Source organism: Mercenaria mercenaria, unplaced genomic scaffold, assembly GCF_021730395.1.
Source record: "Mercenaria mercenaria strain notata unplaced genomic scaffold, MADL_Memer_1 contig_5079, whole genome shotgun sequence".
Lineage (NCBI taxonomy): Eukaryota > Metazoa > Mollusca > Bivalvia > Venerida > Veneridae > Mercenaria > Mercenaria mercenaria.
Window position 1 is genome coordinate 8,489 of NW_026463362.1, and position 66,216 is coordinate 74,704.

General features: G+C 32.9%; 1 protein-coding gene across 1 annotated transcript; it reads right to left on the reverse strand.

Moving 5' to 3' along the window:
* Positions 1-33,129: 33,129 nt before the first annotated feature.
* LOC128554495 (guanylate-binding protein 6-like) lies at positions 33,130-60,269 on the reverse strand. The gene is made up of 5 exons (XM_053535769.1): positions 59,933-60,269; positions 57,264-57,538; positions 46,276-46,491; positions 40,915-41,011; positions 33,130-33,410 (listed from the first exon to the last, which is right to left on the reverse strand). The coding sequence occupies exons 1-5, from the start codon at positions 60,267-60,269 to the stop codon at positions 33,130-33,132; spliced, it is 1,206 nt and encodes a 401-aa protein (XP_053391744.1).
* Between the last annotated feature and the right edge of the window lie 5,947 nt (positions 60,270-66,216).

A 66,216-nucleotide genomic window follows, 5' to 3' on the forward strand; every position in this document is an offset into this window, starting at 1 on the left:
TTATATAAAAGTTCGTGTTGTTCTGGTAACAATTCATACACTTTAAATAATTCATCAATTATGCCAATACCTTCATTTATTAGTTCTTCGTTATTATTCCCAGCATCAACAGAACCACAAATTAACTCCAAGTTATTAATTAATTCTTCTGGATCACACGTACAAAGACCTGAATTAAAACCTTCACCTCTAATTACTTTTTTTAAATTTCATAGATCTTTTATTGATAGGTAATCCTGATTTTTTCTGTTAATTCTTTAAATATTTTTCTAGAATGAATTGAATGTTTTTTATTATTGTTATATCTTTTATTAATTAGATCAATCAAATCATCATCTACTTTAGTGTTAATTACTTCTTTTCCAGTTCTTCGATCCTTAGCAATCAATTTGTTTTGACCATAAAGTTTATTTAAGTTAATAATTAAATTACCATATTGTCCATTTGGTGAAACTTTATATGTATTATATTGTCTTATTCTTTTTCCAAATACTTCTGAGTCTTTAATCATTTTTGATAAGCGTTCATTGTATTTTCTAAGATTTTCTCTGTCTGATTCTAACTCCGAAACATACTCGCCTGCAGCCATAGGTTCTGCATCTGAAAATTCATTTTTTTTTCATCTGGTTCTTCTTTACTATATTTATTTATATTACGAGTACACTTCTTTAAATCCTCGCTAACCCTTTTTCTTGTTTTTATCCAAGAGTTTTTATCTTTTATTTTTTTGCTAATTCTGATAATGTGGGTAAGTTCCATTCTGATAATATATCTTTATTGATATTTATATCTAAATTTGCCTCCAATTCTTCTTCTGATTCATCAGTTGTTTCGTATGACGGGTATATCAATTGTCGGAACCGGTTTTTCGGTTATTCCCATCTTTTCTCTTCCATAATCTTATATTTTTTAAATTTATCTCCAGGTATCCATCTAACAGGTTCATTCCCCCGATCTACTGGTATATATTCTTGTTGTCTTTTAGATTTTTCAACTTCTCCAGGAGACCCTGTAATTGGTTGCGGTTCTTGGAATAGCTGCGGTAAGCCTTGATATGTTTGTATATCTTTTGTTTCATCACCAAGTGATTCTAATTGTTCTTTAATTCCAGGCAATGCTTTTAATTGTCTTGATAATTTTTCTTTTTGACTTTCTATTCCTTCAGTAATTGGCTTATAAATTTTATTATACATTTCTTGACTAGTAGCTTTTCTTATTTTTTCTCTTCTTATTTCTTCTCTTTTAGCTCTTACTTTTTGTTCAACTAGGTTGTTTATTACTCTCATTTCTTTAAGTTTAGTTAGCATTTATATAATAATGTAAGATAATGTAAGATAATGTAATATTATTATATAATGAAAATTCCTAATTATGATACGAAAAGTGATGAATCTAATACCTTTAAGCAAATTTATCCTTTTATGCCAGATTCATGTTTTAGAATGTTAATATGTGGATCTTCCGGATCAGGAAAAACAAATACATTAATGCATATACTTCGAAAACCTCATATTTTATGATAAATTATACCTCTATGCTAAAAACCTAGAACAATCTAAATATCAGGATTTAATAAATCACTTATAATGAAATTACAGATGAAATTGAATAAGATGCAAATGAAATACTTGAATATTCGGCTGATCCCAACCAAATTGAACCTTGCGATAGCCTTGAACCAGAAAAACAAAAGTAGTAATATTTGATGATTTTGCATGTGAAGAAAAAAAGGTTTCCAATAAAATAACAAAATATTTTATCCAAGGACGTCACAAAAACTGTTGTGTTATTTATTTAAGTCAGTCTTACTATAAAACACCAAAAGATATTCGAATTAATTGTTCACATTATATTTTGTTCATGGTAAAAGAGAAAATGATATAATTTGTAATGAACAAAATATAGACCGCGATTCTTTTGCTAATGCAACAAAACAAAAATATGATTTATTATATGTTGACAAACAAAGGAAGTTTCTAAGAAAAAACTTTACTGGTAATATATAATGGGAGTTTTTAATAATGTAAAACAAATAAGTAAACCTGACAGTATAAGTAAAGTTAAGTTTGATATAGATTTAAGTGATTATGAAAATAAAAAACAATTTAAAAAGCTTAAAAAGGACATGGAATCGTATCTTCATAAAAATAAGGAACTTGAAAACCCAATGAACAGAGCATTAGATACGGGAGGTAATGAAATAATTAACCTAGGAAATCCAGATAAACCCGGTGATGCAGTTTCAAAACGGTTTGTGTTTAAAAAAGTTCAAAGTGTAATAGAATACTATAAACTTGAAGATATCAAAAGTATAAAACAGACACTAGAAGCACAATTAAAAAATATTGAAGATTTAACAAAAGACTTAAAAAACAATTCATTATTAATTAATCAATTACAAGGTAAACTTGAAGAAGAAATGAAAGCTATGGTTAATTCTATTAAATAACTTGAAGAGAAATCTGATTTGACAGATGACAACATAAAAAAAGTATTTAGAACTAATTTTGAAAAGTTATACAATCAAGTTCAAGAATTAAAAGATAGTATGATTAAACATGAAGAACTAAAAGACAAGATTATTGAAGCTGAGAAAAAGTTACAAAATATGTATCAGTTAGAAGTCAGAACAGAAATAAACTAGAGCTATGACTAAAGGTGATGAATGTACCCTCCGCATGCACTGACACAGTACATTGCAATTTGACGCACACAAGATTGCATAATTATGTGGACTGTATGTATATAGACTGTATGTATACAGTATGGTAACAAAAAACAAAGTCCCATAACTATGCAGAATATTTATCTAAAAGAATGTAACATGCACCATGCACAACTAGGGTTGGTACTGATCACCTGTGTGAAGTTTCATTAAATTGTGTATAAGGGTTTGGTTAATTAGGCATGCACAAGATTGCATATGCAGACTGTATGTACATAGTATGTTAACAAGAAACAAAGTCCCATAACTCTGCAATTTTACTCGCTGAAAGAACCTATTATGCCCCATGCACAACTACTGTTGTTACTGATCATCTGTGTGAAGTTTCATTTAATTGTGTCAAGGGGATGAGGAGAGTTGGTGCGCACAAGATTGTGTCTATGTATATAGTATAGTAACAAAAAAAACAAAGTCCCATAACTCTGCAATTTTTTTTTCTAAAAGAACCGTACATGCCCCATGCACAACTACTCTTGTTACTGATCACTTGTGTGAAGTTTCATTAAATTCTGTCAAGGGGATGAGGAGAGATGGTGCGCACAAGATTGTGTCTATGTATATAGTATAGTAACAAAAAAACAAAGTCCCATAACTCTGCAATTTTTTTTCTAAAAGAACCTAACATGCCCCATGCACAACTACTGTTGGTACTGATCACTTGTGTGAAGTTTCATTAAATTCTGTCAAGGGGATAAGGAGAGATGGTGCGCACAAAATTGCGTCTACGGACAGACGGACAGACAGACTGACAGACAGACAGACAGACAGACAGACAACCTGAAACCAGTATACCCCCCCCCCCCCCTTACAACTTGTTGTCGGGGGGAACAATAAACTTAACACTGACTTTACAAAAAAACCATAAAGATTTACTCAACAGATTTTCAAATAAATTTGCAGAATATAAATCTGAACTGGAAAAGGCAGCTTCACAAAGAGGTGATGACCATGACACAGCATTAGATAACCTTAGAAAAGAGCTTAACTCTAAAATCGAAAATTTTAAGAAACAACTTCGGATCTTGATTAGTAATGTTGACATACGTCACAATTTAAAGTACGCAGACTTAAATACACTTACAGGTCTGTTACAAAAAAAGATATTAATGAATTTAATGATAAAATTAAAAAAATAGAAAATGATCTGGACTTTGTAGTTGAAATATAAGCTAAACAAGGAGAATCAATTACTGCTAATACTGAAACAATTTCTACTAATACCCAAGCAATTTCTACTTATGCCGAAGAAATTACAAAAGTAAAAAATGCATTTTTAAAACAAGAAACACGATTAGCTAGAACAAAGAATGTTGTTGACAATTTGTCTGGTTCTGAAGTTGCTACAACAAAACGAGTTGGTGATTTAGCTGAAGTAATTCTTAAACTTAATGAAAATTATAAAACAATAAAAGAAGAAATAGAAAAAAGTAAGACGTGAAGTGTTTCTTATTGAATATTATAATAGCAAACAACTACATGTAAGTAATTGTTCTGGAGGAAAATTTGATATTGAAGATAAACAATTAGGTCAAAAAGTATTAAATACCACATATTGTTTTGCATTATTTGGACTACGAGCTAATAAAATTACAGATTATAAAAGTTTTATTGAAACAAATCAAATATTTCCTGCTTACCTAGGATTGGTAGATGTATTTCAAGTTCAACAAGATGGGGATTACATAATTGAAATGAATATTATCATTGGTAGTAAAATTTTTAGTTTTCTTTTTTATGGTGGGATGATCACACAAACGGACAAGATAATATTTTACCTGAGGTTAGAAATACGACACTGGCTTTTAAGAAAAAGATTGAAATTAGTTCAATAAAGGAGCGGAGTTTTCCATTCATTCAGATTTTAGAGACAATGATAGTTTTACTACAGAACCAGGAAGTTATGTCAGAGTCTAGTTGGTTAATTAAAACTAAAAGTTTTAAAACTTTAATTAAAACTTTAATTAAAACTTTGATCAATTACTGTGTTTTTTATATTATATACTATAAATGGGAATATTTAATAATATAAATGAAAAAGTAAGCAAAACAGAAAAACAAATAATAAGAAAACCTCCTTTGTTTTTAACATCTGCAACAGAAGATACCGATAGTGGATTATTTCAATGGAAAGTTGTAAATGCTAGTCCTGGTTTGGTTCAAAATGGTAATAATGTAACAATTAAACAAAATTGCATCTTAATTATTCTTACTGATGCAATTAAAAAAGATAAAAGAGAAGCTAAATTACAACTAAAAAATAAAGAAAATAAAATTCTTCAAAGTTACAATGTAAAAAATAACAGAAAAAAATGAATCTATTTCTATTAATTATACTAATGAATTTAAAATGAATGATGTTATTTATATTAATTCTTTAAACGTTATGAATATTCAATTAACAATTTATGGTTCTAGCTAACAATTTATAGTTCTGTAATTTAATTAATATAACCGTAAGTTAATGTATCAATACCATTATCAAGAATATATCTTTTATCGTCATAACATGATATAGACGTTTTGTTTACAACATAACTGGAAAGATTATGCTTATCAGAACGAATAACTTTAAAGGTGTGATTACTTTGGGTTGAATTAAACAAAGTATCTTTGTAATTTTTATGAACTATTGTTTTCTTTACAACATGTTTTTTATTCCTTTTAATTTTTTAACATTAACTTCATTTTCTAATAAATATGAATACATTTTAATTCTTTATCCAACAAATTCAACAATGGGAATGCCGGCAGCTTCATCTTTAAATTTTCCAATTACTTTTTTGTTGTAATAAAAATAAAAATCTGATTTTGGGTTGTAATCACTATTATCAAATAAATCTTTGTCCTTATAAAAATCCTCATATGCATCTTCAGTATTTATTTCATAACATAATGAATCAGTGTCAGTGAATAAAAGCTTTGCTGAGCTTCTATACTTTTCTTTAATATAATTATAATGAAAATCATACATTAAATATTATGATAAATCTAGAATACACATTCCAACATAACAAGGTCTGTTTAATAATAAACTTTCGTTTATTCTATGAATACCAAACAAATTCTTATTAAACATTAATGAACTAACAAATGAAGGTTTTGCTATATACTTCAATAAAATATTTTCATTATGTGTTAATTTAATATTAACCCTCTTGCGTAAATTCTCCATTGTCTTACCGAATACCGAGTTGTTCATGAGTTTAAAAAAAGTCTTTTTCAAATGAATGTTTTGCTTTAGATATTTTTTGAGTATTAAAATCAATATACATTTTTAACCAAGGAGATGAATCAAAAGTTAATATTCTATGTATTTTTGTTACTTTTAATCCTAATTGTGCATATAGTTCAAGGTTTTTATAATGAACTACATAATTTTGTTTTTTTCATTAAAGTTGGAACTCATTTTATTACATTACTTTTTCCTATTTCAAATTCTGTTTTAATATTTTTACTATAATTTAAAAGCCATTGATCTGGTATTTTAATTTTTTCAGGAACTAAAGGGTAATCATTGTGAAGATCATGTAATTCTTTTGGATATTCAAGATCACATTCAATTATTAAGTTAGTTTTACCATTGGCAGTTAATTTCTTATATTGTTTTTCGGATATGAATTTAAAATTTCCAGAGGGCAAAGGTTGGCACATGGCCCAACCATAAAGGTTATTGGCGTCGAGGTACATAAGGTACATTTATATATTTATTGTTTGCTTTGATGTAACAGTTTGAAATATAACTTATTCCTCCTCTCAGTCCCTTTTCAATAAAAAGATACATATCAATATCAGTTATTAAATCCAGATTTATTCCAGTCATTTTTAACATTGCATCCCAAGCTAACCCAGGACTACTAAAATAATGACAAGGGTCAAGTTTATATTATTCCAAACATAGTTTTCTAACATTTTCGAATGTATCAGCTAAAAGTAATACGTCAGTTTTTAAATATAGATCATGATATTCTCCCATTGTTTTTATTTTAAATTTATACCAAACATTTTAGCCTGTTCATATTCTCCATCACTAATTTCAGTTTCGTTTACAATTGAATAAAACTCTTTTTTAGGAGGTAATTTTGTTTCTTTGAATTTTTCAAATGAATCCATGTAATCATATGGATAAATACCTTTTGTTTTTAATAATTCAATTTTGCTGTCAAATTCTTGAGATAAATATTTAAATTCTGGAATATTTTTTACTAAGTTATCCAATGATTGGGACATAAATTGAAATGAATCAATAAAAACCAAGTCGGAAATCATAAATGCCATATATCTTTCCATATTGTTAGGAATTACATTAATTTCTTTTTTGAATTTTCCTATTTGTTGCATAATAAAGTGGGAATCATATCCTCTTAAATTATGAAAAATAGACTTTTGCGTGTTAGTCTAAAATTAATATTACAGTCTTGATGAGCACTTCCTCTAAATTTTCCTGTTAAATGACAGTGGTCTCGGACAGGAATGTCAGTTTTCTTATATTCTTTTTCACAAATATGACAAAACTTTTGCTTTTTAATTTCACTTTCATCTTTTTTAGACATTCTTAATTCTTTGTTAAAATGTTCTTTAAATACTTCCTTACAATATTCCTCTTCCTCAAGCATTTTTTCAATAAACTTATAAACTGCATTAGGACCTCTGTAAATCTGGGTTGGTTTAGTATAACTGTTATCATAACAACAAACAACTTTATAGCCGTAACCACAATCTATATGATTTTGATATGATTCAGTAAATGAAGATTCAGGTGATGGTAAAGCAGTTGATATTTTTTCAGTTATTGATTCAAAATCAGCATAAATTACAAAAGGTACTGCTAAACCTTTATGATAATTTTTAAAATAAATCTTACTTCCCTCTTTTTGCATTTTTACAGCTTGTACACCATTAATAGGTAAACAATTTGGTATATGTTCATTTAATATTCTTTCTTGAGAAAAATTTTGTAAACATGATTTGCAAAAATGTTTTTTATTTGCATGTTTTGTTTTTTTAAACATTAATCTATTAAAGTATTTTATCCAAACATAATGTGTTATTTCGTTAATATTAATTAGCAACATATCACAGTGTTCTTCATATTGATATTTTGATATGTACAATGGATAAATACCTGCAGGTTCTTCATAACCAAATATATTAAATGAAATATCATTCAAAACTTCTATTTTAGGTAATTGATTTATTGTAACAGGAAATTTTATTCCTTTATAATTAAGTTTTTCTATATGTCTTTTTTTTATATTTTGAATCTCTATGAGGGTTTTCTTTAACAGGAAATTTGTAAGCTAAATGGCACCATCTAAAACATTCGTTATCATCATTCTTTATATTTATTAATCCTTTCATTGAATTTTTTAATGGTTTTGGTAGTTCTAAATAACTAGAAGCAGCTAACGGATTATATTTATATCTATTTATATAATGGACATCAACCGACTCTACTCTCCAACCACTTCCTTCTGAAATCCAATTACCGATCCTATTTATTATTTCATCAAAAGCTTGACGTAAAGTGTTTTCATTTCGTTTGAGTTATATATTTATCAGTTTTATCCATTTTCCCAAAAGTTATTTTTAAAACAACATTTATTTTTATACCTTTAAAGTTTTAAGTTCAGATTTAAGAATATGAAATGAGTCGTTTATAGTTAAATATAATTGTTTCTCTGGATCTTGTCTATATGTAATTTTAATTTCAAATTTCTTATAATATTGCTTTGTAGATTTCTCAATTTCTCTAACAGCCATCTATATATTATATTTTGAAAAACAAATTCGTTAAGCAAAAAAGGATTAAAAAATAAAGTTTAAGAAGAAATAAAATATTTAAATTTATATCTTTTTCCATTAGTTTTTGATATTCCACTTTTTACTCTGTTTTTCCCTTCGCAGCACATTTTTATTAACCCAGAATTAATATCAAGGTCTTTAAGGTCGATCCACACCTTAGGGCCGGAATGTAGAACTTTAACGGAAAAGTATGAAATTTGGCTCAAATATAGATCAACTTTTTTTCCGTGCGGTCAAGGTGTTTTATTTTTTGAAAGCGTCTGAGGTATGGCTCGCCCTTTAAAATTATCAAATAAAAAAGGCATGTGTTCTCGTTGGAGTTTTTGCTAAAAACGTTGAAAGTCGTGGTTGAATGACGAAAAGCGCAACGTTTTTAAGGATATTATATCACGTCGTTACAGGACAGGCCGTTACAAGACACGACATTACAAGATATTTAGTAAGTCAAGACTGTCATAATAAACGGGGTAATTACGGCTTTAAATAAAACCGTTTTTATGTTTTCAACTGTACACCAGTCTATTTTTATCACAAATGTAGACTTTTCAAACTGGTATTATTTTTGATACGCCAATCTAGGGCTTTGATGTATTGCGTCATTTATTAACGTCAGTAAATTTCTTTTTGTTTTTTGTTGTTTTTTTTTTCATTATTATTCACGGCGTTTGCTTTAGGGATATTTCTTTCCTGTTGAAAAGTTAAACCCCTGTTTTCCTAAATATCATTATAAATAAGACATTTTTGAAAACTTTATAATGACTGAAGCAATAAAGTTTTATGTTCAATTTATTATTATGCAAGCACCTATTTAGACATGAGGCATAATATCACAACATTGGAAGTTTTCGACAATTTATTACATTTTATTTTCAAAATTTATTTTTTCAGGGAAGATTATTTTTTATAAACAAGTTATTTCCATGTTTCTAATCAAGGACATAACTACAATTCAAAGAACACAGTGCTCTATTTCGTGTATTTCAACTTTCACATATTAAATACACAAGAAAATACATGTAACTGAATATTGTAATTTAGATTATTTCAGCACGCGGCACAGTAAGAGATCAGGTAAAATCGTAAGTGCATTTGATACATTTAATGGACCAGATTGAGTAGAAAGATGTCAAGGAGATAATAAATAATAAGTTTTCAATTATGGCGTATAGCTTACCAGCAAGTGAACTGTCTGTCAATTTAATCAGCATTAATTTCACCCGCCTTTTAAAACTTTTTAACACGAAAATTAATAGATATATAGACGTGAATTGTTTTGTACAAAACAATATATCTTAGCCGCAACTTTGCTGTTACCGTACTTTTCTCTGTTTTTGTGACGACGATCTGTTTGCATACATGGCTGTACAATTTGACAGTGTTGGAACAGTAGCACAACTGTTCAGATATGAATGAAAAACATTACCAGGTAGCAACATTCATATGACCTGACTTAAAGTTTGACCTTGATTCCGATGGGTTAAACGTTTGACTTTACGGAACTGAAACGAAGTATTCATCTTCTGGGCAATGGTAAATTGATACTATAAAATCACTAAAATTGGTAACAAACAACCGCCCCGCCAGCCCAGCGTATTGATAGGAATGGGATGCGCATACAAATTGTGTCTTATGAAAAATCGGTCACACAATTTTACCCTTGCGGGCGAGAATGCTCATTTCAAACCTGTTACCTGAAGAAATGTTGACATGCGCCTGAGGTGCGGATCAAAAATGTGTCACATGAAATTCTGTTACCCTGTTCTACCCATACTGGCGAGGGGAAGAGAGAGAGAGCGGTACGTTCAAATACTAAGCAAAGGTCATTTAGATAATGACATCATCTCTGTGAAGAGCTTCAGCACTTTGTTTTCAAAATACAAAGGTTCTTTTAGGTATTAAACAAAACATGTAATGATCAAAGTTAATAACCGTATACCTGAAAAACTATTTCTAGCGAGCCCATTTTCTCTTCTATTCCAGACTCTGTTTGTCGATAATACTGCTAGGGCATGAGATGGTGTACTGTCAACATGCATTTTTATTTATTTTTTTATATTTCTGCATTATTTTTAATATATTGCGCTTATGTGAAACGTGTGAAATAGCTAATAGCTGTTTTGAATACAGTGATGGATATATCTTGGATACTATCTTAATTGTACAGCAACTCATTCAAAAGCTGGAGTCACACACAGGAACGCATGTGCGTGCGCACGGATACGCAGACACACTACTAACTACAGCACGCACGAACGCATTCGCTATTTTATACAATCATTCTCGCACATACGGGCAGAGTTCTCAGAACCTTGCTAAGCATTTCTGGCGGGCCTAGTATTTTGGGTCAGCATCGAGTAAAATGATAGCAATTAATTATAATTTTTCTTAAATAAATTTGAATATGTTCTTAACAAAAGTTTAAGGTCAGTAATTACTTTCAGAGATAAACATTCCCTCTCCGTGTCCATTTGATTAAAGACTGTGTGTATAAGATTATCCGTCCCCCACCGCTGATTCATGTGAAGAAGTTGACAGTAACTTGCGGAGAACAGGTTATTACGGGTACAGAATCCAGGAGTATTGTTTAGGTTAACTGCCCGCAGGTACATAACTAAAATACTGTTGAACATTCTGCACTAAGCAAATCAAGAAATAAACATTTCAGACAGTTTTAACAGTTTAAAAAAACAAAACAATTTCATAAAGTAAAATAGTGGTTTGTATAATTTGATAGTAGCGTCTCAATCAACTGTCGTTATTCGGAAAAAAATGTTCCAGCAAACTACAACTCCTTTTCTTCCGGTCCTTCCGTGTGCTACTGCGTGTATCGTATGCATTCTTACATATACATGTTGCATATATATGTGAAGTTTCTCGTTTTTAATAAACTGTGTGGTCACTTAAAAAATATACTTTTAATTTACTCAAAATGAGAAATCATTTTTCTGTCACACCGTTTAGAATTATTATAAGAGTATTACAGTACTGTAGGAAATTTACAGTATCCTGTTACGCTGTATTAACGGAACGTATTTAGCACGGTAACGTCATAGTTTCTACAATCTAACGCGTCGCGCTTTTCGGCATTTATCTATGATTTTCAAAGTTTTTTAGCAAAAAATCCAACGAGAACACATGCCTTTTTTATTTGTTAATTTTAAAGGGCGGACACAGGAGCAGACTGTTTCAACAAATAAAACAGTTTGACCGCACAGAAAAAAAGTTATAGGACAAAATGCATAAATTTGCGCGTACATATTCTATAACGATTTCGAGGTCAGCCAATTTGTTTTCAGAAAAATGACGGTCTTATAATGCACTAAATACATTTAGATTTCGTCAAATACATTGAACCAGACAACTAAATGCGCAATCGAAAAAAAAAATGAAATCGCCAAAAAAATAGTGAAATAATGACAGAAAAACGAGCAATTGACGTGAAAAATCGGGTGCCACCAGGTGGCGCTTTAAACGTGAACACACAGGTGTAAAATCGAAAAAAAAAATACAAACATTCTGAAAATACAGAGGTTGATCTATATTTGAGCCAAATTTCATACTTTTTCGTTAAAGTTCTACATTCCGTCCCTAAGGTATGGATCGACCTTAAATGCTGCATAAGTGCTTTTATATATTTTTTCTTCATTAGTATCACAATTGGTTGCAATAAGGTTTTTAGGATTGTTTCGGTGATTATTTGGTTTAGAACATTCACATAATATTTGATTATTTTCCTCTTCTAACATTAAACAATCACAATCCCATTCAGATAAATTACCTTTAAGGAGATAAGGATCTATAAAATTTTGTAATTTATCAATCACATGTTTTTTTTATATTCATCGCTAACTATTTGATCAAGTTTTGATTTAATAACGTTTCTTCTTTTTAATACTTTTTATATGAATTTTTGTCTGGTTTCGTTATTTCTCCTAAAGTGCTAGATAATTTTGGCATAATCATTCTATCTACCTTTCTATTAACCATCTATATAATATACTTATAGAAAAAAATCTTTAAAAAACGCACGTAAAGAAATTATATTGATTTGAGAAATTTGTTTATATTATCTATATCTTTTGAATAGGTTTTTGAGGGTATTTTATCTAAATTGTTATCAATTGTTAATATTTTTATGTTGTTTTTAGCCATTCGATCTAACCATTCTTCGTGTAATTTATGTAATGTTTTTGAATAATCTAAACTAACTTTGTTTATTCCGTTCTGTTTCTTTTTTGAAGTCTTTTAAGACATATTTCTGGGTTGGTTTTAACATAAACAAATCCATCAATTGTGTTTTTTTTCCGTATTTTTTTTATAATATGATCAGTTAAGAAACGATTATATAGCGCCCACTCGGGGTCATTTATAACACCGTTGTTGTGATATTGTTTTGTAAAAACGTTACTGTTGGTTAAATAACATCGTTCGAGGACAGAAACACCATCAAACTGTTTAGCAAAAGATAACATTTTTATATGGCTGTTTAAAGTTGCTAGTTGGAAAGGAAATAAACATTTTAGAGGTTCTTGAGCAGCAAGTTCAAAAAGGTTATATGAATTTCCACTTGGGTCCATAACATTTTGCCATTCATGAATTGGTTCTGGAATTATATTAAAATTAGGATTATATTCTTTAATAATAACTAAAAACGTACTTTTTTCCTGATGCAATATTACCTTCGAGTGATATAATTTTTCTCATTTATATAAAATACTTATAGAAAAAATTCTTTAATATAACTCTTCTTCTTTTTTACTTTTATATCCGTTAAGTTTAAATTCCTTCATATGCATTTCAAGAGGCATCGAATAATCTTTTTCTTTCTGCATTTCTAACAGTATTGTCAAAATATCCTGAATAACTTTATTTGGATCTTCTTTATTTACTTTTCCAATTCGTGCTTTTGTTATAAGTTTTTTTTTATTTTGTGATGGTGTAATTTTAAAACAGCTTTTTTTGTCGTCAACTTTTAATCTATTAATAAATATAGTAATTACTGATGGAACAGCGCCAGCAACTGCTACAAATATAGGAATAGCTGGAACAAGTGCTAATGCAGCTGAGCAACCAAAGATACCTGCTGTAATATGTAATCCAGTACTTACTCTTCCACAAAACTTATAACTTTTTCTGTAATTAGCGGCAAGTTTAGTTAAGTGAATAATTAATTGATCTATTGTTTCTATTCCATTATTAGAAATTAGATTTTTATTACTCATTTATATAATATGTTTTTTTTAAATTAAATTTTTTCCAATTCACTAAACGGAACCCAGCTATTAATTTTTTCATTGTAACCTTTCCATTTTACTAAAGCTTGTTTTTTCTTGTAGTCTCGTCTAATAACTTTTTCTATTCTAAAATCCTCTTGTTTAGTAGGTAAAAGTTCTTGTTCATAAAATAAACCTTGAATTATTTCATTTTTTAAATCTTTTACTGTGTATGTTCTGGGATTTGTATTATTAATTCCAAGAATTATAAATATTTCTTCAGTCCAGTTTGGTGTGTATCCTTTTTCAAAATGTCGTTTAAGTTTGCTTAAGCGGACTCGATCACCAATTTTAAACTTTGGTTTACTCTTTGGTATCTTTAAATTACCATATAAATTAAAGTAAACAGTACCTTTATTTAAGTTTTTACTGGCTTCGGTCGGTATCATTTTTATACTAGAATGTTTTGTTTTGTTATATTTACCAACCATTTCCTGCAAATTATCTAAATAAGTGTAAGTATTATTTGCTGTAAAGTATTTCCACATTATTCTTTTTAAACTTCTATTAAATCTTTCGATTACTACAGCTTTTCCTTCATTAAATGTATGATACATGTTAATCTTATTTTTATTGAAAAATGATTCAAACTTTTTATTATAAAATTCTTTTCCTTCATCTACCCATAAATTTGTTGGTGTTCTACCTTTTAAAATTATTTTTTCAAATGTTTCAGTAACAGATTCTCCAGTTTTATTCTTTAATGGAATAACCCAAGCATATTTGCTCAATATATCAATAACGGTTAATAAATACTTTACACCTTTATTATATTTTGAAAAAGCTTGCATATCAACTAAATCAGCAGACCAAATATCATCATTGTCACGGACAACCTCTCTTCATTTCGTAAATTTTCGTTTAATTGGTTTATGTAATTCTTCTGCTAATTCATCACTCTGGACAGCGGTAGCTCAGAGTTACCGGCTCTGCAGTTATTTCGGGGGTATACTCTACCCCCTTTTCCCGTTTTTTGACTTTCGTTTTTGTCCGAGACCAAGTTTGTATTTCGTTTTAATTGCAGGATTAACAACTAAATGTTTGCAATCTTTTCTCCAAATGTTTTTGATTTAGTGTTATTTAAATTGGAAAGCATTTGCTTGTCACATGTACCCTTTTTTACACCGCTGTCATAGCAAAAGTCATGGTCCATACATACTGCATCTAGTTCATTAATAGGAGGTCCATTATCTAAAGGATTTTCTGGTCCACAATAGTTATATCCTGGGAGTGTTAAGCCTTTTTTAGGTAATAAAGGTAACATTGCTTTATGAATATCTAAATTACCCCCTGTACTTTTATCAAACTTTGATTTCATTCTTCCACAAGATGAACAGGTAGCCATTATCATTTTTCTCCCGTTTTTTGCTGTAACATAATGAGGATTTATATTATCAGTAAATCTTCTTTCTTTCAAACAATATATTTTATTCTGTAAACTCATCTTTATCATATGTATTTAAAACTTTTTACTGGGTTTAAAACCTGTGGGTTTTTAATTGGCCGGCATTGGTCATTTTTAACCAGCGACAAGGGACCAAATGAGGTCAAACTGTTTTCGCTCCATCATATATATTACTACTAAGGTCATATTCGTTTATGAAGTTTTGTGTCAAAATTTGAGTTATTTTCAACTTCAGATCAGTTTTTCACACTTTCTGTACAAGGGTCGGAGAAGACTATGTAAGGGTTATGTAATTTAATCTTTATTCTTTTGATTCATAGTAATTTTCATGCAAGTTTAATAGCATTTAATGGTTTATTTGTTGTTTAAAATGAGGACATGTATGTTTTCATCCGGCATATTTTTATGACGGATTCTGTCAAACCCGCAGTTTTTTTTTTGTGACGGATTCCCTCAGCCTGCAGGGATCCGGCGGATTATTATGTTGGTTTTTCCTCACTTTTTCTTGTGTGACTGTCGGATTTTTGGAGAGTATAAAAGGGTTCCCACTCAGATTTTCGAGGACTTGTACCTCTTTGGCTTAAGGGTAAACATAGATTATTTCATTATTATTTTTAGCAATAATTTCATTGAAAACTTGGATTAAGTTAGGCATTTGTCAATTTAAGTGCATTTTTGAGAGGTAAATTTTCGCTTTTGATTAAAATTAGTATTTTTAAGTGGGAAACCTTGTAGACACTTTATAATAATTTTGCACAATAACATTGTTTTAAGCACTGACATACTTTAAATCCGTACTTTGTGCATTTGTGCCATTAATTTATTGATATTTGCTCATCCATTATTTATTATCCTGAATGATACTTTGTTAAGGGAAGTTATTAATATAAATTCTTTGTTTTAAATTGACATTGATCTTAGTCTTCTGTTAAAGTTTACTTAAAGACAAATCCCCCCACTTAAAAGTTTCCTTTTATTTTACCGAAGTCTAGCCTTGGTTTAATATTGTGTTCACAAATTGTCTGTCCGTCCGTCTGTCTGACTCGTGACATAGTAACCTAGTATCCCGGTAATAGTAACCTAGTGGAGCTCACTGGAGCAGTGGAGTCAACAAGGTCCAGTCTTGTTGCTGAATTATTGTGATTGTGATTTGTCCGTCCGTCTGTCTCGTCATTGTAACACGGTCATCTCGTGGAGCTCACCGGAGCACTACAGTATGTATATTTAGAAACAGATAAAAGAACAAAACTTGTCGGGTACTAAAAATGCAACTTTCCACGTACATGTATCTGTAAATATGTTTGTCAGCAAATAGCGACTTCCCATACTGGTATGTAATGCATGAATATTTTGTGCATATTTGATAAACAACTGTGATACATCTTGTCAAAACTTAGATTCCCCAGGATATGAAACGGCTAAACGGGTGATGCTTTATCGCAAGTGTTGAAATTATTTGAAGAAAGTGTTTATATATTTTTAAGTTTTGCTTATTATTGATATTCAGTGTACAGTGTTATATTTATTCAATTTCCACAATAACAAGTATGAAACCTAGTTGTTTCTGACGAAAAAGAATTAATAAAACAAATCTGATGATAAAAATATTATACTATGATCTTTCACAATAGCCATATATACAATTATGTATTGAACTGGATACAGAATGCTTCATTTTTCTGCAAAGAATACGTTGAGAAGATATAAAAACAGGCATATGATTACCAATTAAGGGGTTTGTAGCTAAAAAAATTCACTTAAATTGCATGTGTTTGAAGTAGCTTTAATTAATCTATTATTCACGTGGAGAAGCCGTCACTTACTTGTTAACACTACATTTGTATGAAATCAACAAAACTGACGATTATAGGGTTATATATAGGAAATATAATTAAAAAAAAAGATATTAAGCCCAAACAATACTGACAGACAAAATCTTGAACTGAGCAACAAATATCTAAATACATAAAATGATAACAATAATTTGATAAGAATTACTGTTATTCTGCAAAATCTCGCCATGTTTAGAAAGCCTGGATTTTTTTTTTGCGAATTCCCACCAATATTCACTACTTAAAACTTGCTGTCTTTAAGACGTTTCTAAACTGTATCCTATGTTTGTGTTTGTTTATTTTTCTTTTCTTTACAAGCCCGAGAACTTATCTTAAACTTGAATATATCCTGAACAGAGTTTGATATTTTCTAAAATAAATTTGGAGATTTATTTTCTATTTCAATTTTTGAAATGTCGCCATGAATTACCTTATTGGATTATTAATGAACTTGGAGGAAACTCAAAGAGTTTGCAAATTTTGTGATATTATCATTTTTTGGAGTACTTTTTCTTTTGTTATTGAGCTTATGTCATGGAAAATACTCCTCACAAAATGGTTGGAATACAAATATTATGCTGTATAGGTTCGTTTTAATATTCAGATGAATCACAGAACCTGTGCAACATAATACTTAAAAGTTTTACCACAAGGTCGGTTTAGGACATTTCAAGATGTTTTATCGTAAAACTCATCCAAAAGCTATATTTATAACAGAACAGAACAAAAACTTTATTTCGACTTAAGCATTTACAGCTCATCGTCATAAATGATGATCACAATATACATTTACAGTATACATTTATAATATACATTTACAATTTCACAGACTATATATGGAATATTATAATAAGACAAAAACGGACATGCAATGTATGAGAGTGTTTAACTTGAAATACACAAGATATGCTCAATTGTTAAGTACATCATTTCTAAGTTTAAAACCTTTAGTACAAAACGTAGCTAATTTATTTAACACTGACTTTTTATCTGAGTTGAGTAAAACAATAAACTTGTACATACTGGGAGCTGTATAGAAATATCTTTGTATATATGTCTTTCTTAAATCGCTATATAATGGACAAATTGAAATAAAATGATAGTCATCTTCGATGTCGTTTAAAGTACACAAGCAGCATTTCCTTTGATTTCTTTCTATATTTCTATGGCGTCCTGTTTCGATAAATAAATTATGTGAATTTAACCTTATTTTCGCCAGCGCATTCCTCATTTTAGGATTTTGTATAACTGTTTATATAAAAATAACGAGGAACAAGAAGAAACGTTAGTATGCCATTCTGAAATATATATATCCCGAAGACGGGTAGTAAGTAGTGGTACAAAAGAATTAATATTAACAGATTCTGGGTATAACCAAACATCATTAAAGCCAGCATTTTGCAACAACTTACGTACATTAGCTGCCCAGTTTTTTACATTTTGGTTGCTGAATAATTGTTCTATTTGAGACCTTATGACAGTAGATAAAATACAATTACAGTCTTTACTTGAGAAAAGCTTTAACCAATATTTAACAATTCTAACGTACCTATTAATATATAATGGAAATCTTCCTAATTCTGCATATGACGAGAGAGAATTTGTAGACGTCTTTACATTATAATTCTAACTCATTTAAAGATTTTTGTAAACCTTCTTTCGTTTTTGAGAATAACACAGCGTCATCGGCAAATAATAACAAATATATAGATAATTGATCAAGCGTAATGTCTGCATCTAAATTATTCTGCAATTGCATTTCTATATCATTTAAAAACAATGGAAATAGTATTGGCGAGGTTATCTCCCCTTGAAATAAACCTAGGTTGCATTTAAACAAATCTGAAAGTGAATTCATATGACGAACACATAATTTAACCTCGTCGTACATAGATCTGATTATCGCAAACATATTTCCATCAACACCAAACTTAAGTAACTTGTACCATAGACAATTTCTATCGAGCAAATCATATGCCTTTTTGTAGTCCACGAAACAGCACATGAGACTTAACTTATCTTGAAATTGTTTCTGAATTAAAGCGTTTAAAACAAAAACTGCGTCTACTTTGCTGAAATTTGCCCTAAAACCAAATTGGGCATCTGTTAGAATATCATATTCCTCAGACCACTTTTTAAGTCTATTATTTAAGATAGTTGTAAAAAGCTTTGCAAAACAACTGATAAGCGTTATTCCTCTGTAATTGTTCGGGTCGCATGGATCGCCTTTCTTATATAACGGAATGATAATTCCTTTTGACCAACTACATGGAAAGACTTTATTGCGCCAAATATAGTTGAATAACATTTCAATAGAATGTGCTGTTACCTCAATGCTCTCTTTCAAATATTCGTATAGAATATTATCATGTGAGCACGCTTTATTTAACCCTAAACCTTTGACCGCTGCAAAAATTTCAGCCATTGAAATTGGCATATCAAGTTCTTCAAACGTACATCCTCCACCATTATCGTTTAAATATTGACTTAAATAATCGTCAACATCTTTATTATTGTTTTCTTCAGTGGTTTGCGATAATTGTTGAAAATGATTTAAAAAATCTTGAATATATATGTTTTCACCTGCAGGTTAGTTTTTGTTAGATTTAAACATTTTCCAGAATTCGCGCGGGCTCTTATGTTTCATTTCATTCATCTTACTTCCAAGCTTTCTATTGTATTCATTTTTACTTTTTCTACAACAGTATTTATAATCTCGCTTTGCACTCAGTACAGCCTGTCTTGTTATATCGTTTTTCTCCAAATTATATTTATATATAGCGTTTATATATAATTCGCGCTTATCTCTACATATTTGATTAAACCATTTTTGCCTGTTTCTATCTATAGAATAAAATACAACTTCGCAATTTTTAACATTTTTCTCAAAGTATTTTTGACCTTTTGAACTGAGAAATTCACCTAAAATATTTGTTAGGTAATCGGTATTCTCGCCGTTTTCTATTCCCTCTGCCAGCCTCTCCTCTATATTTGTAATATTTTCTCTAATTTCTGCAATAAAAGATTCTTTATGTTCTGGTAACCATTTATAAAAAATCCTTGACTTTGTTTTATTCATATTTATATTACAATGAGTTTTGAAGTTAAACGAAACAGGCGCATGATTGGAAAATTCGTTGAATTTATGAACTTTGAAATGGGCTATATCATCAAAATTAGATGATGAAGTCAATAGATAGCCGACAGTGCTTTCCCCGTTATGGGTCATGCACGTGAAATTTCCACTCGTACTATCATCATATATTTATAACAGACAAAACTGATAATCGTATTCAACTAGTCATACATACATGCTCATGATACCTTGCGTTTTAATAATATGCGCAAACTTCTATTGTACTGTGAAAAATAAATGTGGTCATTTCCGGTTAAATATTATATAGAACAGAACATGTATTTATTAGTCTTAAGCATATAACAGCTTATCGACATATACGTAAACAATTATATACTGCATGGCATACGTAATACATAGACAAATCATACATTTTCATGGAATTCAAAACAAAACATAATACATACACAAATAAACAAACACCAAAAGCACAACAAGCACAAAAAGCACAAAAGCGAGAATCCACATAATAATACAGGTAAAGGTGAGAGTTACTGTACATTCTCTCGAAACTGAAACTGTCTCAGTTTAAACGCTTTAATGATAAACACAGCTCATTTAATAAGGACACTTTTATTTTTTGAGTTTAGTAATTCAATGAATTTCATAACACTCGGATGTCTATAGTAGTAAGTATTAATATAAATCCTCCTTAGATCACTGTATAATTTGCATTTTATGATAAAATGAAATTCGTCCTCAATGTCATTGATGTCACAGAGGACACATTTCCTTTGTTCTCTTGGCACTGTTTCGTTGCCATATCTGGATTTCTCAATCAGTAATCGTGCGATCCTAAGCGATTTTTTGCTATTGCCCGCTTGTAATTTAAATTATTTAATACAAGTAAATATTCGGGAATTTCAAATGTCTGTTTGATTTCTTTATACAAATAAAGAGATGGGTATACATTCATACTATCTCGCCATTCCGATATATACATGTCTTTTAGCCTCTGTTTAAGAACAGGTATAAACAATTCAACCTTCACAGATGTAGGGAAGTACCAAACTTCACCAAAACCTGCTGAGTTCAATAAATTTCTCAGTTGCAATGTCCAGTTATCGATTTCTTGTTCTGTTAATAATAACATGTTACCCAGCAAACTATTCAGGATACAATTGTCTCTTCTGTTATGGAGTTTAAGAAAATATTTAATTATTCTAATTTTACGGTCTATAATTAGCGGGTACCGACCCGATTCTCCATATACTCGTATATTACTCGTGCTCATTTTGGCATTTAGTGTCCATTTTATAAATTTCCGATGAATCCGTTCAATACATTCAGCACTTGTCAAACCCCAAATTTCGCTTGAGTATGATAATATTGAAGTCACAAATGAGTCAAAGAGATTAAACATAATATTTGTTGGGACTATGATTTTACTGACTAACGAAAATAGTGACCCTACTGCTTTAAGCCCTTTGCCCGCCAGTGTCATTGTTGCTGTTCTAAACGATCCTCCGGACGTAAATATCAAACCTAAATAGTTAAAACTATTAACCACTTCGATCTGTTCATCTCCGTAAAACCATTTTTCATCCGCTCCAACTTTGTACGCTATCTATAAATCACTTCCAAACAAACCAACAAACCTGAAGGTAATCTCATTTTAAACTTGTACTTAAAAGTTAGGAACAAAACCTGACGACATTTCATACGTTGCTTAAAGAATAGAATAGAAAAAAAATCTTTATAAAAGGGTAAGGATATACAGATTCATCGCTAAACTGTCTGAAAATATCCAAGTGTTTTCTGACACCAATCTAGACAAACAGGTGAACGAAAATATGATGAGTTTCGTTTCTCCAGAATTTATTCTATATCTGAGAGATTTCTTCCTTGAAATGGACAAGTCAGAAGATTTTGATTATATCACAGCATTTGATTGTTTGTTTACTTCAATACTGTTATTTCAGTAACAACAATTTCTCCAGGGTAAAGCAATAATAAATGAAATGCTTTGTGTTATGTAATTTAAATTGATGATATGCAAGGTTATATTTACAAAACTTTCTGATCGCACGGGATTCCCGTTCTGCATACACTTGTTGTAACAAGCTTGACTGTAGTGGAATTGCATGCTACCGTCCTTGCCCTGAAGCATTTGGTTGACAAAGTAGTATTATATTTATTTGACATTATAGTATCATAATACAATGATATGAGTAAGCACATGTGTATAAACTTTCTATAAAAGACTATGACAGAGAGTACTCAACACATTCCTTTACATCAAGAAATGCACATCAAGTTCAAAGAAGCGAAAACCTAGTTTACAGAAAATCTGAATAATTGATGCTAATTTTATGTAAAGTACTATAAGTCAAACAAGAACACGTAACAATTTTGAAAAAAAAAATGAAAAAAAAAATGGAAAAGAAGCACAAACGAATGCAACAAAATTTAAAACAGAAACAGACTCCGCCCAAATTGTAATAGAAATTGAACTAGCCAGAAAAAAGTACTATATGCAAGATTACACAAGTTCCTACGCACAACGTCCGCTAATCTTGCTGCGCTGCAAGTATAAAAAGAGAATTAAGGAACATAAAGAACGTTTAGTTTTAGTTTTAACATGTTGTTAATGAAATAATGTCCCATTTACCAAGAATGTTTGGTAAAACCTTTAAATATACTGGTATGGAACCAGTAGCCGGACAAATTTTCATACTTCGGCTTCGCTATTTCCTCAAAACGTATTTCACCTCAATGAAGCACAAACTGCGCAAACTATTTTTACACATCCCTTTATCAATGATCTCTCCAAAAATGCACATGAAAGATAACCCGACTTTTAACATCAGCTACGAAACCAAAGAGAAGCTAACTGTAAAATAAACCCTCCAAAAACTCGAATACTGTCTAACACGGATTCTTGATATTTCCAAAAGATAAAATAAAATTAGTGCAAAAATCTACAGCTCTGCAATTTATGTATCTATTATAGTATGATTTCAAGTTGCAAATGTTATCAACAGACAATCAATATCTAGTTATATTATTTCTTCTCCACTTGATATATAGACAAGTGTAAACTATTACGCATTCGCAATGCTACCTTTATGCCCCGGTAAGACAGTTGTTGTTTTTAAAGCGATGTTTCTCATTACAGAGCTGATACAGCCGTTCTGCGCATGCCTGGAATGATTAAGCTAGGTTTCATACTTGTTAAACCCCCGCCCCCCCCCCACCCCCCCCCAAAAAAAACCCCGCATTTTTTGCATGTCCGCACGCATTTAGTGTATGATATGCATAACGTACTGACTAAAGGCTAGAGTTAGTATCACCATAGTTACAAAATATATACATTTAAGATATTTTTCGTTCAAATTTAGTTAATCTGGTATTTACCGGAGTCTGTAATTTATCACGGGCGCACCAGCTCTGTTTTCAGTCACATCCCTTTTTAAGAAGGTAGGTTATCTTGATATTTTATGTGCGCATGTCCAACCGGAAGCTAACGTGACGATTTACAAACACGTTGACGTCGAACTAAATGTGTTTGTATATCCATTCTTCGGGGGAAAAAAAACATGAACCTACCTTCGATCTGATGCTTATTGGTTTATTCTAATATGTTTATCTCTGTTAAAACAATCTTACGCTAGAATGACTTCACGTTAACGTGCGATGACGTCAAAGTTTTTGTTGCGACCAAGAAAGGGCGCTTCTATATCTTATCTAGTGTTTGAGATTAAGGGCATATTAGAATCGAACTAATTTATAGCACAAACTTGCTTTAACACTATTTATACACTCGGGTGGTAATACGTCGTTCAAATAATTTAAATAAATTACTACGTCCGACGTATAAACCACCCATCGTGCATAAATACTGTAAACCTAGAAATGGTTTCGCGCTATTTAAGTAAGCGACTTTGATGTGTATCCGCGAAGTTTTGTGCCCGCGAACCAGCCAGCTACCATGAAAATGCGAAAGTTTGTAGTTTTCATTGTACATGACAACAATGCTGTGATTTGACGTTAATCTACTAAGCTGGTTAGAGAAACATGCTTGGTACCTGAAAAGTTTGACATGATTGTTTTATTAATTAAGATGTTTTAATAACATAGAAATTTCTTAGTATAGTATATTTATATTATATACTTATATCACGGATCAAATAATTTAAGCAAAACTGTGATACAAACAAATATATCGTCTATGGGACAATATGCAAACATTTATTTTATCAAACACTGATAATAGTAAAATATTTGTTTGAGCCTGTTATTTTAATCACCTTGGCTATTATTTTAATCACCTTGGCTATTACCGTATCAAACAATAATTTTTATTGTTAAAACACTGTTACCATTCTCAGCCATGGTACAGTTATCACAGGAAAAATGCTCGTGTTTGTTTGATCAAAATTGATATCACAAAAAATCTGTTTAAACATACCAGCATTGATCTGCTTTCTTGTACTACTTAAGCACTGTTTGCTATAAATTATTTCTGAAATAATGGAGAAATAATGAAAAAATTTGCAACAGAAACGCTCCAAAATATTGTTGCCTTAAAATAACGTCATTAACGTCATGACGTTATGTGTCAGTTACCGCGAAAAATTATAAGCGTTTGTTTTTGGAAATTTATAATTTTGTGCATTTTCTTTATTTGAACTATTTTTGAATAGCCATTATTTGCTGAAATATTTTTATGAGTCTTCCGCTATTTTGCTTCTTTTATGTAGTTTTATTTAAATGTTATGCGGAAGAAATGGATAGTGGTAACTGATGTTATTTGATATATAGTCGAGTGAAAGATTACTTATTACAGCCATTTTCAAATAAAAATTGGGAAGTATGTTTTGTAATATATATTTTTTTCCAGTTTCTGATGATAACTTGTTACTTATGTACTACAACTAAGTCGCAAAATTGTGCAAATTTCAGTAGAAAATTGTGGATTCTTCAATTGAATTAATGTTACGATGGAAACAAAGCACGTGTCCTATATTCTTAAATGTAAAATTCAATAGCGTTGACACTGGTCTATTCAAGGAACACAGCTTCGTTTTTTTATCTGTATTTAAACATTATCCATGAGAATAATAACAGCATGCAGAACGATTTTTCAATAAAAATTTTCAGACGAGGGCTACTGCTGTAAGTATTTTAAGCTGTGAAATTGGTTCAAATTGATACAAATAACACGAAAATTACATGCGTTAGAAATAAAACGTTTTAAAGCTACGCTAACGAGAAAGATATTTTTTAATATTTTTAAACGGAATTACGATAAAAGCAAGATATAAGCTATTTTAAGCACCGCTGTTGCCATTGTTATTTTAAACTTTAAGAAAAATAGGGTACCACGTAATGTTTTGTATATTTTGCTTATTATATTACTCAAACATTCCATGTTGGTCATTAATAGAATGGCATTGTAGCCGTCGAAGAAAACTTGTTTTCATACATAGTTGTTTGAAAATGAGAGAAAATGCGCAACTATGGAAACACGAGCTCCGCGACATACACATTTTAAGCTTATGTTAGAAAGCTAACGCGCGTACTAGTAACATTATCCATTATGCAGATTTCTAATGATAACAATGAAATCAAACTACGCTCATAGGTGTTAAATATCCGTATTTTCTTTCAATATACCTTTAGAGGGTCATGTACATCAAATCTGGATAACAATGTACTTGAAATGACGGGACAGAGATAAACGGGATTGAAATTGTAACACTTAAAACATTAAATTATACGAAATACAAAAAAATGCAGCGGATCACTAATCTGAATTTACCCTGGTAACATGATAACATACCTCCTTAAAGACAGGTGAGATATCATCATAAAACCTAACATTATACAGCCTTGAAGACATGAAGAAATAACATCAAATTGATTCAGATAAAACTATTACGTTTAAAGTACCGAAATAAAGCGGTTATTACATGTGTCCGGATACTGGTTCCCAACCAGAAGTATGTGAAAATACATTATGTACTAATGGGTGTCAATAGTATTACTGCAATGACCTACATAGTATATTTTAACAAAATCGTTTTGAAAAACAATATCATAATACTATACAACAAAAAGCAACATGTGTTTTACAAAGGTTTTTTTTACTAATCAATAAAACCAATGTATTTCACATAATAAAAAAAAGTGAATTTTTATTGTGATTTTTACCAGACTGAATACGAATCAAGTGCATTTTTAAATGGTTTGCTTTCAAAGACATCATAAATTCAGACAATGTGACAAATTCTTGACAAAAATATCTCATTCAGTCGGTGTGGCAGAAACATCTATTATGCAAGTCATGACTCTTTAATGTGCTACTACTAAGCATGACTAAAATAACGGTATAGAAGTACTATATACTAGATGTTTGATTCAATTTTATTATGATGATGTTTGCTTATTGCTTCACTAATAATTGGAAAATGTATAAAACATTTTAGTGAAGAGTGTCAATTTTCAATGGATGTCATGTTTTACATTATAGGACATTCGCTTTTGTTTTTCAGTTTTCTATGAAGTTCGTTGTTCGACTTTTGAAGCTCATTCATTTCCTTCAACATGTAAGTCTCTCTCTTTATCTGTTCTTGTTGATATGCAAACTGCCATTTCGACGCCATAATTTGGTCATATTCTTTCTGGTATTTTTCTATAAATAAAAATGATACAAAGTCAATACTCGTAATTTAACTTTTGTTAATGCAAAATAAGAAGGCGTAGTAGATGTTTTCTTCCAATCCAAGCTTATACAATTCTGGAAAACTACACATTCTATCAGCAACATTATTACCCTGATACTGATGGACAAAAAAAGTATACTAAATAATTCGTTAATGATTCCACCAATGTGGATACAAAATCAGCATATTTCATATATAAGAATGAAATACAAAATACACTTAGGAAATACCTACAAGTGATGATTTTATAAAAAGGGATTTGACAAAAAAATCCCTGTTTGGGGGTAGTATACGCCGTTTAGAGTGTCTTTATTTTGACCAAATATCGGAGGACTATTTTGGAAATTGTCAACTTTGCCAAAAAACGCGGAATTTGTGACATGGATTAATCCATGCATTGGCAAAACCCCGAATAAAAGAAGCTATAATTTCCATTTTATCATGGTTTAATTCATCTGCGAATTCAGAATTCATTACTGATAATGAATGGATTAATCCATTGTTCAGTCCAAATGAATTCCATACTTTGAAGAAATATTACACTTTATGTTCATTATAACACATGGATTAATCCATCCTTACATTTGGACTGTTGATATATGTCATAATCATGGTAATATAAACCTGGTATGATATATATATAAAAAAAACATGGATTAATCCATGCATTTATTTTGCATGTTTTCGAATCATCTACAAATCATTGCTGATATTGATAGTAGAAAATGACGAATTAATGGATCCCTATCTAATGCAGGGAATGTAAGACATGGATTAATCCATCTATATTGTGTACATGTTTGAAAATTAGCACATATAAATGCAAATATTGATAAAAAATATAAAGAATGGATTAATCCATCTCCATTTCATGTAGTAAAGTCAATGCTAAAATTGAAAATGAAAGACATAGATATGTTCCTCCTTCCTTCGCGCATGTTTACATGTTTCTACAAGCAATGTTAATATAGAAATAGACGGATTAATCCATCCCAATATTTATAGTGGAAAACAGATTAGCAGACTATCTCATATGTAGAGTCAAAAGCATGCATTAATCCATCCTTTCTTCCTTGATAAAGATAAATTATTTTCTTCAAGTAGTGAAAACCTGTTACACTTTTCCAAAACTTCTACATACGATGCAGATATTGATGAAAAGATGGATTTATCCATCCCTATCATATGCAATGAGAAAACATTGTAAGACCGTCTAAATTATATAATCAAAGACATGGATTAGTCCATGCATTCTTAGTGCATGTTTTCAAAACTTGATAAATTATTTTTTCTTTCATGTAATGAAAACCTGTTCTTCGGCATGGATTAATCCATCATTTCTTCATGCACTTTTCCAAAACTTCTACACGCGATGCAAGTATTGATAAAAAGATGGATTAATCCATCCCTATTATATATAATGAAAACAAATTGTAAGACCGTCTAAAATATATATGCAAAACATGGATTAATCCATGTATTTTGGTGTGCAAGTTTACAAAACTTGATAAAAGATAAAGTAATTCGATATATTTCATGTTTTTGGTTTAACATTTTAGATAAACCGACATTGCGTATTTCACAGTCAGTAAACAGTCCAAATGAAAGGATGGATTAATCCATGTATTATATTAAACATGAAGTGGACTGATAATATATTTGTTCAAACTAAAATGAGATAGAGTCAGAACAATATTTTTTTCACCAAATAAAATGGGGATGGATTAATCCATCTTTTTATAATTAATGTTAGCCCTGTTAAGTAGAAATATTGGTTTCCTTAAAGACTGAATGCATGGATTAATCATGTTATTATTTTACATTTTAGATTAACCGACAGTGTGTATTTCACAATGACATTGTAATAACAGTCCAAGATGAAAGGATGGATTAATCCATGTTTTATATTACACATGAAGTGGATTGATCATGTATTTGTTCAAACTAAAATGAGATAGAGTTGGAACAATATTTTTCCACAAAAATAAAATATGGATGGATTAATCCATCTTTTTCTATAATTAATGCTGGCACTGTTCGGTAGAAGTATTGATTTTCTTATAAAGTCAATGCATGGATTAATCCATGTTTTTGGTTTTACATTTTAGATAAACCTATAGTGTGCATTTCACAGTCAGTAATGGCATTGTAATAACAATCTTAGATGAAAGGATGGATTAATCCATCTTTTTCTATAATTAATGCTGGCACTGTTCGGTAGAAGTATTGATTTCCTTATAAAGTCAATGCATGGATTAATCCATGTTTTTGGTTTTACATTTTAGATAAACCTACAGTGTGCATTTCACAGTCAGTAATGGCATTGTAATAACAATCCAAGATGAAAGGATGGATTAATCCATCTTTTATATTACACTTGAAGTGGACTGATCATGTATTTGATCAAACTAAATTGAGATAAAGTTGGAACAATTCTTGATTTCAGTCGATTGCGTTGCTTATTAGAGTTTTGCTGATCGTATGATGGATTTATCCATGTTTAAGATTGTATTGGTTTCTATGTTTTAAAGAAATTATTTGGAAATGACTGGGACTGAATGATGGATTAATCCATGCACTGTTACCTGAAGATCTACGATAAATATTGGAGTTTTATTGTAAAGGCATTATCAGCAATGGATGTTATATTTGCAGATGGATTAATCCATGTTTATATAATGCACATGGAATAAAATTGAAATAATAGCTTACGTATTTTATTCGTTTGTTTGTCAATGCATGGATTAATCCATGTCATAACCTTAGCATTTATTTACAAATTCGACCATTTCCTAAATAGTCCTCCGTTATTTAGTCAAAATAAGGACACCCAAAATGGCGTATACTACCCCCAAACAGGGATTATTTTGTCAAATCCCTTTTTATAAAATCATCAGTTCTACATGCTTATGACTTAATACCATTTGTCTGGAGAATTGAAGAATAATGCGTTGTGTTTTTGCTCTCTTTATTATCGGAAGTGATACAAATCAATACAATGACGTAACGTACGTCGACGCGCCGGTAAGTCGTCTGCTGCAAGAACGCGCCATAACGAACGCCTAGACTTTCCAACAATCTCCAGGCCGCAAAAAGTTGATATTGTTTAATTGTGTGAAAATGTCCTTGATATAACGTTATGCTTCATCGTGTGAAATTAATTCTAATGGATACAACTTCACTATAGGTCTTGAAGTCACATGTCCGTTCTTGGTACGCAACATCACTGCTCGTGTCAGGCCATCATTTCCGGTGATTAGTTCTGTGATAATTCCAAGCTTCCATTGGTTTCTCGGAGCGTCATCCTGAATTTGTACGACATCATCAACTTTGATCGTCTGTTTGTTGTTACCTGTCTTCGGATGATGTTCTCGCAAACTGGTAAGGTACTCATGGCGCCATCTATCCCGGAAGTGGCGAATCAGATTCGCTTGTACTTTTGCGCGCTTCATGATTCTTGTATAGTTACCTAAATTAATGTCGGTTTCAACATTTTCCGCAATCTCTTGGTATGGAAGGGAACTAACTCTCCGACCGTAAAGTAGATGGGTTGGCGTCAGGGGTTGTAGGTCGGTACAATCAGATGGGACATATGTGAGTGATCTGTCATTCATAATGGTTTCTATTTCTGTAACCAACGTTTGTAGTGTCTGGAAGGTGACAAATGAACGACCTAGAACTTTCTTTATGGTGGTTTTAGTAAGTTCAATTAGCCGTTCCCACCAACCACCAAACCATGGAGCTCGTTTAGGTATGAATCTCCACTCAGTTCCTCCGTTGTTGAGGGTTTCACGAACAGTTCTGGATTGCGTCAGCTCTCTTATATTGTGTGCCGCAGCGTTGAACGTCGTGATGCGTGGGAGTGACTTCCGGCTGGTGAAACGTCTAAATGCCGCCACGAAGGGGTTGGAATCAGCAGACGACATCAGATCACGTGTCACACGGAAGTATGAAAGAACATCTGCTTCTGTGGCGAAACTGGAAATAATGTTATCAAGATACAAATCTCTTCGTAATACGGCACTAACCCAGACGGAAGCGTTGACTATTAGGGTCTGTTGTGTCATAAAAAACGTGTCATATCCCTATCACTTTCATCCAGCTGCACGTGTAAGAATGCTTTTTCAATATCTGTGCAAACCGCAAATTTGTTTATTCGAAATCTGATCAAAATTCCTGTTAGGTCATTTTACTCCGGTGGTGTACTTTCGAGACAATCATTCAAACTTGGAGAATCACGTGACTCGTGGCAACTACAATCAAACACAATCCGGATAGGAGTCGTTGAGGATTCTTTTTAACAGCATGATGCGGTATGTAGTGTACTTGGCTGTTGTCTGGTTCTCGTTAATCCTTTCAATGAAGCCTCTTTGCTCTTGGTCAGCAATAATATCTCCATATTTTTGTAAATGTTTTGGCGTTTCACGAAGACGTCTGATGTTGTTTTGTGTACGTCTCAATGTTATATTGTAATTATCAGGGAAAAGTTTGTGACCCTCTTTCCATGGTAATTTAGCTATGTATCGTCCATCTTTGAAATCAATGTTGTTCTTCTAGTAAGTTTTAAGTCTATCTGAAGTAGCATCTGTTTCTTCCTGTACACTTACATCCAAAGATTCAAGCTTCCAGAACCTCTCTAAGTTGTAAAGATCTGGCGGAGCGGTGATGACATTCATGATGTACTGTGTTGATGACTCACTACTGGTGACCGGAAGTGGACCGGACAGGAGGTATCCACAGCTGTCATTCCGCAACCTCTTACAACTTCATTTTCTACGATGTCCCAGTACTTGTCGGTTTCAATCAAAAGCGAAATATCAAATGTAGCATCATCTGTTACCGGGTGAGCCAACTTCAAATCTCGTAAATATGGAAGTGAGGACACAGAACGCTGCAGATTCTGTAATGGGATAGCTATTGTAGGAAACACTAGGACGTTGATTGGTATCTTGTCACTGCATTCTGTGAGCAGGTACACTGTCGCTGTTTCAATATGCTTGACCTTCAGTGTGGAGGAACCAAAGACAGCTATATGTATTACTTCACTTCCGGTACGCTGAAGCTCGAGTCTGTCTGCAAGTTCTTCCATAATGAATGACTTCTGTGCACCCTCGTCAAACAGGATATTTGCATCGGCGATGCGTCTCCTAGAACTAACTTTCGTAATGGCGGTCTTCAGAAGGACATTAGTTTTGTTATGAGTGGTTAAATGAAAAGCAGCTGACTGCTCTGTTGAACTGGTAATAGACTGACCGGAAGTAGCAGTTTCGAAGGGGGCTATTGTAGGATCAAGGTTGCAATTTTCACTCGGACTCTTATTACAGATGCTTGAATGATGTTTCCTTCGGCAATGGTGACAACGGAAGTTTGAACGACAGGAGAACACCTGGTGATTTCCTAAGCAATTAAAACATAAGTGTTTTCTTTTAACAATGTCTATTCTTCGGCAAAAGAACTTACTTTGGTACAGAAAGTGGCACTGTGATGCTCACCACAAAATGGACAGAATGTGCGTGAATTTGTTCGATCATGTTGTTTCCGGTTTCTCTGGATACCGCCTGGCTTGGACTTGGTACCTGTATGGAACATAGCAGTCGAATCATAAAATTCTTTTGTGTTAATAGGCTGGCCAGCTTCAATGATGGTGATCTCTTTCTTCAGCGCTGCTCTTAAGGTCGGTAGCTGCCAGTGGCTATCACCATGGTCGCGCGTAATGTTGCGTCTAACTTCTGCCGGAAGTTTTTCTTTGATGACTGGAACTAGTAGACTGCCATAAGACTCCTGGCATTGACCGAGTGATTATAGACCTCTGATGTATGATTCTAGTTTGTCAGTAAATGTTCTCATACTAGATAAATTGTTAGTCGGTCGGGGTAAATCCATCAAAGCTTGCATATAAGCATCTACTATCATGTCAGTTTGTCCGAAGCGTTCTTGTAGCAGGTCTACAGCCTTAAGATAGTTGCCATGCGTAAGTGGAAATCCCTCAATTACTTGTGAAGCACCCTCATGGAGTAGTGATCTTAAGTAGCTAAATTTCTGAACTTGAGAAAGTGACGAGTTGAGATGCACGCTAGACTCAAACGAATCCCAGAAAGTCTGCCAGTCTAATATGTTACCACTGAATGTAGGGAAATTTAACTTGGGTAGGTTATGAAACTGAATTTCTGTACCTGTACTTGCGCTCCGGCTACTCTCATTTCTGTTGAGATCATCAATACGGTGATCTTCCGGCGTCGGCGGTGGCGGCGTGGTACTCTGTTTCATGAACGCCTGAAAGTTCCGTATTTATATTTGAAGATTAAGCATGTAGTCTTCAGTTTCTAGCATCTCGCTCTCAATATCTTCCCCGTCTGTTTGTGTTAAAATCTTTTCATTTATCGCTTCTAACGTTTTATACTTTCCCTCTATAGCCTGAATTATTGTTTCATACTCGATTGCATTTTCTGTATTTTCTCCGGCGGTCTCGAGTTTCTGCATATAGCGTGCAATATCAGCTTTCTGTGCATCTCTCGTCTGTCTAAGTTTCTGCAGATTCATTTCGGTTTTTGTCACGGCACCAACAATGTCTGGAGAATTAAAGAATAATGCGTTGTGTTTTTGCTCTCTTTATTAGCGGAAGTGATACAAATCAATGACGTAACGTACGTCGACGCGCCGGTAAGTCGTCTGCTGCAGGAACGCGCCATAACGAACGCCTAGACTTTCCAACACCATTATTGAAGAAAAGCTACCTGCTACAACTATTTAAAGAATAATTCTGAAATTGCCATCTTGGTACATTATTCTTCCCTTTTAGCTAGTGTACCTTAAGGCATACCAATTAAAGCAGAGAAATTTTAACATCGGGGTCTTAATTTGCTAAACTTTTTACACTGGTTATCTGGCACCAGTTAACCACTGTATTTCGATAGGCCAACACGCTGAAACAAAGACGTTACTACGATTACACTATGCAAGTACACGATAAAACGATCTAACAGCTTGTACCCCTGTTCCTTGCTATCGGATCATTTTGTCATGCTATCGCAAGATGTCCTCATGTCATCGCATCGTGTTGTCATGGTTTCAAAGTCAACATTACGACGGTACGATTGTGTTTTATGTTTCAGTTAGGCATGCGTTTGCTAACCAATATAAGAAATATCGACAGGTCCAGTTACAGTAACATGGTTGATTTAGGTAAATTTGAGCAAATTCAAGTTTTTCTGTTATGTGCGCTCGGCCTGCATCAAGGTTGGTAAACGCGCAATCCTATTTCCGCTGGGAATACGCTCAAAATGGGTTGCGATACGTCCGATGTTGGTGTTGCGCGTAAAAAAGACAAAATTGAGGTATGTGAAGTTATTACTTCGCTTAGTTTGAGCGAAGAATGATTTTTCTCGCAAAAAGTAGAATGCAATTCAAGACAAATATTAGATCATATGAGTAAAATATCTGGTTTGTAAATTATGATTCGGCTTAAAAGCGTGAAAAAGTATGAAATCAAATGGCAGTTTCTGACTTCATATGCCTAATCTGAAGACATCTGATGCTTTTTTAAGCAACGAATATCAAAATTATTTGCTTCAAATCTCGCTTACGGGGACATAATTGACAAAATATTATCGGGAATTGGGTTGCATCCCGGGAATGAAGTTGCTCGTATAAAGCATAATGTCAAACTTTTCTGTCACGTATTTAACTGCACAACACGTTTGCGTATGTATACGTGCATCGTTTCAATGGAAATATTTGGCTGATTTTTTTTTTCAGGAAGAACTGAACCGTGATTGGGATTCCATCGGATATTACGATATACATGTATTATATTTAGTACAGTGGACCTTAGAAATGTTAGTGTAATTATAATGGAAACATGCATAAGTACTATATTTTAAACCGCGCTATTATCAATGTCTATATCACTTGAATAATCATATGACAATTAGCAGACGAACAAATGGGCACCGTTTCCTGAAATTGACCAAATTCCGCCGAGTGCCTTTACACAAATCTGAATTCCATTGTTAAAGGAATGCTGCTAGTAAAGTTTCTCTGTATTTCTGGAAATTCATTTGTCGGAGTATTGTTGTTGCAAGATGTCTTTCTGTTAAAATGTTGCTACACAGGTCGAACATGTACGTAACAGCTATAATTAGGGAGAGAGCATATCTATTTATCGCAGGGTTATGAGTTCGATCATCGGATGATGTGTTTGGTCTCCGATATGATAAAAGACATTGAGTCTTAAATCGTTTGTCCTCCAACTCTCGTTCGATTGGAGAAGTTGGCACATACGGAAAACAAGCCACTAATGATAACGAATATCTCGCTAGGCTTACTACCCAACAAAAGTTAACTGAAACACCATCAAAAATGGTAGTAAACCAAAAAAGCCAACATGACGTTTCCCGCTTTAATGACGGTTAAGAATATTCGAAGTAAAATTTCTTGAGACCACCTCAATATGGATGATCTTTATGTGTACCTTCAGCATAGTATTGATCGTAAACACTGACCGCAAAAGTGCTTTCGTGCCAAAAACTAAATAAATGAAAATAACGTAAGCTGGAAACAAGGACATTGTAAAAGCTATTGGGATGTAAAAAGGACTACATGTATTTGATTATATAATGTATACACAAAAATCCATTCCTGGGGCGCAAACCCTTTCCCGATTTTTTTCCAATCTTCCCCTAAAAAGCAACATTTTATTCAAGTGTATGTAATATTCATGACTGTTAATTATTTACTGCAATAAAAATATTTTACATGCTGCCTATTTTTGAGAAATACTTAGTAGTACACGGTCATTGGTAATCCCGCTCGAAAGTAGTTGAGAAATATAGCCACATATACCAAATCATTCCTTGCTCTAAGACAAAAACAATATGTATGTATCTCTTTTGGGGACCGCGAATGGATCCGGAAATGACGTCATCAACACGGCGACCAATTATGAAAATAATGAAGCTATAAATTATCTTTAAAAAATAGTAAATATATATTAAACTTTCTCAGGAAAAATATATTTGATTTATTTTAACTGTTAAATTTGTACGCCATCCACTTGATTTACAGTGTAATTTTACACGTCGCTTCTACTACTTAATACTAATTATTTCCGACTTTTCTTATGGTGTTGAACTTGAAATAAGAATATTTCCAAATGTTACAAGAAAATTAATATATATCAAGGGAATATATGTTACCAATATCTGCTTTTAATAAGTACCTAGAAGGAACGTAATTTGACGAAAATACAGTACAAATCAATATCGGCAGAAGTAGTTGTCAATATGTCTATATAAGATTATGAGCATATCAATTATTATGCGCATTGTTTGCAGTTTCATTTTGATTAAATTTACGCATGATCAAGAACATTTTGCCAGAGAAGTTTTAATAGATTTTTTTTTAAATTACTGCAAGTGTTAAAGTCATGATAGTTTTCTTAGTTACCAAGAATTACTGATTAATTATATTCATTCAAACTTGACATCAACCCTGAAGTATTCTACCTTATTCGTTTTCTGCCCCGCGATAAAATAGGTATCCACAATTATAATTATGTATTACCACTGCATTTAAAACGTTCTGAGTTAAATATGAGCTTTCCGTTATTACAATCAGCTAATTGCAAAAGGAGGGGAATCAGGGGCGGGGAATAATCATTTCATTTTCTTTCTTTCATCATTCTTTCTCTACAGCTGAAAATATTTCTCAACAATTCCGATTGTGATATGCTCAGATTCATGTTGATGCAATTCATCTTTAAACCGCTACACTGCAGTGATACATGTATTGGTTAGAACATGATAACTTAAAGAACAAGTAAAAACGGTAGTAAACCAAAAAAGCCTGTAGACAGAAAGCTCAAAACGTAAAATATAGGAACGTAGTTCGACAACGCATTGGAACGGTCAGTTGCAAAACACGCTTGTGTGCTTAAAAGAGTAGAGGAGTTTGGCAACAATGCGCAAACTCTATCGATTATCGGCCATTTGAACAAAAACGTATATCGCGTGTCTCATAGCCTATCTCTTTAATACTTTTATTCTTTTCCTAAAGAAGCAAATTCCGGATGTTTACTAAATTAAATGCAATGTATGGGATTTCATCATCAGTATTTGCGTAAAACATCACGCGTGGTTACTATAAATATTTGTCGAGTAATTTACAACCAAATAAGAGGGTCAGAACCGCATATGATAAAACATCAGTTTTTTCCAAATACATTTGGAAACATTTCCATTGAATTTGATAAATAACTACTGTTTTTGATACACTAAGTAAATGAGCACACATAAGTCCGAATTACGATAGTGACATTTAGTAGAATATTCTCGCAGTTGATAATAGCAATATATCTGCAAAAGGACATATTGATAACGTTCATTGGAATCTTGAAAGTCGCTCTTGGATTTATTAATTATGACGATTATATAAAGGTAACGGAAAAGGTATTCATTAAACATCGCATATAATCAACAGACAACATGACCTTCAGCTATTCTGACAAACTACGTATCTAGTAACAGATACTTACCTGGGCTGATATATGTCAACTATTCGAGCAACAACTGATTTTCCGTATTTGGAAACATCATCCAGGATGCGTGCACTATTGTTGATATAGCAATAATACCTGACTGTGTATAACGTTTTCAAAATCATACGACAAACTAGGCAGAAGTAGTTCTCATGGATTACTAGTACTTTTTACCCCTCGAAAAACTGCATTCTCTAATCGGACATCAATGTCGTTCAGTAAGGAGATGGTTTTACAAAATGCCTCAGAGGTACACATTGACAGTTTGTTTTTGCAATGTTATAAGCCGAAAATGCTAAACTGAAAATAAATGAACTCAATGCGTTTAATTATAGCAGTTCCTTTCTCATTCATAAAATTATGAAACAACGGAACAGCACACTCTGTAATTGTTTGATTTAATTTATTTTTTTTTTTTTGGTGGGTGTGATGTTTTTCCAGAGTTTGCATATACTTTGTCGCAGTATCTTTTCACAAGGAGTAAAGTATTAGCTCGACATAAAGTTATGCCATTAAATAAACTAGAAGTGGCAAATATTGTTACGACTCAGAGGTGTTGCGGAGATGGGTAGGCTAGGCGTACTGAAAAACTCTGGGTAAACTTCACTCAAGTAGTCGGAAAGGCAAATAGGGTATAGCCAGGTTGACTCAGTGTACCGTAAAACTAAATAAACCAGAGAAACTATAAGACTCAGGATAACAGTTAATGAAATTTATTAATGTTGATATATCATACTCCAGAAAACACAAGTGAAGTCAACACATTAAACAAACACATCTAACTGATATCAAATGTAATCACAAATTCTTCTTGATAATAAACGTATTCAACTATTGATGGTTAAATTCTGTCAGTATAAGCACAAACTTATCAAATAAGATTAAGACTGTTCCGGCTTTTCATAGTTTACAGGTAGCGATGCGAATTTCAATGAACTTTAAAAGTGTTTTACAAAACAATAAATACTGCGCACTATTAAAGGCACAAAAATGCAAGATTCAATACATATCTCCTTTTGGATTAACCTATTTATGACTGATCTGGCGTTCCATAAGTGATAAATATTGACACGGATATAAAGACAATGTTCAGCAACAGAAATTCCTTCTATCAGAATATAGTCACTGATATTCTCAGTACTTTAGACAAATCCATTAATTGTCTTTACTTTAAATAAGAAATGAATATGTAATTACATCTGTGTAAATAAAACTTGTAGAAATGTTACTAAATGTCGTATCAAAAGGGGCTTTTATAGACCTATGGCTTGTAAATAATATAAATTCTGATTGCAGAGCAACTTTCTTACATCTATGTTTAGCATAGTGTTCATTTTAATTAAAATCTATTTAAACAAGCCAAACGTGGTTTTAGGTCTGAAAGCTCGAGCTGAAGTGATTGCAGATGGCCAAGATCGGGCCCTTTTATAGTTTTCTGGAGAAAGTGACCCCAAAAAAGTTAGCAAAACAGTCAAAATGGGTTACTTTGGGTAAATTGACCAAATGGTTAGTGACCGACGGGTCACAGTGACCTAAAACGTTAAACTCTATGCTGAATACTGCTGCATCATAAAAATGGCGATTTTATGAAGTGTACTGATAAAAAGAACATCAAAATATGCACCATTGGGTTAACTCTAGCATGTAAAAGTGGTTTAAACATCTTAAAAGATTGTTGTAGATTACAACGATATCAATTTTACTTAGCAACGGATATAAACAAACCCAGAATGCAATGCAAATAAAAGTACATCCTGTTTGGAAAATGTGACAACTTCGAGAGAATAATGGTGAAATGTGAAAATCACAGACTAAATAAAAGGAAGATACTTATCTTAAACAGACAATTCAGACGTTTGGAACAAATTTGTAGCAGCTGCAGTAATTAACACTCTGTGAAATGGATGAAAAGTCCGAAAATAACATCGACAGATGTCAGCGGAAAAATAAAAAAGTTTTGGATTAGATTTAAAAGAGCATGGGGATGTATGATAAGTGTTTGATCGTTTTTGTTAACTAGATCAACACTCATTTGTACAATTCTGTGCTTCGTTACACGCAACATAAAAGAAAGTACAGATCACTGACTAGAAGACAATAAATGGTAAGCCCTCCCCCCATAATCCAGGTTTGTTACAATATATAAGAGGTTAAATTATCTATGAAACGAGCTTTATATGATTTTATATGCAATTAAAGACTCCAACATAATCTTCCTGATCATATATGCCAACTTTGAAAATACAAACTTCAGGGATGTGATAAGTGACCAAATCGTGTTAATTGGAAGGACTCAATGTGTAGGTTTTAGTATTATAAATGTCCTTATGTAAAACGTAAATATACCGTAGGTTCTAAACGACGATGACATCATAGACCACCTAGTATGCTGGACTAAAACATACATAGAGAAATCTTCTGATGATTCCTTTTGTAGATGTCATTAATTAGGTTTACGGGGCTGTTTGTATTAATTGACTTTATTGGTAAATTTTGATAGGAAAATCTGCACTATAAAATTGTTTACGTTTTTAAGTTGTAAATGTGTTTGAAACAGCATTCTTAGAATTGTTGTTGCTTTTTTTTTACTATTGATTTTTTGTTCTGACCATAGTGTCAGGGAATTAAGCTGATCTAAACCACTCATACAGATAACAAGGGTATATAGATACAAAAAACTATGCTTTTTGACTATGGAAGTGATAGAATATCAGATCATTACTATTTATAATCGAACATACCGCGCCATTAAACAGAAATATGTTAACTTAATATCGTTAATTAGTCATTTTCAAATATTTAAAGATATTTTTTTTACTTTAAGCATAATAATGAATTCCATCTTTTTTTCATAAAAGTGTTGTATCTGCTAGAATAAACATTACTTTCACTAAATATATATTTTTACAATCATAACACAGTTTTCAAAGACGCTGTCACCTGTAATTATTCAGCAGCCTTAGTTTATTATTTTCTCTTTAGCCGCCATATTTATGACGTCATAACTTTTTCCAGTCGCGTGTCTGGAAAGAGATACATGGGATATTACGATAACTCACTTCAATCTACAATGTGGTATAGGTCTCTAAATTTCTCAATATTTTTCTCACGGCGGTCCATATTCCCGCAATTTGACATTCACTATACGGGAATCACAGAGAGCAATCAGTTTTGATATTCAACCGCAACAAAAATGATCAAAAAGAATTAACCAACAGCTTTCTCTGCATATTTTTGAAGGTTAATCACACGTAGCGTAAGGTGATATTTTATCCGTATATGCTCAATAACTTTTTATTTTTAAAATCGTTTTTGTTTTTCAACAAATGTCACAGTTTTTTCTGAGAAATTTATTTCGTGGACTGAGCAGTTCCGACAGGTAACTTTTTTCAAAATTAGGACGGAGATATAACCGTGTGATCTACATTTACTGTATGACATCATTTTTTTAAGCCTTGACAACACTACATTTCAACTAGATATTTTTCACTTTCCTATTTATTATCATTCTTTCCATGTACAAATTTAAAACAACTCACGGTATTCCGCCTTGTCCTTTTCCTCTGTTGCCGCACGATAAAGCTTCATATGTTCGTCTTGTTTGCTGCTTTTAAACTTGTAAAAACACATACATGTCTGGAAGTAAAAAGAGCAGAAAATACATGTTTACGTATATTTAATATTAATTATTAAGCACAGTATTCCAACTGGTATTTATTCCAAAATAACGAGAAAACAAAGCTGGATTACTTTAAATAAACATGTTTTATACACGCATATACAATGAATATTGCTTTGGCATTTTGTATTTCACTTGATTAGTAAAAGCACACTTTTATTACACGACGACGATTTATTGCGAGCGCACGATATCTTGTCTCAAGCGAACAATATTTTACCTCGAGCGCCGGAAATTATTTCAAGCACAAGACATCTTATCTCATTTGCTTTATATCTTATCTCGTGCGAACGACATAATTATTGTCTTGAGAGCTCGACATCTTGTCTCAAAAACTTGATATTTTATCATGATTTCGAGAGCAAGACATCTTATCTCGAGCACTTATCTCGTGTGAACGACATCTATTGTTGTGCAAACGACAATTTATCTCGTACGCAAGACATCTTAATCGAGCACTCGGCAATTATCTTGTCAGGGATTTGAACTGTTCCTTTGGGTCATCACTGAACTTTTGCTGCCTTTTTAATCAGTTGATGTTTTTTTTTTTTTTTTTTTTTTTTTTTTTTTTTTTTATTGATAACCTCTGCAGTGGTTATAAGACTTTAGTATAAACGAAATGAAAGCAATGAAAGTGGCAGTCGTATGTTTTACTGATGATCTGAGTACACACAATGGGCTTTAATTTATAAGATGTCGTGCGCACAAGATAAGATGTCGAGCGCTCGAGATAAGATGTCGATTGCTCGAGATAAACTGTCGTGCAATCAAGATAAGATGTCGTTTGACAATTTACACGTCGAGCGCTTGAGATAAGATCTCGTGCGCACGATGTCAGATGTCATGCGCTCGATATCAAATGTCATGCCCACGAGAAAATTTAAAACGTAATCTTGATATAATGCATTTCTTAAACGTACGACCGTATCTATATATGCTTTATGTACAAAAAGTAAAGATAACAAGTAAATGAAGTATTGCCATACAATACAAAGTCCCCTACTGAACGTATAACATAATGAATTGATATATGTCAATGATGTATAAACAATATTGTACTTTATATACAATATGTTATAACAAAATACATGGATTAAAATTTGCATACATAATATAGAGAAAAGTGGAAACTTCCATGTAATTCCATGAAGAGCGGCGTTTGGTCCCCAGATAAAGTAAATGGTAAACCTATAGTTGATTTCATATGGATTTATTTTGGCGAATTATGAAAAAGTTATCATATAACTTATTTATAGTAACAACAAAGGGAAATTAAAAACAAAAAGAAAAGAAAAAATTTATTAGGAAAAAATATATAAGAAGTCCACATAAAAATCTTTACAAGGTAGAGATAGGTCAAAATACATATAAAAATTCAATGTAACATGCATGTTATTCCACTTAAAACTGGTCTCGATTGTTCCCTACGGCCAGTAATAAAAAAGTGAGTGAGTGAGTTGGGTTTTACGGCGAATAGACACAAAATGGTCATATATCGCCGAGAAGAAGTCATATTGCAAACGTCAACTGTAAAGCATAAACATTGATGTAAAAATGTAAAGCATACTCCAAAAAATCCATGTAAAAATGTAAAGAACACAATGAGTAATGTAAAACATATCTAAAACATCCATGTAAAAATGTAAAGCATATCTTAAAACAGTTATGTAAAAATGTATATACGTGTGTGTTAAAATATTAGCTGCAAACATAATAATATTGCAAGATGTAAACAAAAATATGAAATGTTAGATTTTTTTATATATTCCTATCTGCATTAAAAACGATAAAATATTTCCGACTGAAACGTTTTCAAATAACTCTTTCAAACATTTAAACGTCATATGTACCGCGCTGTGTAGCAAAGTCCACACAGTATGTTTAATAGTTAGCGGTGTTTGGCGTGGGACACATTCGGGTTGATCTTCTTTATTCAAAAGATAAGAATGAGTCAAACGGGTATGACCTATTCGGCAGCGAGAAAGAACAACTTCTTCCCTGCGAACAGATCTGTTCCCTTGGTGCCATTCCCCTAGAGAAGGTTTAATATCATCACGTTTATTGAATGAACCACTGTTCCATGACGATTGCCATTTAGATAAAATGTATTTCTTTATATTGGGCCTAAAATCGGTATGTGGTAATTTCAAATTAGATTGTGATAATAAAAGGGATTTCTTTGCTGCAATAAAAAAGTAACAATATAATCTATTTATAGTAACAACAAACGAAGGTAATTCTTATAACAAGGGTGCCTCGTGGCATTGAACATTTGTTCCAAGTTACATCAAATTCGCTCCTTGCATGGAGAAAAAATGCTCTGGACAAAGTCATTCTTAGATTTTAACTTTGACCTCTAAGTATGACCTTGACCTTAACCCTAGAGACCTGGCTCTTGCGCGCGACATTCCGTCTGTGAATAGTGGTGAACATTTGTGCCAAGTTTCATCAAAATTCCTCCATGCATGAAGAAGAAATGCTCCCGACAATGTCATTTTTGTATGTGACCTTGACCTTAGACTTAGGACCTGGGTTTTGCGCATGACATGTTATCTCCTCCAGGGAAATATTTGTGCCATCTGATATTTAAATCCTGCCTTGCATGGCAAAGTTATAGACCGGACAGGAAAAAAGGGCTTTGGGTGTTGCGCATGACACGTAATCTTATCATGGGGAACATTTGTACCAAGTAATATTAAAATCCCTTCATGGATGGAAGAGTTTTGGACCGGACAGGAATAAAGCCCTGCTGACATTGGACCTCCAATTGTGACCTTTACCTATGAGCTAGGGATTCGGGTCTTATGCATGACACGTCGTCTCCTCATAGGAAACATTTGTGCCAAGTGATATTAAAATCCCTACATGGATGACAGAGTTATGGACCGGATAAGGAATTGCGGATGGACGGAAGGACGGACGGTATGACAGAATGACGGAAAGCGCATTTCTATAGTCCCCAAAACTGGTTTTTAACCAGTAGGGGACTAATAATGCGCTTTACGTCGCTGACTACCACTTATATTACCCGGATAAACCTTTTTCGGACATTCAGAGATTAGATCGTAAGAATATAAATAATATGACCTGTAAGGGGGTCAGTCAAAATACATTACTATACGACTTGTCATTACTTTTGAATAAGTAACAGAAAAGGCATTAAAGTTGTATCAATTTAAAGATAATGTGTCTTCTACAAATTTATGAAATCTGAAATTGTTATCAGGCATTATACTAGCCTTTATATAAGTTTTAGGATTTCGGATAATTTCATGAATTAAGGGACGGGCCAAGGTCAACGCCAATGACATCATCTTTGTTTACGTTATTTTTAAGATCGATTTACTATTTGTACAAAATATAAAAGTATATCATAATAAGGATGGGAAAAACAGAATTACATTTAAGGAAACAAATTATTAATATTCATCGTCTAAAACGTGTAAGCATCTGTTTACGTGAAATATTCATTCAATTGATAGATGCAGATAGTTTTGGTATTATTTTTTCCTCAAAACTATGTAATAATTTTTAGCTTACCAGAACAAGAAGTACCCACGATGAGCTGTTGTGACAGGTCATCGTTCGGCGTCCGGCGTGTTCCGTCGTGCGTAACGCATCTTTCGTCAACATTTGCCTTGTTAACATTCCATTGGGCCACATTTGTGACCCAATCCTTATGTAACATGGTCAGAACATGTGTCTTGATGATCTCTAGGTCAAGTTTAAACTGCATGAACTGGGACATATTGGTTTTTAGCACTGGGTCAGTTTAGCTAGGTGAAAGGAAAAGCTTATTAACGCCCTAGAGACCACAGTAACTTTATGAGTTTGAAACTCATTAGAAGTTTTCGGAATGTATGTCTCGATGAACTCCAGGCTAAGTTAAATGTGTGTTATTTGCGGTCAAAAACAAGGCTTCCGGTAAAATCAAAAGAAAAAAGCTTGTCAACTTTCTAGAAGCCACAGTTGTAGCCCAATCTTTATGACACTTAGTGAGAATCTTTGCCTTGATGATCGCTAGGTCGCTTTCGAAACTGGGTCATTTTGGATCAAAACTGGGTCAGAAGGCCAGATCAAAGAAAGTCGTGTTAACACTCTACCTAGATACCATATTTTAATTTCAAAATTCAAAAGACTTGGTCCGATTTTCACCTTAAGGTCTTAAAGATCAGGTGATAATCTGGATCACTCAGACAAATCAAAGAAAAATCTTGTTAACACTCTAGAAGAAAGTTGTGACTCAGTCTTAATGAAACAGGTTCAGAATGCTTGTCTAATGGTTTCTTAGTCAATATTGAAAGTGGGTCATGCGGGGTGAAAAACTAGGTCACTCGGTCAAATCAATGGAAAATCTTGTTAACCCTCTAGAGGTCACAGCTGTGACTCAATCTTTATGAAACTTTGTCAGAATGTTTGTCTGACATGATCTATAGGTATACTTTGAAAGTGGATTCGGCTGGCCAAAAACCAAGTCATTAGGCTAGCTTTTGGCACCTTTTTATCACATTTGAAGCTCTAGGTTGATTGAGTGCATAGGAAACTTGACAGTCTGAACGTTTGCAATTACTATAGATGATTATAATGATGATGATGATAATGAACTCTGGTGAGCGATTTTGGGTCATCATGGTCCTCTTGTTTATTATTTAAAATGCTTTATCAAGCTTCCAGAAGTATATGTCTGAAACATACTCAGTTTAAAAAAAAAAGTCTGTAAAAAGTATTGCCTTTGCAATACTGCCTCAGTTTAGGTATGCTTTTTGCGTTTTCTTGCAGAGTTAAATAGTTTATTATATACCTATGAAAACTGACAGTCTTTTATTTTCGCTAACCCGAAGCACTGTCATAATGTGTCAGTACTGAACGTTTGCCATCCCTGTATATGATTATGATGATGATGATGATGATGATCTCTGGTGAGCGATATTGGGCCATCATGGTCCTCTTGTTTGTAACTTTATATGCTTTATCAAGTTATCAGACGTATATGACTGAAACATGATAAGTCTAAAACATGCGATATTGGGCCATCATGGTCCTCTTGTTTATAACTTTATATGCTTTATCAAGTTATCAGACGTATATGACTGAAACATGATAAGTCTAAAACAAGTCTGTAAAAAAGTATTGTCTTTGCAATTCAGCAACCAGTGCATGAATATATATATTCATGCACTGGTTGCTGAATCCTCATGTAAGATGTTATATAATTTTGTACCTCATCTCCGTCATATTCACTCATCAGGGAATAGAATTCGTTTTCAAGTGCTTTCATGTCTTTTTCATATTCTTCATATCCATGTTTCAATATATATATGCTGCGATTTCGTTTCATCATGTCTCCATACATCATTGACAACTTCTCTGCACCCACTTTCTGGCACGCCTCGCCAATCACGACGTTTAGCTCATCAACATAGGCCTTCATTTCTTCCTGGAAACACACAGTAAACACCATTTACAAGTTTTGCAGCTATACTTTATGAAGTACTCAAATACGTACATCGGACGATAAAACAAAATATTTTGAAATTAAAATATAACTAGAGCTGCTTTTGAGAAAAGCACACGTCTTCCACAATTGCCTAATCATCTAAATATATAGTAAGTCACTCTGTGCGGATGGAGACATAATTATGAATAAACCTGCTATTTATTTACAGTCCAACAAGAACTTTTACAATTCGTTTGTGGTCTTTGATAAAATATTTATAGAGTCTAATGCAACTTTGTTTAATACTTTTCAAGGATTTTCTTTCAGATCTATTTCATGTTACTCTTGTTATAGAAAATGCTTCTGTTATTGTAGATAATTCCGTCCGGAAGATGCAGGGTGCCCGTATTTTCTTTAACATATAAAATGTTCACAAAGAAAACCTAGGAGAATCATCGTCATTCTTAAGAAGTACAAACCAAGAAAAGAAATGCGAAACCAAACGAGAATAAAATCACATTTTTGGTGGGATTAGTGAGTGGAAGATTGAACAAAATCAAACCCCAGGTACAGCACTTCACATGATGAACGACATTTCTTTATAGGTTTATAACTCTCAACTTACAAGAGGCGACACAATCTTGTTGACATAAGGTATTAGATGCATAAAAGTGCGCCTCCTTTTAGAAGAGTATTTAATTTCTACCATAAACCTACTTAGACCACAATTTTTAGAGGGGCGTAGGTTCAAGCCCCACTGGGACCAATTTTTCCCCTTATTTTCCTTTTCTCTAGTAAAATTTTAATTCTTTCAAGACTTATTGATTTATTGTACAAAAAAGGAAAATTTTCATTCGATAAGAGATTTCTTGCTGTTCAAAGGAAATTTACCTCTGAAACAGAATAAGTAGAGTTAGACCTTTAAAAGTACATGCGGTAGAAGTTCTTTTTTTGCCTTCACTCTTTAGACTACATATTGTGGTAGTAATATAGGCAGGTTTTACGTCTGCCCAAAGGTTATTTTTGAATGAAGTGAGCAAAATTCAAAACAAACCCGCAGGATTCGATTTTAATTTTTCAATGTTGGAGTTAGAATTCTATCTCATTAAATCAGTTGACTTTAGGTACCCTAGAGAAAAAATAATATATTGACAGTTTTATTTTGTGTTTTATAATTGTTTACCAATACTTTGCTGTTTCTTTTATCAAAATTAATGGAATAATGAATTTTCTGCAACCATTTTGTATAGTGGCCATCACTTAGAAATTTGCTCTATTTGAGCATGACGAAATACTATAAATTAAATAAAATTTATAAAAAACGGCACGATAAAAGTTGTTTAAAAATTGCAACTTTAAAGTTGAGAATTAGGCCTTGAAAAACGAAACTCAAACAACACTAAATCATAGAAAGAAAGAGTTGTTTGACATGAAAATTGAACAGCATGTAAAACATGTATATTACTTTACGAAACAAGTGTCAGTATACTGATATAAACATGAATTCCGGAAAAGGACTGCCTAAAGGGGCTCCACTTCCGGATAGTTAAACGCCTTTAAAAACCCACCATTTTCAAAGAACAATTACACATGTTCGGTTTGAAGCATTTGCAATAGCGCGCGAGTGGTGAAATTTCACATAACAAGGTGGAACACAGTTTTCAGCAATTGTTTATCTTTATTCCTTTACAAATGGTATTCATTTTCAAAGGGAGACAACTTTTTCCGATTATTTTAGTACAAATGGCATTTATTTTTAAAGGGAGACAGCTTTTTCCGATTATTTTAGGTAATCGTCGAGTTGTTTACACATGCTTATTTTCTTGTGTTTTTTAGACTTTCCGATAAATTGGTTCATTGGTAACTGGATATGCGCTATCAAAGAAATTAATGTTGCGCCAAAGCAACGAGAATTAAACTATTTCATTATTCTCACATGTTGACTACATTTTACTTATATCTTTCAGTAATAATCCGTCTCAATCTGATCACACCAACGGTGGTCATTTGTTTAAATCTAATTTCCTATTCCGATATGGAATACATCGGAAATAAGCTTAAGTTGCTATCTGTTTTAGCAGAAACCTTTCCAGATAACAAAAGAAATACATCTTATCTCGTGCGCACGACATCTTATCTCTCTCTTTATATAACAAGGCCCTTTGTATGTATTAAGGTCACTCCCGTCTTTTTTTTATTTCACTTCTGGTTGAAAACCAGTTTCGATGACTATAGGAATGCGCTTTTTCGTCCGTCCGTCAGCAAAAATGTCATGTCCGGTCCGTAACTTTGTCATTCATTAAGAGATTTAAATATTACTTGACACAAATGTTTCCAAGGATGAGACGACGTGTCATGCGCAAAACCCGGACCCCTAGCTAAAATGTCAAGGTCACAATTGGAAGTCAAAGGTCAAAAGGGCGTTTTTCCTGTCCGGTCCATAACTCTCCCATCCATAATTTAATCTTAATATCACTTTGCACAAATGTACCTCGTAATAATACGATCTGTTATGCACAACTTTCGGAACCCTAGCTCAAGGTCAAGGTCACACTTAGCAGTAAACTGTAAACATGGTATGAACAGGGTCTGTTTCATGTTCAGTATATAACTCTTTTCTGTATTAAGGGATTTTAATACCACTTGGCACATGATGACGTGTCATGCGCATATCATGGACCCCTTTGTTAAAGGTCAAGCTCAAAATTTGGGGTCAAGGGTCATCAGGAATTGTTCCTGTCTTGTCCATTACTTTACCATCCAGAAAGAGATTTTCATAATATTTGGTACAAGTATTTCCCATGATGAGACAACGTGTCATAAACGCAACCAGGACCCCTAGATTAAAGGTCAAGATCAAAATTGTACGTCAAAGGTCAATAGTGTTATTTTCCTGTCCGGTCCAAAACTGTTTCATCCATTAAGGGATTACAGTATTACTAAGCATAAATGTTGCGATTGATGAGACGACTTGTTATGCGCAAAACCCAGAACCCTAGCTTAAAGGTCAAGGTCACATTAAGATTAAAGGTCATAAGGATTTCTTCCTGTCCGGTTTATAACTTTGTCATGCAAAACAGGACTTAAATAAGAGTTGGCACAAATATTCCCCTGGATAAGACAAGATTTCGTGCACGAAACCCGGGCCCTACTAGGTCTAAGGTTAAGGTCATACTTATAGATCAAAGGTCAAATTCAAGAATGACTTTATCTGGAACATTTTTTCTTTATGCATGGAAGAATTCTGATTTAATTTGGCACAAATGTTCACAACAATTAAACGGATTTTCATGCAAAGTATCAGGATCCTAGGTCAAAGGTAAAGGTCATACGTAGAGGTCAAAGGTCAAATTCAAGAATGACTCCGTCCGGAGCATTTCTTCTTCATGCATGGAGGGATTTCGATATAACTTGGCACAAATAATCACCCCCTTGAGGCACCTTTGTTTTAAGAATTTCGTCCTGTGTTAGCTCACCTAAGCACTGCACAGGTAACTTATTGTGATCGCTTGATGTCCGGCGCCTGTCGTCTGTCAACATTTAGCATGTGTATGCGATAGAGGCTGTATTTTTCAACTTCTCTTCATAAAATTTTGTAAGAATGATAACCTGAATCATAGGCCTAGTTTGAAAATGGGTCATCTGGGGTCAAAAACTAGGTTCTTTAGGTCAAATCAAAGAAATAAAACTTGTGTATGCGGTAAAGGCTGTATTTTTCAACTGATCTACATGAAACTTTGTCAGAATAATAACATTGATGACATCTAGGCCAGGTTTGAAACTGGGTTATCGGGGATAAAAGCTAGGTCAATAGGTCAAATAAAAGAAAACTCTTGTGTATGCGATAGAGGCTTATTTTACAACTGATTTTCGTGAGTTGTAGTGAGAATGATTGCCTTGATGAAATCTAGGTCAAGTTTAGATATGGGTTATTTTGGGTCAAAAACTAGGTCATTAGGTCAAATCAAGGAAAATATTGTGCATGCAATAGGGGCAGCACTTGACATCGGATCTGCATTTCAATTGATCAGGATGTTTGTCTGGATGAAATCATCTTGGTCGAGTTTAAATATGGATCAAAAACTAGGTCACCTGGTCAAATTAAATAAACATCTCGTAAACGCAATGCGGCTGCAATTTACTCTAGATATTCATGGAATTTTGTCAGAATGATTGCCTTGATGAAATCTAGGTCAAGTCTGAATATGGGTCATCTGTGGTTAAAAACTAGGTCACTGGGTCAAATCAAAGAAAACCTTGTGAATGCAATAAGGACTGCATTTTACACCGGGTCTTCATAAAGTTAAGTCATAAGTGTTGCCTTTATAATACCCAACCCATGTACGAAAATGGGTCATCTGGAGTCAAAAACTCGATCACTTGGTCATATCAAAAAAGATTGTGTATGCAACAAGAACTGCATTTTACACCGGATCTTCAGGAAATTTAATTTAAATGTTTTAAGAAATCTAGGTCAAGATGGAGTATGGGTCATCTGGAGTTAAACACTAGGTCACCCGGTTAAATAAAAACGTCTTTAGTACGCAATAGGGTATGCATTTTACACCAAATATTCATAAAACTAGTCGGAATGACTGCTTTGATGAAATTTAGGTAAGAACTGAATATGGGTAATCTAGGATCTTAGCCTAGGTCACTAGGTCAAATCAAAGAATGTAAACAACATTTTTTTGTCCAATTTAATGAAAACTGTTTAGAATATTTGATTAATTGAAATGGTCAAACATGTTTAAACTGTTATGGTGTGTTTCTCAGGTGAGCGAACAAGGATAATCATGTCTCTCTTGGTGTTATAACTAGAGTTATCACTAAAGGTGATGAATGTACCCCCCGCATGCACTGACACAGTACATTGCAATTTGACGCACACAAGATTGCATAATTATGTGGACTGTATGTATATAGACTGTATGTATACAGTATAGTAACAAAAAACGAAGTCCCATAACTATGCAGAATATTTATCTAAAAGAATGTAACATGCACCATGCACAACTAGGGTTGGTACTGATCACTTGTGTGAAGTTTCATTAAATTGTGTGCAAGGGTTTGGTAGATAAGGCACGCACAAGATTGCATATGCAGACTGTATGTATATAGTATGTAAACAAGAAACAAAGTCCCATAACTCTGCAATTTTTGTCGCTGAAAGAACCTAACATGCCCCATGCACAACTACTTTTGTTACTGATCACTTGTGTGAAGTTTCATTAAACTGTGTCAAGGGGATGAGGAGAGATGGTGCGCACAAGATTGTGTCTATGTATATAGTATAGCAACAAAAAAATAAAGTCCCATAACTCTGCAAATTTTTTTTCTGAAAGAACCTCACATGCCCCATGCAAAACTACTGTTGTTACTGATCACTTGTGTGAAGTTTCATTAAATTGTGTCAAGGGGATAAGGAGAGATGGTGCGCACAAGATTGTGTCTATGTATATAGTATAGTAGCAAAAAAACAAAGTCCCATAACTCTGCAATTTTTTTTTCTAAAAGACCCTAACATGCCCCATGCACAACTACTGTTGGTACTGATCACTTGTGTGAAGTTTCATTAAATTGTGTCAAGGGGATGAGGAGAGATGGTGCGCACAAAATTGTGTCTATGTATATAGTATAGTAACAAAAAAAAAACAAAGTCCCATAACTCTGCAAAAATTTTTTCTAAAAGAACCTTATATGTCCCATGCACAACTACTGTTGGTACTGATCACTTGTGTGAAGTTTAATTAAATTCTGTCAAGGGGATAAGGAGAGATGGTGCGCACAAGATTGCGTCTACGGACAGACGGACAGACAGACAGACAGACAACCTCATACCAGTATACCCCCCCCCCCCCCTTACAACTTTGTTGTCGGGGGGTTCAAAAAAATGTAATTTATTTTATTACTAGTAGTAGAGAAAAATCGAAACTAATTTTCTGTGTTACAACATGCATGTCTCATCTAATTTTAAGGTGTAATTCTACCCTGTAAAGAGTTTCTTGTGGACTTACATTATAAAGATATTTCAGGATTACTTTCCCACTGCTGTTACTATAATCAACTTAACATGTATGATACCTTTTTTATAATCGGCCAAAAATCCAGATAAAACAACTATAGGTTTTTACGCAAATTTTTATACAAGTGTCACAAACTGACTTGCTGGCCTGAATGTATATATATCGTATCTGTAGTGTAAATGCGGGTGTTGCATCATCTTTTCGCATATTTTTGAGTTATTGGGGTAAATGTTAGATTTTACGCATGAAATATCTCTTATGTTTTTCTGTATTTCATAACTGAAATAATTTTATTAAATTCGGTTCAGTAATAAGAAAGCTGATATTTTTTAAACTTCAGTAATTTATGTTTTTATCCCCAAAATCACTATAACGGGCTTAAATTGTCCAATTCAAATCCAAGCCAAAGTAATCAGATTCCATGGTTATGTCGTGTTTTTCGTGAAAATCGCAATAGCAAGAGTTCATGCCTATGCTGAAAGTCCCGTGAAATCCAAAATATTGCGGGACATAACCCTACAAATAGGCTGGACTAGATATGCCTAACGCACAACATTTTTGAGAGACAGACGAATTTATGTCACTTTGATTTTTAGCAGAAATTTTGCTCGATCGAAGTAAGAAATTTATTTGTAGATTTTTGTATAATTTTTGAATTATGATTTTTATTTAGTAAATTTTTGTTCATTCAACAGAATTTTGCCAAACGTTTAATTTTCGGCAAGAGGTTAGCTAGTTTCGGTATGTCAGGCTAACTTGTTAAGTTTTTCAGACTTTTAAAATTATTTCTTTCGAAAGAGGAATCTAAAACGTTTCGTTGTATAAGTTGTTAGAATATTATTGAAATTTGTGGAACATGATAATTTTTAAGTTATTGTCCGTAAGTATTGACCTGGCACTCATCAATGTTCGCCAGTATTTTCGTGCGTTTTCGTTATTTTACGCAATATTTGTATCGTGAAAATATCGATATTACTAAAGTAACATATCCAGTGAGACACGGTGGCGTAGTGTGGTAAGATGTCTGACTTCCACGCACGTTATCACGGGTTCGAATTTTCTTAGATCAGTTTTTAATGTAATGTTATTGATACCTGGTTTATTTTGACATTATTTTATGTATCATATTTCATGAATTTTAATTGCTTTCTCTAGTAGTATTTATTTTCTGGAACGCTGGTGACAGGTAATTAGTCTCTCTATCTAAGATACTTTCAAAACATTTTCATTACATGTATACATTTTTACAACGGGTAAATATGAAAACTTTTATAAATTAATAAATAAACCATAATTATCATGATACATTTGATAAAATAAATGGTAAGTCTGCATATAAAGTTTTGGAGGAAAAATATGGTGAGACATAGGACTCGAACCCACAACCCTGACCTTGGTAGCTAAACGCTTTGTCCGCACAGCTATGTACACATGCGACAGTACATCAGTTAAGAAATATATAAGTAATAGTTATATAATATCACTTTTTATGTTCGGATACCGAGAATTAATTGACGGAAATATACGGAATATTCATGAGTGACAGGTCAATACTTACGGACAATATCTTAGTCATATATCGTATATGTCAATCTTTTCATTGTAATTTATGGAACGCCGGTACTGCATTGCATTGTAATGTATAAATGTAAGTGTTGACATGTCTAGTGCCGCATTTTGTTATTTTTTTGTTGCAAATAAAAGCTGCAGTTTATTATTATATCATCTATAATTTTTCGTCATAATCTTTCTTTATTTCATGCTTTAAATTTAGACCAGTTAGAGATTAATTTGAGAAATAACGGAAGTAATAAGTGCCGTATTGTAATCACGTGACGTATGTTTTTGTTTTTGTTTTTTTGGGGGCTTAACGCCGTTTTTCAACATTATTTTAGTTATGTAACGGCGGGCAGTTAACCTAACCAGTGTTCCTGGATTCTGTACCAGTACAAACCTGTTCTCCGCAAGTAACTGCCAACTTCCCCACATGAATCAGAGGTGGAGGACTAATGATTTCAGACACAATGTCGTTTATCAAATAGTCACGGAGAACATATGACCCGCCCGAGGATCGAACTCGCGTAGACCAACGCTCTTACCTACTGAGCTAAGCGGGCGATCACGTGACGTATGAGCTTAGAAGCAGATGTATGTTGTATAAATAGCACGTTTGTTTTATGGGAGCCTACGGAGGTATGGTGTATCCAAAGGAGCACTTTTATTGCCTTATTTGTTGTTTTTTCTTTCTTTTTTGCTATGGTGTTAACCATATTTTATAATTTTTAGCTTCGTCCACCAGACGACTTTTTACCTGGTAATGATGTCCGCGACCCGGACGACGAGGTTCGCTTTAGTGTACTCGCCTGGATGTGATTTCCCAGCTTAGAGATCCTTTGTCCCATGGCTGTGCCTTAACCGCCAAGACGTTGATTTTTGTTCTCAACTGAAAAAGCTCAGGGATACAAACACTTAACAACACCGGGCATGGGGAGCCAAAAAGTAGTCAACGTTTTCACGGTTAGACGGGACGTTATTTTAAGATAATTATGTTCTTAGTGCTACTTTAAGTTTGAAGTAAAAGGAACACCTGTGATACGTCAAGATATAAATGAAGTGTTATTTATATGATTGAACATCTCCTTGAAAACTCAGATTTTAGTTTAGTTTTTTTTTTCGTTCTTTTCTTCTAATAGATTTTTCTTCTCTATTCATTGTAAATAATCATTTTCTGTAAATAAAGTTGTAAATATTGTTATAAGTGTTGTTCTGGTAGTTGCTGTCCCCGGTTCTTCCATCCTGTCTCACCAAATGTTTTGTTTTAACATAATGTATATATAATACAATACTGTTTACACATCATTGACAGATATCTGTTCATTATTTTATACTGCAGTAGAGAAAATTAGGTGCCTTCCAGTATTTGACTTTGTATTGCATGGCAACTCTTAATTCACTTGTTATTTTTATTTGCTTTTGTTTCGTTTATACTTTTAACCATTTCACGAGTTTGCTTGGTAGTAGTTTAAATACACAAATAAATAAAAAGTGCAGCAAAAATTCAGTGATGGCATAAATTCATGTCCTTGAAAAAAATAAAGATGTAATATGCATGCTTCGTTCATATATCGAAGAATGTCACAGTTACCCCTTTGTTCATGCATGCGATGCGCACGAGATAAGATGTCCTACACACAAGAAAATATGTCGTGCGCTTGAGATAAAATATCGATGAAAAGACAAAATATGTCAAGCGCACGAGATAAGATGCCGTGCACTAGACATAATATTTCGTGCACACGACATAAAATGTCGAACGCAAGAGATAATATTTTGCCGTGATCACAAGATAGGATGTTGTGCGCTCTAGAAATTTAATTTTTAAAAACTAGACGCATGTTCTAAACATAACACCGTAAAAATAAAAATACAAATCGATAATTATTATATTCAAAGAACAAAAATGAGCTAAAATTCTGTTGTAGAAGAACCTTAACTTTTAACCTTGCTGTTTCTAAAAAGAAAAAAAAACAGAAAAAAGAACTATATGAAAATATACATCCAACTACTACGTCAATGAGAGTTCACATCGCACATTATTTTATTGGACATAATGAAATCACCTGAATGCTTTCGGGTTAAAAAAAAGTGCCTGGTAGTCAATTGACTACACCAATAGCCACCGAAAGTAAAGCTGGCAACAAGAAATTGATGCGATATAGCAGAGTGTGTATTACGAATATTAGACAATTCTATCAGTTTTATCACGACGAAAGTTCTGTAAAAATAAGGGTGGTGGTGAAAAAGGCGGATGTATTATGTTTTAATGTTTGTAGCAATGATCGAAGCATTATGCACAGATTGTTTTCAACTTGGTCCATATAGAAATGGACTTAATCACTGTCGTTAGTTATAATAGTAGCGTAACAATTTATAATCATTCTCTTTTACCTCTATTTAATCTGAATGTTAAATTTCATGTCATCAAAATTAGTTGAGTGAGAGAAGTTATGTTTTTATGTATTTTGCTTTACTTTGTGGTAAAATGATGACGCAAACGAAACATAAACACAAGTATCTAATATCATGCACCTCAGTTTCTCTGCTTGCTTGAGCAATCTTGGTAAAGGGTCGTACAGAATATGTTTGAAATCATTTTGAAATTGGGCAAGCAATTTTAACAAGAAACATGTATCGAATAAATATTTTACAAATTTGATTAAGAGTGCTGGTGATGATATCAAACGTGAAATCACATCTGCACAGATATCTCGGTACATTTCTTGAAGAAACCTTGAACAATAAAGATCATGTAAATCGCAAATGTCGTGCAAGCATGTTGAATTACATACGAATTACAAACATACATAAATATCTAACAAAATCAGTTACCAAACGTTTATTTTTTTGCCTAGTTATTTCCCATCTGAACTACTGCAATGTCGTACTATAAAGTAGCTAACGATGAGGTGAGATGCGTAAGATGCAACGTATTCAAAACGTGTGAACAAAACTTGTCCTTAACAGAAGGAAATTGAACAGTTCTAAACAATCATTGTATGACCTACACTGGTTGCCGGTAAAAGCAATACTTGAGTTCAAGATACTTTCTTTCATGTATAGCTGTCACACTGGCAGAGTACCAATGTATTTAACAGAATTGCTTACACATTAAACTCATAGAAGACAAGGTTGCAGATATGTTACAAATACGAGTACAAGAACTACACAATAAATTTAAATGGATACCGTTGCTTTTTCCTGGTAATGCTTTATCTCATACACGAACGACCTATCGAGGATCCTTGCTTGAGCTTCGCTGTGGCAAACCATGAACATTTCCATTAACTTTTTCTTGCTTTTTAGACTTCTTCCTTTGTCCATTTCCTTTTTGAACTCTTGGATAGCCTTTTTTAAAACATGTTCGTTGCGTTGAGTTGAAGCATATGTATAAGCTGCCTTGTATTGTATTGGTGTTTCCTTCCGAACTGCATCAACATACATTGTCAGGAGTGCAACTAAGTCTGTAAAAGGCATAGCAGTAACATCAATTTCCACAGCTATATTACTATTGTCAAATTATTAAAATTGATGAAATAAGTAAAGGAGAAAAACCAAAAACTGTCTATTATGTGAAGGAATGGACAAATCGAGGTTCAATGTCTCTATTTTCCTCTTTCATGCAAAGACAATTCATACATTTATGTTTCTGTGCTAAATAAAAATACCAAGTCAAATGGAGTTTAAACTAGATTGCATATAAATATTTGTAGCAATTGGAAGTTTTTTTTAAACACTTATGATATTCAGTGCTGATTCTTAAGAAAGTTTCGAACATATCTCGTTCTGTCATATTTATGAATGGTTTGAAGTACCTTTATTAAACGTATAATCTAACTTGGCCTTATGATGTATGTATTAATTGTTGTCCATGCTTTGTTCGTGCCGAGTTTGCAGATTTATATGACTCACGTAATTTAATAAATGATGGGTCCGGGTAAAGTCATTCTAAAATATGTATATATGTATATGTATTTTATAACATTATTAGAAAACAATAGTTATGAGATATTCTATTATTTTATTAGAAGAAAGTTACCAGTATCACATGAGAACTTTACTCGTTTTGACTCATATCTCGTTTTAATGAAAAAATATTTCGTTATTTACAATAAATAACATTGTAATAGCAAAACAATTTTTCTGGTAATACCGAAACGTGCTGAAAACTTTAGGGAACTTCAAGTTGTTATTATTTTTGTTTTTTTATTAAGAAAGGTGAAATTGCGCATTACATGGTAGGAATGCAACGAATGTAATTTATGACACAAATTTAACTAATTTTACACAAACACTGCATGAGAAAGATAAGGCTTCAGCATTTGAGGAAAAGGAAAGTTATGTGTTTTAGCTCGACAATTCAAAGAGTAGGTGGAGCTATTAGACTGCTGTTTGTTTAATTCTTCCCATTGTTTTCTCGATTAGGGCACAGGCATTATTTATCTGGGGACCATACGCCGCTTTTCATGGAATTGCACTCTATGTAGCGCTGAAGGTTCCATGTGCACGGTCGTATGAATACATCTGAGGATATCTCAAACCTACATTCTGGTACTTTCTTTCTTATGTTGAGTTCTGCTCCACCCGGGGCTAAAGGGCACGGTCAGTAGCTTGCACTTGCACTACCGTCCATGAACAGGCTCAATGAAACCGGGCCTGCAAAATGTTCGTTTATGTCGTGTTAGGCGACCTGTAGTTTTCCACTTATTTATTTCATCTGCGTCGGCTTACCGATTTGGTTAGGTTTTTTTTGTATATAAGCTGCTATCCCAGTAGCCACTTGTGGGAATAGGTTGAAACTTTACACTTTGATGAACTGACATACACAGGGTCTATATCCCTATTTTGTATAATTCTTTATTAAGGTTATATAGTTAAGCTAGTATATCAGTATCTACTAATGGAAATGAATTGAAACGACACATACTTTTTATAGGGATGATCTGACATGCAGTCCTCAGGTCCCATAACTTTACTTGGAAGTTTTACAAAATTATGCCAATTTCTCAACTACGCAGTTGTTTTTTAAGATTTTGTATGTAATCTGGTATCCACGAATAGGAATGGATTGAACCTTTTACAGTTGTTCATTATCATGAGCTGATATGCATTGTAGAGGTTCCATAACTACAAAATTATGTCCCCTTTTCGACTTCAACATTTATTTAATTGACTGTTGAACAGTCGAGCTTTGCTGTCCTCTATACGTCTTGTTTTTACATTACGTTGCCCATTTTTGATTGAAAATGCCATACCAGGTGTATATCTGCGATGCTTTTTTGTTGCGATTTAGGAGTATACAAAGAGGACTTTTCTACTTTCTAACAGTTGCAGATTTAAACTAACATTCTTTTGTTTTTCATATGACTGATAATTTGTAGGGCTATTTGTGTTAAAGTCATACATTCCTCTTCATTTTTTTTTATTGCAGTTACAAGTTCTATGAAGCGTTGCAGATTATATTTCGAAACTTTCGAATTCCATTGGTTGATGTACTTGCTACTCTCAACGTACAAGGTTGTTACTATACCTGTCTATTATCAACCTGTATCAGTCCATTCTTAAAGTATCAATTATATTAAGAATGGACAGTTACAGGTTAATAATTGACAGGTATAGCAAAATATTCTTGTGTATGGAACGGTATCGGCACAATGACCTATATTATGGACAAAACTAACAAAGGATTACATCACAACCGTGTTTTAAGCTAAATGTGAAGAACGCTTTAGCTAATTTTATATGAAAATTTAAGAACTGTTCAGTTTGTGTAGTACAATAGAGATAGATTGCAATACCGGGAAAATTATGTCTGTATACTGATATGAATGAATTTATTATGAGAGTTATCTGCTCACCTGTTCCGTGTAAAGCTTTCTTGCTAACATTGCATATAAATTTTGGCTTCTTCTCATATATGAATTCTCTCATAGCTTTAACTTCTTTAACGAATTGTGCACGGAGAGATCCTTCACCTAGTGATTCTATATTGTGTAGGTCTTCTTTTGTAGGAAATGACAATGTAAAGCATTTTCTCTTTGGAAAGTAACGTTTGATTGATTCTTTTATTTCGTTGAATCTTGCCTGGGGTTTGGTTTGCTTGGTAGATCTCTTAAGACAGTCCTCTAAATATTCATCCGGAGTGAGAACCTTTCCTTCTTTCACTGGCTTCAGTTGAAAATCACGAATACACATAATCAAACGTGGTGATACAATAGAGATATTTCTGGCATTACTTTCGTTGTCATCCCCCTGGCTTACAACTTTGATATTTTCCGAAAGTTCGGTGATAAAACTGTAATTATTTAAGGAAAACCCTAAAATAATATACGGCATTCACAGGAACGTTTGAGAAAATATATCTAGTGACTTACCTTTGGTAAGTAAAACTTGCAAACAAAATTAAATAAAATAGATAGACGCAAAAGTGAGGCACGGATATATGTATGTGTAATATCGACCTTTAGCACTGTTTTGTCAAAATTAACCCATTACTGCCTAACGTTCTGTCAACAGGACATTAAATAGAGATTAAATCACTACATGCAAATATATATTCCTTTAACTGTTGTTTACAATTTGAAACAGTTCATTCGTTTGTTTCCTGCAAACTGGTCATTAAAATTCGCCATTCTTCCCGCAAGAAAACGTGCGGTTTATACCTAAAGCCTTCTGCCGAACAAGTAACATTTTAGCAGATAATATTGACCTAAACTTTTTTTTTCTTAATCTGAAAATAAACAGACTCAGTTTTTTCATTCTACTGGTAGTGGGTATTTGAAATTGTACATTTAGGTGTAAGTTTTGTGAACCTATTGCTCAATCTTCAGAAATGTTTGTATCGTTTAGATGACTTACATGTATGTTTTTCTATTGATACAGAATTGAAAATGCCACTATATTCAATTTGAAAAAGATATTTTATACAGGAAACGAATTCTGCCATCATGTAAATGTAAACTGACAAAAATAATTATGATTTACAGTAAGTTGAAACTAACTGACAAAGGATACGCTAATTTATCCAGGCACGAGTAATCGAAGACTCCTCTCACATTGATTACCAGCGTACTGCTTAACAGTAGGGTAAGACAGAACAACTTGTTATCATGCTCCGGGTCTCCCTGCAAGTCAATAATCGTATATTTTTTTTAACAAAACAATACACCTTCGTACAAACTACTTCTTCACTGCAGTTAATGTAATGCAATAACGAGAATTAAAAAATACATTATGGCAATTTAAATTTGTACCGGAGTCGTTGTCAACGAAAACATTAGACCATTTGGTAACTTTCGAGCATTGGTGATGGCGGAAGACCTAAGCTGTCCCTCCGAGCATAATTTCATCACGGGCAGGCACCAAGGTTCAACCACAACCTTCCGTACGCTTTCAACAAATCATTGCTCGAACCAACGTCAGTGAGGGCAAATGGTTCAAAGTTTGTCACCTTAACCACTCGGCCGCGAAGGTCCTCTCGTGTGTTTGATGCAAAAACCACAAAACTACAGGTTTACCTAGTGTCTGCTAAAGCTCTCGTGATATGTTGGTTTTATTCATTTTGTTTATTGTCAAGTCAAAAGAAATTTAAGTATAGACAATTGTTCGTTTAAATTACCGATTCAATTGTTTTGATAGTTTACTAAAGTGGTGTAGAAGTGGGAGATGACTTTTAGAAACATATTAAACGGTTTTAGTTAACCTAACATTTCGTTGCATTCTAGAATACATTGTTATATTGCATATTCTGTAAAAGTCATTGACGAAGGATCCGAAACTCGCAATGATGCCATTCCTTTCTTCAGCTTAAACGACAATGGTTCTCAGCTAAGCTATGTACTTGCTCGCACATAAATCAAGGTAAAATGACTCAATGATATTCGATGGCTTTGGTCATTTTCGTTGTTTTTTAAATAAAAATCCTATTGTAATACCGACCCGTGGAGCTTGTGTTTTATTACAAGCCTTCGCAATAATTGAAACAGAACGAAATTAGGTTAAATATTAAATTCTAGACATATTAAAATATCAAAATAATATAAAAATTCAAATAATCATAGGAGGATTTCGAATCTCTTAACCGTTACAGATGTTGGTTAGAGACCTCGCTTGCATGGGATCACGAAGTATTTATAAAGGAAATTCATGTAGCTGGCTTACATCGGTATTTCTGCACTGGTGGTGGATTGTGCCTGAAAATAACACCCGGAAGCAGGAAATTAAAACTGGAATTTCATTTCCCAATGAAGTAGCCGTTTTACGAAATCTGTTAATGTATTTAATTTCAGTTAGTAAATAAAAGGTGCATAATAATCAATGATTTTTAATGTTTTCCATATAACCAGACTGAGAAATAAATATATGTACGTTTTCTAAATAAAACTCTAGTGGCCTTGTTGTATGACAAATTAAGTAATTAATTCAAATTTGGATCAGCATGTTATGATTAGAAGTTTTTGCTGTTCCTACTTTATACATATAGTAAAAGCGGCGACCACTGATTTCAACGAATCACGATAATTTGCACAATCTTGGTAGTGAGTCACCCAAAGCTGATTCCTTGGGAACCGTTTGAACGATATTAAAAGAAAAATACCCAAGGAAGATCCGGGTCATGTTTTACTAATTTCCAACAAATGGTAAAAAGCAAAATGTCGTTCGAAGATGTTAACGAGCGGCCGACTGAAAGACTGACGGCGAGTACCTTTAAAAAGTTCTGCTCTGGTAACTTTACAGGTGTTCTACAAAACATTTTTTTAATTTCAAAGTAGTTCTTTTTGCATCTAGACCTACGTATCATTATATAAACATATGAGATCCTTGATTTTATCAGTTTTGTTTCCGAAAAGAACCTTTATGATTATGGATTGGTAAGGAAAGAGATATCTGATGGCATCTTTGTGCAAGAAAATTTGACACCATATCGCAAAAGCCTAATTTCCTTGCCCGACAATTAAAAAGGGACAAATTAGTTACAAAAACGTGGGTAGCTGGATGTAGAATTTTTGTTCCGCTGCCAGGTGAAACAGAAGGACGTATGATAACGGATCCTGGAGATCAGGAATAAAGGATAAATATATAATCTTTAATCAGACAGGAGCTGTCAAAAGTGACAGTTTTATTTATATATAACGAGTGAGCTGAATATTGACATTGCTATATAATACAGAGATTTATGCTATTTACGGTGTAATCCTTTTCTAACTCTACTGATTTCATGATAAATTACATACCTGTTGAAGAAACGTAGCCTCACTTTCTAAGCAGACAAATTTAAAATCCAGTGCAAGTAATACACAATTCATTTCCGTTTGCATACGACTCAATCCTTTATTCCTTTAACATGAAAGTCTTATTTTTTTTATTTAGGTTTATTTTTTGTTGAGTTGCATTTTATTAATTACAGACAGTGATACAAAAACGAAACACTAATACAATTTTGCTTATTATACCCATTTTACAAAGGGGAGACAATACTGTCGAAATCGATATACAAAGTTTGTAGGATTTGTTCACCTTTCCGTGTATTACCATAAGTATTCGCTTCTGTTTAGTCTTTTGTCCAATTGTCTGTGCATGTGTTTGTATATTAAGTATCAAATAAACAGATGTATATTTGCTACTTTAACTTTATTTGCATATTTGTATACTTTTGGTACTCTTGTTTTTAAATGGATAATTTTTTTTCTGAGGTGTATTTATCTATTTATTCATATGCATCTCTCTCTATATGTAACATTGCCTGTCTCTCTGTCTGTCTGCCTGTCTGTGTGTGTGTGCGTGTGTGTGTGTGTGTGTGTGTGTGTGTATGTCTGTCTGTAGATATTGTCAGTATATATCTAAATAAATGAGTGAGTTAAGTCTCGCCTGCATGATCCTCAAAGATGTTCTTTTACAATGATTGAATGAATAATTTGTAAATCGCGTACTGTTAATTTATAAAGAGGAGATAATACTGTTGAAATATAAATACAAAGCTTGTAGGATTTATTCCTCTTTCGGTGTATTACTATTTGTATTAATTTCTGATTAGCCTTTGGTCCGTCTGTCTGTACATGGGTTAGTATATGTAAGTATTATATAAAAAGATGTATAGCTGTTATTTTTAGCTAATACATATTTCTGTATAGTGTATACTTGTTGAACTCGTGTTTCTTTTTCTTTGATAGATATTTGTTTGTTGTTGTTTTTTTATTGGGGATGTGTATTCATCTGTTTATTCATATGCATTTCTCAATGTATATAACATTTTCTGTCTGTTTGTCTGTCTGCCTGTCTGTAGTATGTATATATCTATATGATTGAGTGTGCTATGTTTTGACCTGCATTATCTTCAAAGATGATTTCTTTTTCGCAATGATTGAATGATTTAATAGTAAATCGCCTACAGCTTATTTAATTTTATGATTATTTCATAGTTTTAACAGTGTTTTCTTTTGTGAAGGTTTTTTTTCTTCTAAATTATAGAAAAGTTCTCCTACTAAGATATAGAATGTAATAGAATTAATGTCATAATTGATTAGCTTCAAACTCATTAAAAATTGGGCTATAGAAATACTATCGATGTGCGACTTTGTTTCTAAGACTTATATTAATTGTTTTCGGTTAACAAACATTGACACTAAATTTAGAATATATATCGATTCCAGTATTATTTGAATTCCAATTCTACTGTGTCTACTAAAATATCCTATCTATGGAATAATCTAGATTACGTACTCTTCGCTTTCCCGCGCCTTTATTGTAGAGCACGAGTTCAGTTCTCCATTTCTCTTGTTCTTTTGAAATATGTTCAGTGGTCGGTCTGTGTGTTAACATCAGGTACTACTTACCCCAATGGGTGATGACATAGTTTCTTACAGAGCGGCCATTGGACCTTTTCATGTAAGAAGGCAGCCACTACACAAGAAATATAAATTTCAGTCATGTTTTATACAGCTAGTACATGTCGGGATTTGTAAAGTTGCTCGCTTAATTACCCATTTTTATCACTCGTTTATAAATGCACTCTTTTTTAGTACAGTGAACTACTACTTTTCCTTTTGCACCGTTTTATCAGTGTTTAGCAGCGCGCGCTTAGATATAGTTGATGTCCATTCGTTGTATATTGACATGTTTTTGTTAGCGTATTTGCTTTTAATTGCCAGGTTATAGTCAGGTGGTTTTAGTGACAAAAGTTCTCTTGAAAATCATTTTATGAGGGCCGGCATGTTAATGCCCGGAGATAATATATTTGTTGAAGCTTGAACCTTACCTGTTACTTTGATAGCTGTCTCCAAAATATATAGAAATGTTTTATCTAAATTAGAGGGGTCAGAAGGTCATGCTATGAAATTCTGATTTTGCGATTTTTTTTGTGTTGCTTTTATTTCAATGATTATTTACTGGCAAATTTTCTGGAAAATTATACCCTAAATGTATTATGAAACTATTTTTTTAGTCATTTACAACTGATGCAAAAGCTAAAACAAAACATGACAAATAGAGACAATATCTGAAATTCGCGTCAAATGTCAGGCACTTTATCTATTTACGTTGAGACAATGTCATCTATAGATACTATAAATGTGTTATCCAAAAGTGATATTAAAGGGACTCTATTCAAACTCAATACAAAGGAAAAGTACTTTGTACAAGTACAATGAATTTATCTAGCTTACATTTTGAATTATCTCCCTTTATTATACTTACATGTAACATTTCTTTTCCAAGTAATAACGCTTAATTTGACTAATCATTTTTGTTGAAATTTCACAGAACGATAAAGACCATTAAGAAAAACTAAATTGTATAAAATCATATGTCTATCTCGCCCATTTTTCAAATTTTTCTGCATTTATAGAGTTTAGTTGTCTGAACCATGTCGTTAAACACTAAACGACATTACGTTCTATTCAGTGGTCTCAATAGTACTTGCGTTACTGGCATCAGTTAATGGTTACAAAGCTTTTGTCAAAAGGTCTGTGGTACCCTACTTGCTTAAGGGATTGTTAATTATGTAAATTACATATCAGTAGATGGTCACAATCAATACTATAGACCTAAAGATTAATATTTATCGTATTATGTACTTGTTAAATCAGAACTCAGCTCCTTGACACTTACGTTATCATCAATATATATCATGTACAGTACAACATAT

Coding starts and splice junctions, on each gene's coding strand:
- LOC128554495 (XM_053535769.1), bottom strand. CDS start 60,269: ATGTGTATTCGTGATTTTCAACTGAAGCCAGTGAAAGAAGGAAAGGTT. Junction 57,539..59,932: donor GAAAGCTTTACACGGAACAG/GTGAGCAGATAA, acceptor TGCCTTTTACAG/ACTTAGTTGCACTCCTGACA. Junction 33,411..40,914: donor AAAGGACAAGGCGGAATACC/GTGAGTTGTTTT, acceptor TTAATTCTCCAG/ACATTGTTGGTGCCGTGACA.